A 72,089-nucleotide genomic window follows, 5' to 3' on the forward strand; every position below is an offset into this window, starting at 1 on the left:
ATTCTGCCTATTTGTGCTGGATTATTACCAATATACAGTAAATAGTCAGTCGTTTTAAAGGCCCCTTCCTCTTCTTTTTTCCATCGTTTAGAGGTCTGCATCGCTCTCTCCACTTGCTGAGACGAATACAGTCTGCAAGTGCTCCACCTCCGTCTGCAAACTATCGATGTCAGAGATGACGTGGGCTCGGTGAATCAATGTCTTGTGCCGGACGGTTGCAACTAGCGGTTTGCAAGTAAAGGTCTGAGTGAGTGGGCTTTCTATATACTGAATGACCAAGTAGCACACGCGCAACGCCAAATGAATCCACCACGCATATGCCGACGTGCTCTTAAATACCAGAGCTCAGGGCGTTTTCGCCAGTATCACCTGAAGATGGCCAGAAGACTCTGTGCCGAAATATTGTGGCAGGAAGTTACAAACATCCGGCAGTTCTCCCGAAATTTTGTTGAACAGTATGTACGCTGGGAAAGTTTTCAATCTCACAAAAATAAACAATATCCTGACGATGCATATGATTGCTTTCTCACGTATTGTAGCGCTAGTGTCACTCCATCTGCCAAACGGCAACAACTTTCGCACCAGAGGCTGCCGTAACTCTACGTATGTGCTACTCATGTTTTGGTGTTGTGTGAATGCATGTACAAGCCACAGTCTAACGTACAAGCTTTCTGTGCAAATGGGAGGGAAGCGCAAATTTATGGACGTAATATCTGTGGAAGCACGGTAAAGTTTGTAAACAAAGTCAGCGAAGTTACGCTGTCGAAATACAAGCCGTGCGTCCGTATGCGTCTGTATTAAAGTGCATCGCTATCACAATCTTAAATTCTTAACGATGCCGGTGGAAACAATTGACATAGCAGATTCTCCCAGTTCCTTAACAGACCCTGTTGTGACTGAAGAACAAATACATCTCCGACCTATTCATTTTGAATTAAATGTCGTGTCCCGCTCAGATGGTTCGGCAATCTTGACACAAGGTAGGAAGATAACCAACTCGCTGTCATGAGTATGTGTATCAGTGATTCCAGAAAATAATTAGTTCCTCCTTTGAGGTTCATTGTCCATGTTCTGTTAATTTCCTGTGTATTGGAAATTATTTAGAGTGCTTTACCGTGAACAACTGTGAGAAACAGCACGTGTAGATTTCATGATGTGACGAAGCACTGAAAGTGTTTGTTGTCATATAAAAAGTTAATAATAAGTTTCATTATACGCAGTCAGGTCTCATTGTAAATATTCCCTCTCGAACGAGAATAGGAGTTTTACGTAAACTTCCGTTATTACCAGTGACGTTTACACATTGTTCGCTATTGCCTTGTGTGTTTTATTATGACAGAACATTATTCCTTTCGTAACATTTATTTGGGTTCATATGGCTCTGAGCACTATGGGACTCAACTGCTGTGGTTATCAGTCCCCTAGAACTGAGAACTACTTAAACCTAACTAACCTAAGGACATCACACACATCCATGCCCGAGGCAGGATTCGAACCTGCGACCGTAGCAGTCGCACGGTTCCGGACTGTGCGCCTAGAACCACGAGACCACCGCGGCCGGCATTTATTTGGGTAAACGTAAACAGTAACCGCATTTATATAGTACAATATTATATCATATCGACTCAAGTTCCGCTTTAATTTCACCTTCTGTTATACGATGGTTATATAGTGTTTGTACAGATGATGTGGATTGTGCCCGTACCTATATTGAAATTTCTGGAAGTGTTGATGAGTATTGCAGTATTATTAGCCAAGATACATTTTTTGGAAGTACGAATCTTGTGAAATATACTGACGTATGCTAAGGTAGAATAACTGTCGTTTTGATTCACTGGAAGTTAAGTAGTTTTAGTTAAATGTGGCTGCTAACTGCTGTGTCCAACTAATTTTAATTGAAACTAGATATGTAGGAAAGTAGCCATGGAAATATTTGAATGAACTATTACTTCCCTTGGAAGCACGTCACTACAGTGGGATACACTAGTAATAATTTAACAGTGAAGTATTAGAGATTAAGATTACAATTACATTTCTTTACGTTCGAGCAGTAAATTTTTAAAAAGTAGCTAAGCCTTACATCTCATTTGTTTGCTGTTACTTCTTTTTATTTCTTAAGGATCAAATGAGTACAACCACTTACACATGTACAACTGGTACATAATAAGTCATTAAATATAACACATAACAAAACCATACTTATGGAAGTCATTCATGAACTAAAGTTTCTAAACACTTATATATTTACTTACATATTCTGTTCACTGTTTGGTTATGAAAAAGAAGTGAAAAACTTGGAAACGGAAAGGCAGGATAACAATTCCAATAGTGAGCTACATGTCCACAACAATAAAATTTGATTATTTGTCATAATACTAGCATACACTTTTCTTCACTTTTTGTCGCAAAATGGTTGGATTTATGGATCCAATGAAGAAAGAGAAGTTTAAGTAGAAGTTAAGGAGTTAAAGATTGTATGAAGATATCATCAAAGGGAAAAATGTGGGCAGTTGGTAACACTTATGATTGGTGTAATGAATTCACTAGGCTAATGTGTAATCTTGTTTACTTGAATTACGAATGTACTTTTGGAGCAAACCCATTAAATCTACACTCTTTAATGTCAAAACAGTGGAGGGTAGATCTCAAAAAGAAAGATGATAGGGACGAAATTTCCAGTGAGCATAATGCAGGCTCTAAATTCAGCAAATTTGTAAGTTTGACAGCTATTTTAGAAAAGAAATTGTTAAATGCATTGCCAGAAAATCTTTTCAGAAACATTAGATCACTATGTATATCACAGTATATTGAGAATGAAAAAAGTATATGCAAAGTACCAGAACAAGTAAGATTCCAAAGTCCTTTCATAGTATAATGAAGATTTTAGGTAGTGTGCGGTGTTACATGTGTAGCCTACTGATACTACTAGTTGGTCATTTTCAACTCAGTGTATACTTAACTTGCATTTACAGTGTTTGAACCTGAAGCTTATAAAGACAAAATGTCTTGTCACCATGTGAAATAAGTGCATGTAGTCTAGTGTCTGCAGAAAAGTTGATTTATTTATTTTTCTTCCTTCTTTTGCCTGGTAATCAGGTGTTGCATAGTTTAGTTATTCACTTTTTCCATGGATTGTAATTGTGGTAGGCCTATTACTATTACAGTCCACTTGCCTTCTTCCTGTGTCACATTAACACTGAATGCTAGGTACTGTAAGTTATTTCTCAAGATCGTATTTCTGCACTTTACATCTACATAGATACTGTGCAAGCTACTGTACAGTGCATGGCAGAGGGTAACTTGTACCACTACTGGTCATTTCCTTTTGTGTTCCACTTGCAAATAGAGCAAGGAGAAAACTACTGTCTATATTCCTCCTTATGAGCCCCAATTTCTTATATCTTGTCTTTGTTGTCCTTATGTGCTATGTATGTTGGTAGCAGTAAGAATCATGTGGCAGTTATTTTAAAATGCCAGTTCTCTAAATTTTCTTGACAGTCTTTCTTGAAAAGAATGTTGCCTTCCCTCCAGGGTTTCCCATTTTAGTACCCTAAGCATCTCCTTAAAACTTATGTGTTGTTCGAACCTACCGGTAACAAATTAGCAACCTGCCACTGAATTGCTTCTATGCCTTCCTTCAGTCCAATCTGGTATAGATCTCAAACACTCAAGCAGTACTCAAGACTAGGTCACACCAGCATCCTATAGGCAGTCTCCATTACAGATGGCCCACTCTTTCTTAAAATTCTGCCAATAAACTGAAACTGACCATTTGCCTTTCGCACCACAGTTCTCACATGCTCGTTCCAACTTGTATCGCTTTGCAGTGTTCCCACAGACTCGACTGTGTGAAGCAGTACACTCGTATATCTGTGTATGAACATTAAAAGTTTGTTCTTCCTACTCATCCACATTAAATTACATTTTTTTCACGTCTAGGGCTATCTGCCATTCATCACATCAACTGAAAATTTTGTCTGAGTTGTCTTGCACCTTCTCCAGTCACTCAACTTCAACTCTGTACTGTACACCATGGCACTGTAGGCAAACAGCCACAGACTGCTACCTACCCTGCCCGCCAAATCATTTATGTATATAGAGAACAACAGTGGTCCACACTTCCATGGGGCACTCCTGATGAACACTCACTGTCAAGGACAAAATACTGGGTTCTATTACTTAAAAACTCTTAGAGCCACTCGCATATCTGTGAACTTATTCCATATGCACGTATCTTTGTTAACAGCTTGCAGTGGGGTACCATGTCAAATGCTTTCCAGAAATATGGAATCTGCCTGTTGCCCTTCATCCATAGTTCGCATTATATCATGTGAGAAAAGGGCAGGCTGAGTTTTGCACAAGCAATGTCGCCTGAAACCATGGCGGTTTGTGGACATAATCTTCTCAGTCTCAAGAAAGTTTATTATATTCAAACTGAGAAAATGTTCAAGGATTCTGCAGCGAACAGAAGTTAGGGGTATTGGTCTGTAATTTTGTGTAATTTTGCAGGTCCATTCTTTTACCATTTGTATATACTGGAGTCAACTGCACCTTTTTCCAGTTGCTTAGAACTTTACGCTCAATGAGAGATTAACAATGAATGCATGCTAGGTAAGGGGCTAATGCTGTAGAATACTCTTTGTAAAGTCAAATTGATATTCCATCTGGACCTGGTGATTTATTTGCTTTCAAATCTTTCTGTTGGTTCGGTATGTCAGGAATGCTTATTACTATGTCGTCCATATGGAGTCTGTCCGATGGTCAAGTAATGCTATGGTTGTACGATTCTCCTGTGTGAACGATTTCTTGAACATGAAATTTAAAACTTCGGCTATCATTTTGCTATCTTCAACTCCCACGCCAAGCTGGTTAATAAGGGACTGAATGGAAGCCTGGGACCCACTTATCCATTTTAGCTACGAACAGAATTTCCTTGGATTCTATGCCAGATCTTTTGCTGAGGTGTGACAGTGGTAGTTGTATGCTTCACACATACATCTTTTCACAGATGCATGAATCTCTGCTAACCTTTGCTTGTCATCATTTGTGCATTCCCTTTTGAACCAAGAGTGCAACAGCCTCTGTTTGCTCAGCATTTTCCGAATTTCATTATTAAACCATGGTGAGTCGTTTTCCATCCAGTATCCATTTACTAGGCACATAACTTTCCAGACCACGATTTACAATCTGCTTAAACTTTGCTCATAATTCCTCTGCACCCATCTTACTGGAACTAAGTGATGCCAGTTCACTGTCTAAGTGAGATGCTAATAACTGCTTATCTGTTCTATCTAATAGAAACACTCTCATAGCCTTCTTGACTGATTTATTAACTTTCCTAATCATAGTTTCTATAATGACATTATGATGGCTAATCCCCATTTCTATACTGACATTATTAATAAGGTCTGGCCTGTTTGTGGCTACAAGGTCCAAGATATTTCCGTTGTGTGTGGGCTGCTGAGCTAGCTGCTCAAAACAGTTTCAAAAGTATTTCACATGATTGTTTGTCTGCAGTCCCCTGCAACGAATCCATAGACATCCCAGTCCATACTCGGTAGGTTAAAGTAACCTCCGACTAGTATTGTATGATCAAGGTATTTACACACTATTGACTGTAGGCTTGCTTTGAATGATTCTAGAACTGTCACAGTGAGTGGCTGGTAAAAACATCCAACAATTAACTTGGTTTCACCTACACTTGTTATATATGACCAGATAACTTCAGTGTCACACTCAACTTCGACCTCACTAGAGGCAATATCATTGTCGACTGCGATGTACATGCCCCTCTATAGCCTCTGCTTTTTTGTGATTCATTACTGACAAACTTCATGTGGGAGTAAATGTGAGGTGAGTCTCTTGTCAATATGGGTAGTTGTTTAACAAGCTTTCTATGTGAGGTTCTTAAGTCGATGCACACTTCTTTGAATGTGTCTGTCTGTATAAATACCTTGTCACTCAAACACTTAACCTGCCTCTATTATTAAACCTATTGCAACATAATCAATAAGAAGAACCCTTTTGAATTTGAAGCAACACTGGCCATTATCTCTCAGGCAAATGAAAGGAGCATCGTCTTCTTTTTGTGCTAGACCACTGGCTGCCATCCTCTATTTTGATTATTGTTGCTTTTAGCATAGAGTAATGTATCCACAATTCATTCAAATTAAAAACTTTGTGCACTGTATCAGTTTATTACTTTTAATATGATCTCAGCATCACTGAGAAATCAGTTTTTACATTCACGTTTTGCTCGCATTCAAAGTGTGCCCGCATTCAGAGTGTAACATACTCTTTCTTTGTGAATGATCGTGATCCTCTCTGTTTCATACCTCTTTCATCGCCTACTACCCAGTACCATACTGTGCATTTTTTGATATTTCAAAGTGCGATTGTAAACTTGAGATGTTCTTACAAAGTACAAGGTGATTCAAAAAGAATACCACAACTTTAAAAATGTGTATTTAATGAAAGAAACATAATATAACCTTCTGTTATACATCATTACAAAGAGTATTTAAAAAGGTTTTTTTTCACTCAAAAACAAGTTCAGAGATGTTCAATATGGCCCCCTCCAGACACTCGAGCAATATCAACCCGATACTCCAACTCGTTCCACACTCTCTGTAGCATATCAGGCGTAACAGTTTGGATAGCTCCTGTTATTTCTAGTTTCAAATCATCAATGGTGGCTGGGAGAGGTGGCCGAAACACCATATCCTTAACATACCCTCATAAGAAAAAATCGCAGGGGGGTAAGATCAGGGCTTCTTGGAGGCCAGTGATGAAGTGCTCTGTCACGGGCTGCCTGGCGCCCGATCCATCGCCTCGGGTAGTTGACGTTCAGGTAGTTACGGACAGATAAGTGCCAATGTGGACTCTCCATACAGTTGATTGTGGAATTTGCAGCACTCTGCTAGCTCTGCGAGTCGATTTTCGTGGGCTGCGAACAAATGCTTGCTGGATGCATGCTGCATTTTCATCACTCGTTCTCGGCCGTCCAGAACTTTTCCCTTTGCACAAACACCCATTCTCTGTAAACTGTTTATACCAATGTTTAATACACCACCTATCAGGAGGTTTAACACCATACTTCATTCGAAATGCACGCTGAACAACTGTCGTCGATTCACTTCTGCCGTACTCAATAACACAAAAAGCTTTATGTTGAGCGGTCGCCATCTTAGCATCAACTGACGCTGACGCCTAGTTAACAGCGCTTCAAGCGAACAAATGTACAACTAAATGAAACTTTATAGCTCCCTTAATTCGCCGACAGATAGTGCTTAGCTCTGCCTTTTGTCGTTGCAGAGTTTTAAATTCCTAAAGTTGTGGTATTCTTTTTGAATCACCCTGTATATTTAAAGGATGAGGAAATTCCCCATTAATATTCACAAACTTTGGATGAATTTTCATTGGCAGTAAACCTTCAAAATATGTATGACAGAAGTTCTTAAAAATGCTATTAGGCCAAGTTGACTCACAGATGAAGTTGACCATTGACTCAGATTAGCCTATGTCATCGTAGTAGGCTATTGCAGTTGAGTAGGTCACAGAGTTCTAAGCTGCAGTATTCACATTCAGGATGATGACAGTTTAACACCTTGTCCTACTAAACAGATTTAGGTTTTCCCTGATTTTCCTAAACTGCTCAAAGCAGATGCTGTGACGGCTCTGCTCTCCATTAAAATGGTCTTGGTCAATTTCTTTCCGCAGTCTGAGCATTCTCTGCCTCTAGTGACTTCATTGTCAGTCAGGCATTAAACACTAATAATCCTGTCTTTCCTCACAATGCTGCAGAAGTGTCACGTGATCTACCCTAAAGGTACTGAGTGGATTGGACCACAGATAAGATGTATGCAAATATTTCCCACATACCATTGATATTTACCTAGTAAAGCATTTTGAAGTTCAGGCCAACTTTTAACTCAAAGACTAATTTATTTAAATGAAATTACACAGTTTCAGTGACTCTTCTGCTCATATACAGATATGATTTTTATGTACGAGGGCAGTTCAATAAGTAATGCAACACATTTTTTTCTGAAACAGGGGTTGTTTTATTCAGCATTGAAATACACCAGGTTATTCCCCAATCTTTTAGCTACACAACAATATTTTTCAACGTAATCTCCATTCAATGCTACGGCCTTAAGCCACCTTGAAATGAGGGCCTGTATGCCTGAACGGTACCATTCCACTGGTCGATGTCGGAGCCAACGTCGTACTGCATCAATAACTTCTTCATCATCCGCGTAGTGCCTCCCACGGATTGCGTCCTTCATTGGGCCAAACATAGAAATCCGACGGTGCGAGATCGGGGCTGTAGGGTGCATGAGGAAGAACAGTCCACCGAAGTTTCTTCAATTTCTGAAGAGTAGCACAATACACTTCAGAGTTGATCGTTTGACCATGGGGAAGTACATCGAACAGAATAACCCCTTCAGTGTCCCAGAAGATTGTGACCATGACTTTACCGGCTGAGGGTATGGCTTTAAACTTTTTCTTGGTAGGGGAGTGGGTGTGGCGCCACTCCATTGATTGCCGTTTTGTTTCAGGTTCGAAGTGATGAACCCATGTTTCATCGCCTGTAACAATCTTTGACAAGAAATTGTCACCCTCAGCCACATGACGAGCAAGCAATTCCGCACAGATGGTTCTCCTTTGCTCTTTATGGTGTTCGGTTAGACAACGAGGGACCCAGTGGGAACAAACCTTTGAATATCCCAACTGGTGAACAATTGTGACAGCACTACCAACAGAGATGTCAAGTTGAACACTGAGTTGTTTGATGGTGATCCGTCGATCATCTCAAACGAGTGTGTTCGCACGCTCCGCCATTGCAGGAGTCACAGCTGTGCACGGCCGGCCCGCGCGCGGGAGATCAGACAGTCTTGCTCAACCTTGCGGCGATGATGACACACGCTTTGCCCAACGACTCACCGTGCTTTTGTCCACTGCCAGATCACCGTAGACATTCTGCAAGCGCCTATGAATATCTGAGATGCCCTGGTTTTCCGCCAAAAGAAACTCGATCACTGTCCGTTGTTTGCAACACACATCCGTTACAGACGCCATTTTAACAGCTCCGTACAGCGCTGCCACCTGTCGGAAGTCAGTGAAACTATACGAGATGAAGCGGGAATGTTTGAAAATATTCCACAAGAAATTTCCGTTTTTTTCAACCAAAATTGGCCGAGAAAAAAAATGTGTTGCATTACTTATTGAACTGCCCTCGTATATAGACTGAAGCAGTGAGTGAATATTTGTACCAAGGTCAGGAATCAAACACTGGTGTCCTACTTACTCAGGGGAATTTAAAGTAGCCTGGGGCGGCAGCAAGAATTTGGATCGAGGAGGGAGGTTTGCCAGGGTAATCCATGCAGTTGTGTGAACTGCTGTGCTGAGGTGGTTAGTGGCTAAATCACCTGTGTAGTAAGCAGGAGACTCACATTTGATTCCCGGTCTTGGTACAAATTTTCACTTCCTGCTTCAGTCTATATACATATTAACTAATTTATTTTCCATGAAAATTTGTATATGTGTGTTCAGTTTGTAGGTATTAGGGACTATATGCAGAAAAACTCTTAAGCCGATCACTAAGAGCAAAATAGACACCTAGTACTATATTATCTCCTTCAATTGCATCCTCTTTTTGCACTGATAACATCACTTCAGTCCATTGTTTGCAAAACCTTTCACTGTGCGATTGCCTTTTGTCTCCATTAGATGTGGTGTACTGTCACTTACATCGATGAGTCCATTTTCCAGGAAATACAGCTGTAATGGCCGGTGTATTTGGACCTGCAGAAGTCAAGCTATCGAAGATTTTAATTGACCGAGCAAACGTGGAAGCCATTTATCGTCCGAAAACAGGTCTTCCGAGTAAGTATAAGATATTAGAGATGTACAATATAATGGAAGGAAACATTCCACGTGGGAAAAATTATATATAAAAACAAAGATGAGGTGACTTACCGAACAAAAGCGCTGGCGGGTCGATAGACACACAAACAAACACAAACATACACACAAAATTCAAGCTTTCGCAACAAACTGTTGCCTCATCAGGAAAGAGGGAAGGAGAGGGGAAGACGAAAGGAAGTGGGTTTTAAGGGAGAGGGTAAGGAGTCATTCCAATCCCGGGAGCGGAAAGACTTACCTTAGGGGGAAAAAAGGACAGGTATACACTCGCACACATGCACATATCCATCCACACATACAGACACAAGCAGACATATGTCTGTATGTGTGGATGGATATGTGCATGTGTGCGAGTGTATACCTGTCCTTTTTTCCCCCTAAGGTAAGTCTTTCCGCTCCCGGGATTGGAATGACTCCTTACCCTCTCCCTTAAAACCCACTTCCTTTCGTCTTTCCCTCTCCTTCCCTCTTTCCTGATGAGGCAACAGTTTGTTGCGAAAGCTTGAATTTTGTGTGTATGTTTGTGTTTGTTTGTGTGTCTATCGACCTGCCAGCGCTTTTGTTCGGTAAGTCACCTCATCTTTGTTTTTATATATAATATTAGAGATGTAGTATGATTTAATAGAAACACCTATGTGTCCATCATGGAAAATTGTGGGCTGGAAGAAATGTTACAATTTGAACATGTCTGCCCTCTTTCTTTTTGTAAACAGAAGCTACTTTCAAAGAGGTATCCTTTTATTCAGTTTTTCTTCACCTCTCCTTGTCATCCCTTTGCTCCAGAGTAAAAGAAATGGCAATTTAAGTGTGGATCAAATCTGGAAGCTCGGAGTTTATGGCAGAGACAGTAGAGCATTACTCCCACTTTAACTAAGCAAATCAGGGAAGAGAGAAAAAGAGATACGTCTTGTGAGCTAATAATGGAATAAAGGATACTTTTCATTAACAAGTTGGCTTTATTTTTAAATAAATAATTTAAAAAGTAAAGGTAACAACTCTTCTAATAGTGAACCTTCAGCAGGCATGTGAGAAAGACTGAGAACACTGCTAGCTTCAGGGCTACAGAGTATAGGTACTCCTGCTGGGCTGCAGTGTCTGTAGAGTGATCGTGGTGGGCAGTAGTGTCGGGTAGAGTGAATGAGGCAGATGATGAGAGGCAACAGCATGCACAGGGTAGGAATGTGGCTTCGCCTGCAATCAGGGTGAGTTTTGCCCAGTGACTGGGAGGAGTGGTTTGGAATAGAGATAGAGAGAATGGAGAAAGGAGAGAGAATGGGGGGAGTGGGGAAGGGTGGGTTGCAGGGCAAGTTAAGTGAAGGTCATGGAGGTGGGTGCGGGGCAGTGACCAGCAGAGGCCAAGGCTAAGATGACTATGGCTCTGTAGGACGTGTCGCAAGGATGATTTTTCATACACTTTATTTGGAGAAGCTGATATCGAGGGGAAACATCTGTACCGCATAGGTTGTGACATCACCATCAGAATCGAGGATTTTGTGCTAGGTAGTGTGGTCTGCCACTGAGCTGTCACCTCTGCTCAATCAGATGCTTGAGTGGTGATATGCCCACGTAAAAGGAATGGCGGAGGCAGAATATGACTTAGCTCCATTCACTGGTGTCCCTGCCTCTGATGGGATAGGGTCAGCCTATGAAAGCAGTGGAGTTTGATGTACTGGGTGGTTGGAACAGACTGATTTTGTACCCAGATTTTCTCTCAGAGGTAAGACTCATGTGGCAAGGAGTTGGCAGAAGGTGTGGAACAAGGACAGACTAGAATATTAGTTAGATTAGTTTGTGGCAGAATAACACTTTTGGGAGGGATGGTGAGGATTGGTGGTAGGATGGCGCCTCACTTTTAGGCACAATGAAAAATAGATGAAGTTCTGACCAAGGATATGATTAAGTTGTTTCATTGGGGGATGATATATTGGGTTGTGAGTGGGCAGGAGGAGGGAGGGGAGTGAAAGGCTCCTTTATAGTTCATTTGTGTGAGTGGAGTATTAATGGCACGTGTGGATACAGTTGGGAAATCTGACTGCTGACAAGATTTTGGGGCAGGATGAGTGGTAATGCCTCTCTGCAAAGGCTTTGGTAAGACCTTCAGCCTATGGGGCAAGAGTTTCATCATCACTGCAGATGGACTGCCCACAGACGGGAAGACTGTCCGGAAGAATTTTTTTTAGTGTGGAATGGGGAGAAATATCGTGCAGTTGCTGTCGATGGTTAGTGGACTTGATTCAGATAGAGGTTCGCATGAAGCAATTTGAGATGTGGAGATGCATGTTCGATTGAGGAAAGAGTGTCTCGTTCCTGTATCTGGATCACCAATGAACCTGAACGAGAGAAGGGATTTGGGATTTTGGGTATCTGGGAACATTTTCTCTACACGTCCCATACACAGGTTGGCATAGTAGGGTGCCAGTCGGGTGTTCACAGCTGTGCCTCAGATTTGTTTGTATATATTAACCTCATGGAGAAGTAGCTATTTACTGGGATACAGTTCTTGATATGCGTAAGGAAGGAGGTGAAGTATTTCGAGCCAATATGATATTAGGAGACATAGTGTTTGATAGCTGCCAGGTTGTGGATATGGAGGATGGTGGTATATAGGTAGGTAGTACTGATCCAGGTGGTAATGAGCTGGGGATGAAGAAGGAAGTGCTGTACTATTGTACACATGGTGCTCTCTCTGCAGTTTGCCAATTCTCAAACTATAATTAGGCACATGTGCCCATCATCAGTGGCATCATGTAGAAAAGTGATATTGGTGTTGTTTCATATAATTTAACTTACCTTATATTCTGATTTCTTAGCACATTACAAAGACATTTCCCAATAGCAGCTATACAATTATCTAAGGATATGATACTTTTAATCAGCATTTTAATTTTGGATAATGTGTAATTTCCAGAGTCAATTGCTTCACATCCCAAGATAATTTGATTTGTTTATCTAATGGATTATATAATTTTATTTCTGAATTGTACTGTCTGTGTTAATGGAACACCCAGACAAAGGAATGTATTTGTGAAAACATTGGTGAAATTTTCGATAAATTTTTTATTTTTTAGTACAGTCTGTCCATTCAAAATGTCAGGAAGTTTTGTCAAATATATGAAAATTTCTATCTGGTCTGTATGAATAGCAAAACAGTAAAACTGTTGTGTATGTCTTTATTTCTGCATAAACACACTAATCTTCAAAACTACTAAACAGATTTTCATGGGATTTTCACAAGTGCCTGGGTGTAGATTGGGGCAACATATAGGCTTTATTTTACCAAAATCGGAACACGAGGGGGGGGGGGGGGGGGAGATATTGTAGTACAAAGTTCCATCTAAAATTGTCTGCTCAGCTTAGTACTTAGGGTGTTTAATCATCACTGCATCGTACACGGAAGGTCAAATAGATGGCGCCATTAGTATTTTCAGAAGTTTGTTGGTGACAGAAGTGAATGCTGCAATCTTATCTTTACGAATACAAACTAATGGTGGATTTATTTCCCCAGGATACAAAAATTTACCAATTTTGCAATGTGTATTAAAAAGTTTATAAAATTGCTTTGTTTCATTTGATAGGTTTTACAGATAGTCTTTGATAGGAAAAATGAGTCGTAAGTCATCTTTGTGATTTGGGTGCCTACCCATTACATTTTGATTTCATTTTGTTTGCATATAAAAATGCCTAGAAAGTGCCAAAGACTTTCTGAATATATCAGACTGGCTAAAAGATTGAGGACTAAGTGGTCTCAAGAATCCAATGAAGATCATGATGCGAGACTTGTGGCTTGAGAACATCAGGCTCTTTGAAATTTCTTTTTGAAAGCAAGGCACAGTGTTACTCTCTCATCAAGAGGATCAAGCATTATCTCGCTCTTTAGAACTCTTCACTCTGAGACTTTGTTACTTCTCTCCAACATAACACAGAAGCAGCAGAAATTTTTATGGGAAGCGGCACAGGCAAGCGAATTTTTGTACTCCGGATCCCACTTATTCCTAACAATTTACCATTTCGCTTTAAATATGTGCAGCTCCCATTACCACAAATAAACTACAATATCAGGTGCTGAATGTTGAGGATGTTAACCTTAGTGTCAGTTGCTTTTCACACTGTCAACTGTACATGGCCCTAGCATGTTAGTGAAGCAAACAGGCTCTTCATGTTCCCAGTCATTTCACTTCCAATGTAGTATACAAGGTAGCTTTAAAAGTAAAAAATAAATACCATGCGTACAAAGTCTCGGACACAGCTGTAAATAAATTCCAGGGCAGTGCAGGGCTTCTCAGCTAGTTATGTAACAAATATGATTGATCTAACTAAGCCAGCTAAGTATGAAGTGATTGGAGGAGTGGACTACTGGTCACTCACATGAAATATTCAATTCCGTTACGTAAAATAAAGGAAAGGCAATCACTGACTTATAACTGACTGATGTATGGCACATCGAAACAAGCAACAGAAACAATATTTTTCAAGCTTCCAAGCTCTTGCTCCTTCTCTAGTAGAAATACACACATTAACACACATAATGAGACAGACATCCAAATGCATACACACTTGGCCACAGCAAGACTTACTGTTGATTGTCGATAGCAGTCGCCTGTGCAGATGGAGATGGTGAGGCGGTTGGAAGGACACACAAGGTGAGAAGGGGGTAGTAGGCTAGTGTGAGGCATCTTTTGACAAATGACTCAATGGCTGAATAACAAGACAGAAGGACTTTAGACGATAGAGAATATATGAGGTAGAGAGATGGAGGGAGAGGAGGAAAATGCGAGGAAGGTGGAGATGCAGAGCAAGGTAGGCAAGGAAGAGAGAAAGGAAGAGGAATGGAAAACAGACAGACAGACTGGGGGGGGGGGGGGGGGGGGAGAGACCAAATGGAGGGAGGGCGGAGATGGGGGAGTGAGTGATGAGAGAAGGCAATACATGAATTAGACAGGGAAGGGGTTGTGTGGACAGAAGGGAAAAAGTAAGGTGAGAATTGGGAAATGGGTTAGTGGAGGTTTAGCCCAGAGGGATTGCAAGAGTGCAGGATATGCTGAAGAGACAGTTCCCACCTGCATACTTCAGAGAAACTATGTTGTGGTGTGCAGCATGTTCACCAGTGGGTGGTCATGTTGAGGTTTGCCACAGTTTGTAGGTTGCCATTCATGTCAGTAGACATTGGATTACTTGCTGTGCTTACATAGAATGCTGTACAATAATTACAGCATAGCTGATATGTCTTGGCTGCTTTCACATATCATCCTGCCTTCTATAGGGTAGGAAATGCCGTTCACTGGACTGGGGAGGTGTGGGGTTGGGGGCAGGAGTATGGGACAGATGTTTCACTTGGATTGACCGCAAGGGAGTGACCTGTGGGGGTGCAGGATTGTGATAGGGATGCATAAGGATATTTTATAGGTAGAGTGGGTGGCAGAACACAACATCGGGTGACAAAGGTAGGATTTTGGGTGGGGCATCCTCTTATCAGAGCATGATGATAGGTATTTGAAATCCTGGTATAGGACATGATTCCTTTTTGAGGCCAGGATGATCAGCAAAAGTGCTGGTCAGTGGGTGGTTAACAGGTTCAATGATGTCGGAGGAGGAAATGGCGTGGGGGGAGCTGTTTATGTATAAGCTGGATAGGATATTGTCTGTCAATAAAGGGTCTGGTAAGGTTGTGGGTAAATTTCAACAACTCTGTGTTACACTGCAGATATGGCACCATGGATTGGCGTGGGGCTGTAAGGAGGAGATTTTTGACATGGGACAGATGACAGCTGTCAGAGTGGAGGTACCATTGGTGGCATTTGCACTTTTTTATGAGCAGACATATTTAAGGAGCCATCTGGGTGGTGGAGATTGATATCTAGAAAGGTGGCTCACTGAGTTGAGAAGGATCAGATGAAGCAGGTTTGGAAGTAGAAATTGTGGTTGTGGAGGAAAGAGCAAAGATTTCCCTTGCCATCTGTCAAATCTTGAAAATGTTATCAGTGAATATAAACCAGACAAGGGGTTTTTGGTGGTGAGTAGATAGGAACGATTCCTCCAGAAGGTTTGTAAATAAGTTGGCATAGGATGGTGCCATGTGAGTACCTATGGTGATAACAAGGATTTGTTTGTAGATGTTAGAAAATGAAATAATTGTGAGTCAGAATGTGGTTTGCTAGGAGGGTTAGGAAAGAGGGGGTGTGTTTGGTATCAAGAAGACACTGGGAAAGGTAGTGCACAGGGGATGTTAGTGTATAAAGACATTCATCCTCAATGACCAATAAGGACTGTGGTGGAAATGGGACAGGAACTGTGGAAAGTCGGCCATGGAAATGAGAGATGTCATGACTGTAGGATGGGAGGTTTAGAACAATAATTTGGATGTGTTTGTCAGCAAAGATAGAGGTTAATTCTGTGGGAGCATTGTACCCAGCCACATGGAACAACATGCATGGAGACCTGTGGGGTTGGGTTTGTGGAATAGGTAAAAGGTAGGAATGCGAAGGGGGTGGGGTGGGGGGGAGGGTATGGATTCAGCTGTCAGGTTTTGGAATGGACTTAAGACCTTCACGAGCTGCTGCAGATCCTGTTAGACCACTTTATGACAGTCATTCTACCATATTTACCAGAGTATTAGATGACCCAGAATATAAGTGGCTCCTAGGGAAGAATTCATTTTTAATATATTCTGATTAATCAAAATTACAAACTGTTTTATTGATGTAAAGTATTTGCCAAAAGGTAACATTATAGCTATTCTAAACTTATGCCATTTATTGATTGACTGCATTTTGATAATAGTAGGAGAAATAAAATAAAGAAATGGTTTACATTAATTTTCAGATTGTTTTCCTTTCTACATTTTTTGCTTACAAATGATCATCATCATCATCCGAATAACACATCAGTGAAATTTATATCTTCATTGTCACAAATATTTAGCTGTTTCTTCTGAGTATGTTCCTACTTCTGAGGTTGCCCTTATGTTAGGACTTGAGAACACAGCTGTTCTTTCCCAAATAAATATAGGATTTTGCTTCTATACTGCCGTGAGAACGTTACTATGTCTCCTGCTTCCAAACCTGCTGCTGTATCATAAGCCGCATAGAACCAACTAGCACACACCAATTCATTCCTATAATACTTTATGGCAAGGATCAATAATATTGCAGCAAGAAACATGTAAGTGCGCCACTGCTCCCTACCTAGACTTTTACCATCTCCTGCAGAAATGAGTACTATTGTTGAGTATTTGACCGATTTTAAAGTCAGTTCGATTCCGACTACAAATGGATTCAGGCAGAATGCAGTTTAACTGTGGTAAATGTTGATAAAAAGTCAAAGTACATGATACAGATTCCCACAATTGGTAGCACAGTGAAATTTTCTGCTGACTCATTGCTCCCCTTCCTGCAATCATTGTAGCTTTCGGCCAAACTGGTGTCACTGTTCCTCTTCCAACCCTTGAACAACTGTGAAAAGTGGACTGAAATATCTTCTAAAGTGCAGGTCATAATATTTGCACCAAATTTGTTTGAAATCATTCCAGGGGTTTAGGTCAAGCTTTCTACTTGTGGCTTTAGCTTCGTATGCGCATGTGAAATATATTGTATATGTATTCGAATATTTCATGTGTCTTTATACATGCATTTCATGCATATGTCTAGTGAAGTTCATTTTCAAGCAGCTCATTGTTTGACATAATATCTCCTGAACTGCACTGAGGTAATAAGTGACGAGACACCTCATAGTATCATGTCGGACCTCCTTTTGCCCAGCGTAGTGCAGCTGTTTCACTGGACTCAACAAGTCATTGGAAGTCCCCCTGTCTGTAGAGGTGTTGCTGGTGCAGGATTTTGTGCACGAAATGACCTCTCAATTTCATTCTATAAATGATTGATGGGTGATCAGATCATTTGCTCTAATTGTTCAGACTGTTCTTCACACTTTTCGCAAACAATTGTGACTTGGTGACATGATGCATTATCAGCAATAAAAATTCCGTCGTCGTTTGGGAAGATGAAGTCCAAAAGTGGATGCAAATAGTCTCCAAGTAGCCAAACACAACCATTTCCTGTCAATGATTGGTGACCAGAGGACCCAGCCCATCCCATGTAAACACAGCCCACACCATTATGGAGCCACCACCAGCTTGCATAGTACCTTGTTGACAACTTGGGTCCATGGCTTTGTGGGAACTACACGACATTCAAACTCTACCAGTAGCTCTTACCTACAGGAATCAGGACTCGTCTGACCAAGCCACAGTTTTCAAGTCACCAGGGTCCAACTGATACAGTCACGAGCTCATAAAAGGCTCTTCAGGCAGTGCCGTGCTGTTAGCAAAGGCACTCGCATCAGTCATCTCCTGCCATAGTACACTAATGCCAGATTTCACCATACTGTCCTAATGGATATGTTCATCATATGTCTCACGTTGATTTCTATGTTTATTTCGTGCAATGTTGCTAGTCTGTTAGTGCTGACAACTCTACACTAATGTCTCTGTTCTTGGTTGTTAAGTGCATTGTCTGTGGTGAGAGGTAATGGCAGAAGTTTGATATTCTCAGCATGCTCTAAATACTGTGGATCTCAAAACATTGAATTCCGTAACGATTTCAAAAATGGAATATCCCTTGTGTGTAGCTCCAACTGCCATTCTGCATTCAGAGTATATTAATTCCCATCGTGTGGCCATAATCACATCGGATACCTTTTCACATGAATCACCTGAGTGCAGACGACAGCTCTGTCAATGCACTGCCTTTTATACCTTATGTATGCGATACTGCTACCATCTGTATATGTGCATATTGCTATTCCATTACTTTTGTCAGCTCAGTGTATTGCACAATAGTTAAGTGCCAAGACTTAGCTGTATTTGCATGCAAACTCTAGCAAGTGAGGGGGGTTAGATATTTGAAAGATTGTAGATCTCTCTCTCTCTCTCTCTCTCTCTCTCTCTCTCTCTTACACACACACACACACACACACACACACACACACACACACAGACAGACAGACAGACAGACAGACAGACAGAGAGAGAGAGAGAGAGAGAGAGAGAGAGAATTGGTATCATGGAAGTTTTATTGTTGGCGTGCATCACACCATTTTCTGTCAATGTAAATAGTTATAGTATGTATAAAAATAAGGTAGTTATTTATGATTGCTTAACATTGATATGTTCTGGATTTGTTTTTGCTTCAGCTGTTGCAGATAGAACAAGAGAAGCACTGATTAAGAATACATGTGAAGCAGCAATTATTTCTTCCCAGTATCCCAGAACAAATATATCTGTCATAGTACAGGAAATGCAAGATAGTGGAGGAGTAAGTTTAATTTTGTTTAATTTGTATGTTGTGATGCTGTCTTGTACATGAACACTAAAACTGAATGCATTTGATGTGAGAAAAGAATATATAGTGAAAATGATGATCAAGCTTTGGGTGTGTATGGGTTTCTTTGGCAGGATGAATTAACTTTTTATATTATGGATGATTAGCAGTCAAGTAAAAAAAGCAAATACTTTTTCATCTTTCTTTATCATAATTACTGACTGTGGTCTGTAGAGAAAAATAATTTTAAAAATGATGAGTCATCTGCACTCTTCTCTGTCCATCTCCTTCTCCTCCCCCCCCCCCTTCCCAGTCCACCTCCTCCCCCCTCCCCGCACTCTGTCCATTCCTCCCGCCCCTCTCTCTGTCCATATGTTCCTCCCCTCTCTCCCTTTCCACCTCCTCTTTCCTTTCTTTGTCCATTCATCTTGCCCCTCTCTCTGTACATAGGTTCCTCCCCTTTCTCTCCGGCCATTCCTCCTGCCCCTCACTCTGTACATATGTTCCACCTCTCTCTCTCTCTCTCTCTCTCTCTCTCTCTCTCTCTCTCTCTCTCTCTCTCTCTCTCTGTCCATCCATCTTCTCTTCCCTTTCTCTTTCCATTTCCTCCTCCTGTCTGTCTATTCATCTCCTTCTTCTCGTGTGTGCCTATCTCCTCCTTCCCCTCACTCTGTCCATCTCCTCTTCCCTTCTTCCCTCACTCTGTCCATGTCCTCTTCCCTCTCTCTGTATTTGTCCATACCCCCCCTCCCCCAGTCATTCACCTGCATATAAAAGGAGCCGTTGCATAAGTGCACCTAAAAGATCAGAACATTATGCCACTGAGTTTTTGTGAGTGTTCGTCAAGCATATGGATGTGAAGGAGAGGAAAGGAGTGGTGCAATTGGAAAGAGGAAAAGTGCAGGAGTATGGGGCGGGGCTGTGGAAGGACAGAAAAGACATGACTGAGAGATGGGGAGTTCCACAGGTAATGGCAATTATTTATTAATGCTGCTAACAAACACAGAACTAAAAAGGTTTTATTAGTTAGTTTGTGCGTGTGTGTGTGTGTGTGTGTGGGGGGGGGGGGGGGGGGTGTTTGCACTTGCACACATGTAGACGTGTTTGTAGAAGGCCTTCCAACTGCACAGTTCAGTGGAGCAGTGGGGAGAGAATTAGTGTTGTCTACAGGATGTTCAGCATCAAAATATGTGAATCTGTAGTTACTATATTACTACTAACCATATTGTGGGGAAGTCGAGTCGCAGACAGACACAAGAAAAGGACTGCTAAACAAGCAAGCTTTCAGCAAAAAGGCCATCTTCTGAAGTAGACAGCATAAACACAAATTAATGCAAACACAACTCACACACACATGACCACCATATCTTTGCCATTATTCCATCCTGGATTTTCCATTGTTTAATCTGTAGTTACTCATAGTTTGTTGGTAGCTTTCTGTGTGGTTAAACAGTTGATTCCAGTTGTGTATGATCATAGAATGCAGCATACTAGTTGTTGCACAGAGAATAAGTGACATGGTTGTTTGCACAAGTGTTGATAGCTTGAATTTGATGGGAAATGCTTGTGACTGGATGGCTTTAAATAGTGGTGGGTTTGTGTGTAGCCAAGTCTTGTGACTGAGTCGTTCATTGGAATAGCCCATGGGTTGCTGGATTGAAAATGCTTTACATATAGGAATGAGCTTGTATAATGGGTTCTTGACTGAATGCTACTTGAGGAGATTTATTTTTATTTGTTTATTTATTTGAAATAAAGGGGGCGAGCGTAGAATTTGGCCTTGGATGTTGGATATTTCTCATCTCGGGGCATTTGTGGGGTGATAAAAGGGTGTATGTTAATGATTTGGTGCACAGTCTTGATGGCTTTATTGTCATTATGACAAAGTGTCATTGGTAGTTTGTATTTAAATATTGGTGCATGATATTATCTATCCAGAAGTTTTGGCAAGGTTTTCAGTATGTTCTGATAGCTATAAAATTTCCACAGCAGATGTTGCCCATTCTAGCGCCAAGGCCGTAGGAGAGGGAAGCTTGATACAGAATGGGTGGCAGCTAAGCGAATGAAGTTTCTGTCGGTGTTTGAGGTGTTTTATTTGGACAGAGGTTTTTATGAAGGCACCAGAGAGATGGAGATCAACATCCAGGAAGGTAGCTCATTGAAGAGAGAAGGGCCATGTATATCAGATTTGTGTGATGCACATTCTGGGAAGAGGAGTGGAGATTGTCCTTAAAACGATTCAGATTTCAAAAATATTAGGAACATATATAAACTAGTATGAGTAGCTGTTTGTTCTGTGGTTGTGATATCGGACTCACCAGGAAAGCAAGGTGAGCTAGACCATTGTTGAGAAATTCCTGAAAGGTACAAGGTGCACAGCTCTCTTCTGCCACTTCCTCTCGATTCTTGTTATGTACCAAGGCCATGAAGTGGTTTTACACTGATGGCTCGATGGCTGATGGTAGGAGACATGCACTCTTTGACTACACAATCTGGAGAAAAACCATTTGTGAAAGAGTAGTACTCTTTGAAGAACAGATACATCATATCACAGTGGAAATGCACACAAGAAGGAAGATTTGTAGAGAAATGGCAGGTAACCAAGCTGCCCTCTTATATTTACTTGTGACCATTATAGTAAAATGTGTATCATGAATCAGGCCGATCAGCCACTTAAATTCCATTCATAGAAAGATACAATAATCCAGTAGGTAGATAATCATTTCTGCTTTGGCATCGCATAATTATTCCAGATTATTTTTGTCTTTTATTCAGTTTTATTTACATGTCTAGTTCCTTAACACCGAAATGAATCCGTGGTCATGGAACAAGTCTGTACAGGATGTTCATCAGGAACGTTAATAATAAATAATAATAAAAAAAATATGAATCTGGTGTAGATAACAAGCTGCTGAATACATATTTGCATAATCAACATTATAACACAAAAATCTGTTAAAATTTTTTTCAGGGGCTCCCTGACAGAAAAGGAGGAGGGACCCATGAGCAAATTTTTCAGTTTACTTATTTAATTTATTTATTGCTTATTTGGCCTGATCAGATTTGGATTTGATAATGTGAAGACTATTGCTAAGATATTTTAATTCTTAATGAAAATGGATGCAGCAGAATACTGTACACATTTCTGCACAAGAGTCATGGAGGTGAAAGCCAAATGCCAATTGGTTTTCTCTATAGTATTAATCAAGTTAAAGCTGTTAATTCTTGGGAATAAGCTCATATTATTAACAGCAAATGACCTGAAAGAAAATACATACTGGAGGCTCATTTAGATTTTTCAGACTCCTGAACAAGGATTGACAAAAGGTCATGAACATACACCACATATTGCTTGAACTGCCCACTTTTCAACCAAAACTATACTTTGTGAATGGAAAGAATTATACCAGAACATAATGCTATATGTCATAAGTGAATGAAAATAAGCAATGAGGACTAATTTTCATGTTGAACAGTCACTTACTGCAAGTACTGTCCTGTTGTTGTTGTTGTTGTGGTCTTCAGTCCTGAGACTGGTTTGATGCAGCTCTCCATGCTACTCTATCCTGTGCAAGCTTCTTCATCTCCCAGTACCTACTGCAGCCTACATCCTTCTGAATCTGCTTAGTGTATTCATCTCTTGGTCTCCCTCTACGATTTTTATCCTCCGCGCTGCCCTCCAATACTAAATTGGTGATCCCTCGATGTCTCAGAACATGTCCTACCAACCGACCCCTTCTTTTAGTCAAGTTGTGCCACAAGCTCCTCTTGTCCCCAATTCTATTCAATACCTCCTCATTAGTTATGTGATATACCCATCTAATCTTCAGCATTCTTCTGTAGCACCACATTTCAAAAGCTTCTATTCTCTTCTGTCTAAACTATTTATCGTCCATGTTTCACTTCCATACATGGCTGCACTCCATACAAATACTTTCAGAAATGACTTCCTGACATTTAAATCTATACTCGATGTTAACAATTTTTCTTCTTCAGAAATGCTTTCCTTGCCATTGCCAGTCTACATTTTATATCCTCTCTACTTCGACCATAATCAGTTATTTTGCTCCCCAAATAGCAAAACTCCTTTACTACTTTAAGTGTCTCATTTCCTAATCTAATTCCCTCAGCATCACCCGACTTAATTCGACTACATTCCATTATCCTCATTTTGCTTTTGTTGATGTTCATCTTATATCCTCCTTTCAAGACACTATCCATTCCGTTCAACTGCTCTTCCAAGTCCTTTGCTGTCTCTAACAGAATTAAAATGTCATCCGCGAATCTCATAGTTTTTATTTCTTCTCCATGGATTTTAATACCTACTCCGAACTTTTCTTTTGTTTCCTTTATTGCTCGCTCAATATACAGATTGAATAAAATCGGGGAGAGGCTACAACCCTGTCTCACTCCCTTCCCAACCACTGCTTCCCTTTCATACCCCTCGACTCTTATAACTGCCATCTGCTTTCTGTACAAATTGTAAATAGCCTTTCGCTCCCTGTATTTTACCCCTGCCACCTTCAGAATTTGAAAGAGAGTATTCCAATCAACATTGTCAAAAGCTTTCTCCAAGTCTACAAATGCTAGAAACGTAGGTTTGCCTTTCCTTAATCTTTCTTCTAAGATAAGTCATAGGGTCAGTATTCCCTCACGTGTTCCAACATTTCTACAGAATCCAAACTGATCTTCCCCGAGGTCGACTTCTATCAGTTTTTCCATTCGTCTGTAAAGAATTCACATTAGTATTTTGCAGCTGTGACTTATTAAACTGATAGTTCGGTATTTTCACATCTATCAACACCTGTTTTCTTTGGGATTGAAATTATTATATTCTTCTTGAAGTCTGAGGGTATTTTGCCTGTCTCATACATCTTGCTCACCAGATGGTAGAGTTTTGTCAGGACTGGCTCTCCCAAGGCTGTCAGTAGTTCTAATGGAATGTTGTCTACTCCGGGGGCCTTGTTTCGACTCAGGTCTATCAGTGCACTGTCAAACTCTTCACGCAGTATCGTATCTCCCATTTCATCTTCATCTACATCCTCTTTCATTTCCGTAATATTGTTTTCAAGTACATCGCCCTTGTATAGACCCTCTATATACTCCTTCCACCTTTCTGCTTTCCCTTCTATGCATAGAACTGGGTTTCCCTCCGAGCTCTTGATATCCATACAAGTGGTTATCTTCTCTCCAAAGGTCTCTCTATTTTTCCTGTAGGCAGTATCTATCTTACCCCTAGTGAGATAAGCCTCTACATCCTTACATTTGTCCGCTAGCCATCCCTGCTTAGCCATTTTGCACTTCCTGTTGATCTCATTTTTGAGACATTTGTATTCCTTTTTGCCTGCTTCATATACTGCATTGTTATATTTTCTCCTTTCATCAATTAAATTCAATATTTCTTCTGTTACCCAAGGGTTTCTACTAGCCCTCATCTTTTTACCTACTTGATCCTCCTAATGATATATAAAGTAGCATTCAGTTTTTGAACAAGAATGTGAACATGGGTTTTGCAAGAGAGCTTACCATCTGTCTAAACACACAGGCCAGAGCTTTTCTAACTGGATATCCTGCCACCACAGGGTGTCTAGTATTATCATGCAGGATGTTGCAAAACTATAAATTTAGAATGTAAAACAATGATAAAATAATAACAAACCTCCTTTCTATTTGTTCAGTGTAAGCATACATCACATATCAAATGAGTCATCAGTATATTGAATTTGAGTATTTTGTGCATGTAACTACCAATTATGCCACTAGAATATCTTTCTTCTGCTCGTGCACATATATAATAACACTGCAACTTGACTGAAATGCAAAACACAGACAAATCTTTTCTGGAAAAACTTATCATTGGCGACGAGACTTGGTGTTACCAATACAAATCTACCACAAAACAAAAAAGCACAGCAATTCACACGAAGGACAATGCTTTGACAACATGAAAAATGTTCAAGCATTTGAGACACAGAAGTTGAACACATCACAAAGAAGGACCTTTTCTGACAACTTTACATGGTTGTGTGAACATTCACTGTGTTGAACTCAAGTGGGAGCAGTCTATGTAGAACATTTGAAGCATTAAAACCACCATCTTAAGCTTCCTTTATATTTTATCATGCCAGTTCTGTATCTTTTTCAACTGACGGGGTATGTCTTGAAGTACACTATGTGATACATTGCCTGTGTCTTACTCAACATCCCTCACTACCAAACAAATGTTGTCAGCAAACAGAAATATTTTAGAATCACCTGTCATATTAGAAGGCATATCATTTAGTCAGGATGTACAGGGTGTCCGAGGAGAAATGTTCAGCATTCAGGGATATGACAGGAATTATTATTTGAAGCAAAAAAGTCTTGTAAACATGGGATCAAAAATGCATACCTTAAGAGCTGTGAGCTCTTGTTCAAGACTGAGGCTTAGAGTCCAGGCCAGGTGGGGGAGCTTCCACATCCACAGCGAAGCCAGGAGTTTCTGCAGCTCGAAGATGTTGCTGGTGTTCATTGCCACTTGCACGACGATGATAAGTGGTTGCCTCATTCAGTTACGTAGCTTGACTGCCGCTTCACCGAAACCTGCGCATAGCAGCCCTTCTCGGACTGCTGTCTCGTCACAGACCCAAAGCAACCCACAGAGAAGTGCTTTGATCATTTTCTTGCACTGTTTCAGCAGCGTCTTCTTCTTTGCTGGTTGTTCCACTATGTGGGTGACTACAGCACTCGTGAGTGCACTGTTGCCAGACACATCCACTGCCTGCAGCTTAATCAAGGCATCTGAGTCGTCATACACGGTGCTGAATTCAAGCTTGCAGTAGTACAAAATCTAAGTTGTACAGCTCTGTCCATGCTATGCCTTTTCCTTTGCACTTGATGTACAAATAAAAGGCAGGCATACAATTGTCATCTTGCTGCTTCTGTGGTCGATCGGTGACTTTAGTGAGCTGTACCACCAGTGGACCCTTTGCTGTAGCAGCATTCGCCTGGCCTGCTCGCTGCTTCTTCTTCTGGTTACTAGAGTTGCCCCTGTTTGTCTGCCTCATTCTGTGAATGTACGGACCAATTGCTGTCCCTTCTCTTGGGTGATCATCCAGGTAGCTATTTCCCTTTCAGTCATCCATGTTCACAAATTTTAGGTAGTGCGGAAAGGTCCATCCTTTCATATGATCCTTCCAAATTCTTTTTTAATTTTTTTTTTTTTAAATGCCTTCATCCATTTATTTATATTTTGCGTTCCACACTATTTCCTTATTGACACATTGGTTCTTTTGTCCCACACGGTTACTCCTTGGATCTGTCTTAGTACCTTCATTTCCCCTGCCATTAACTTTTTGTTTATCTTTTTCATTTTTGCTCTAGTTTTGGGAGCTGCATTTGTCAAAACAGGACACACCATTGTTTTACACATTTTTATTTTCCCCTCAGTTGTCATAAATTTGTTTCTCCTTACAGTATTTTGCAGGCATTCAGTTACCCTTATCGCCTTTGCCACTTGATTTACCACTTTATTGCTGGTAATCCCTAGATAATAAATTTCATCGCTTGTTCAGATGACACACTGCTTGCTACTAATTTACATTGTACAATTGCTTTGCCATACTCTTAGGTTTTTAGATGAGATTTCGATGTTATATTGCTTAGCTGTTGTATCAAATTGGTGAAATAACCATTGTAAATTATCCTCTTTATTTGCCATCAGTACACCATAAGCAGCATAACATATAATATTTACCACTTTATTTCCCATTTTATAGTCCAGTTTCTTTCTTACATCATCAATGATGTGGTATATTATTAAGTTGAATAGGAGTGGACTTAAGGCAAATCCCGTAATGGTTCCTTCAAAAGGGCATGACCGCTTTCTTTGCTCATCCTTCCCTAATCCGAGTTTGTGCTCCGTCTCTAATGACCTCGTTGTCGACGGGATATTAACACTGATCTCCTCCTCCTCCTCCTCCTCCTCCTCTCTGCCGGCCGCAGTGGTCTAGCGGTTCTAGGCGCTCAGTCAGGAACCGCGCGACTGCTACGGTCGCAGGTTCGAATCCTGCCTCGGGCATGGATGTGTGTGATGTCCTTAGGTTAGTTAGGTTTAAGTAGCTCTAAGTTCTAGGGGACTGATGACCACAGATGTTAAGTCCCATAGTGCTCAGAGCCAATTGAACCAATTGAACCTCCTCTCCTTGTCTAATTCCTGTATCTAGTATAATTTCATCTGTGAATCCTTTGTGTTTTTCTAATCCTATCAAAGGCTTTTGACAAGTCAATGAAACACAGGTAGACTGGGTTATTAAACTCTACGGATTTCTCTAAACTCTGTTTTAAAGTGAAAATACCATCTGTTGTGCTCCTGCTTTCCCTGAATCCTTGCTGTTCTTCTATTTCCATATAATTCTGCATTCTGTCTCTAATTACTGATGTTAACAATACCAGAGAAGGAAAGTTGTTACTCTCCATATAGCGGAGATGCTGAGTCGCGATAGGCACAACAAAAAGATTCACACAATTATAGCTTTCGGCCATTAAGGCCTTTGTCAGCAGAACTCTCTCTCTCTCTCTCTCTCTCTCTCTCTCTCTCTCAAACGCAACTTGCACACACATCTGTAGTCACAGAGGGCTGAAACCACACTGTGAATTTTCCATTGTTTAATTACTGATGTTTACAATTTTAAGGTGGTATCAGCCAGGGTAATTCCTCGGTACTTGTCATGTTGCTATTAAAGTAAGAAGTCGTACACATAATGTCTATTCCACATATTATTTTATTAATTTATTGTATATGTCATCTGGCCATGGAGACTTCCTATTTTTAAGTTTCTTTTATTGCAGTGCATATTTCCTCCAATGAAAAGTCTATTTGGCTGTCATTTTCTGTGCTTTGGTGGCAAGTTTCAATTTCCACTTGCACTATGTCCTTTGCCAATGCTGCAGCGGAAGTACAGCAAATATTGCTCATACTGTGAGAACGGCAATCACAATCATTGTCCAGTTTTCCGAGTGCCAGTAGCAAGAGTCTTTACAGCTCTGTCAGACTCAGCTATTTTCTCACACTGCTGAACTACAGATGCCATTTGATAGCCATCCTCGTTACTGTAAAGAGTGATTTTTGCTGTCTGTTCTTATTCTTACCCCATAATGGTCCAACTTCTGAAGTAATATTTTATCATCAACACAAACACCGTAGTTAAATCAAAGAAGACAACTGATGTTCACAACTTTTTGTTTAATCTTTCCAGTCACTTAAAGAGGCAGAATACAGCATTTTCATTTGTTAAATCATTTATAAATGCATACTGTAGATTTGACAGAAAATTATGTGAAATGAGATGATCAACACCCTCTTATATATATCCTATTCAATAACTTTCGCAAACAGTGATGGCATAGAATTTGGTTTAAAATTTTCTACATTATCCCTTTCTCCTTTGAGTAATTTAACTGTTGAGGAAACTGACCCACCTAGAAGAAAAATTACAGATGTCCCTAAGTACAGGGCTAACACATGCAGCACAGTGCTTTAGTATCCTGCAAAAGTATCCCATCACAGTCATGAAATTGTTAGTCTTCAGTGATTTAATTATTCAGTCAGTCTCTGCCTTGTCAGTATCATGGAGGTGTATTTCAGATAGGAGTCTTGGGAGCCATTTTCTAACAGAGTTATATAATACCCTGCAGAAAATATCAAACAATGGAAAATCCAGTATGGAATGCAACAATACTCTGAGAAGGAAAGCTGCCACTCACCACACAGCGACTTGGCATCTCCACTGTGGTGAGTGGCAGCTTTCCTTCATGGAGTATTGTTCCTGCAGAGAATAAGTTATTATTTAATCAACCTGCTATATTCAAAAAGTGATCCTTCAGGGTGTATACGGCCCGGGACATCCGGGAGATCCGGGAAAAACCCGGGAATTTTTTCATCCGGGACAAATCCGGGAAAAACCCAGGAATTTTTTAGAATTCCGGGATTTTTCATTGTTTTAGATTTCAGTTAAAGTTTTGTAGGTTTGACGTGTAAGATCTGATACGCTGACAAAGAACGTTAGTCCACAACTACTGAATAATACTGCAGCAATGAAACATAAATCAGAGAATAACACCAAAATAAAAGTTTAGTTGCATAGAAAATGGGTAATTTACACAATGCACAGACCAGTTTGCCGACACCGATAAGTGTCAAAGGCTTTAGGTCGAAGATTATGCAGTTCGTCCGTAACAACTAATGTGCATTCGATGTGTGTGACGTCACAATTGTTTACATTTCTAACAGATCACCAGAAAATATTACGAATAGTGGCTTGAGATGCGTTAATTTCAAAGTAAAATTTCCACACAAGATGATTTATGTTACGTGTGAGAATGTGCAGTGAGTTTCTTAAATCACAGGGCGCTATAACTCTCTTCAAGAAGGGTCGTCAAGCAGATGCGCAAAACTATAGACCTATATCTCTGACGTCGATCTGTTGTAGAATTTTAGAACATGTTTTGTGCTCGAGTATCATGTCGTTTTTGGAAACCCAGAATCTACTATGTAGGAATCAACATGGATTCCGGAAACAGCGATCGTGTGAGACCCAACTTGCTTTATTTGTTCATGAGACCCAGAAAATATTAGATACAGGCTCCCAGGTAGATGCTATTTTTCTTGACTTCCGGAAGGCGTTCGATACAGTTCCGCACTGTCGCCTGATAAACAAAGTAAGAGCCTACGGAATATCAGACCAGCTGTGTGGCTGGATTGAAGAGTTTTTAGCAAACAGAACACAGCATGTTGTTATCAATGGAGAGATGTCTACAGACGTTAAAGTAACCTCTGGCGTGCCGCAGGGGAGTGTTATGGGACCATTGCTTTTCACAATATATATAAACGACCTAGTAGATAGTGTCAGAAGTGCCATGCGGCTTTTCGCGGATGATGCTGTAGTATACAGAGAAGTTGCAGCATTAGAAAATTGTAGCGAAATGCAGGACGATCTGCAGCGGATAGGCACTTGGTGCAGGGAGTGGCAACTGACCCTTAACATAGACAAATGTAATGTATTGCGAATACATAGAAAGAAGGATCCTTTATTGTATGATTATATGATAGCGGAACAAACACTGGTAGCAGTTACTTCTGTAAAATATCTGGGAGTAGGCGTGCGGAATGATTTGAAATGGAATGATCATATAAAATTAATTGTTGGTAAGGCGGGTACCAGGTTGATATTCATTGGAAGAGTCCTTAGAAAATGTAGTCCATCAACAAAGGACGTGGCTTACAAAACACTCGTTCGACCTATACTTGAGTATTGCTCATCATTGTGGGATCCGTACCAGATCGGGTTGACGGAGGAGATAGAGAAGATCCAAAGAAGAGCGGTGCATTTCGTTACAGGGTTATTTGGTAACCGTCATAGCATTACGGAGATGTTTAACAAACTCAAGTGGCAGACTCTGCAAGAGAGGCGCTCTGCATTGTGGTGTAGCTTGCTCGCCAGGTTTCGAGAGGGTGCGTTTCTGGATGAGGTATCGAATATATTGCTTCCCCCTACTTATACCTCCCGAGGAGATCACAAATGTAAAATTAGAGAGATTAGAGCGCGCATGGAGGCTTTCAGACAGTCGTTCTTCCCGCGAACCATACGCGACTGGAACAGGAAAGGGAGGTAATGACAGTGGCACGTAAGGTGCCCTCTGCCACACACCGTTGGGTGGCTTGCGGAGTATAAATGTAGATGTAGATGTAGATTCAAAACGTATTACTTTGAGGATCAGCCATTTGAAAAATGTCGGGCCCAGAAGATAAGTCATTTATCCCACTATTTAAAATTTTACCGGCCCATTTGTATTTGATATGACTTAACGTGTAACACACGCTAAAAAAGATAGAGCTTCAAGTTAGTTTTCATATTTAATATTCTTTCATAGATAAAAAATTATGCAATCAATGGCAAAAAGTGTAAGTGACCTTCAAAAAAATGTGCATAATGTGTTACTGAGCAAAATCACAAGTCTCTTCATGCCAGAACACTTCGACTTTTCTACGCAACTGATAATCACTTTGGCACGATTTTAATTGCCAAATTAGAGCCTGTTAGTAGACCTACGGACTTCCTATCATTGTAGGACTAATAACAGTGGATGCCAATAGACGATGCAATTCTCGTTCATACATACACATCTACTTAAGAGTTAACCGGTGTAGAAACACACTTTGAGCGAGCACTGCCTACCTTCGTAACGTATGCACCGCGGCCTGTCTTTCTCATAGGCCTCGTGTTCTGAATAACTGCCGTCATTCACTAGTGAGGTCACGTGACATGAGCTATGACTGGCTGACAAAAGTGCATCGCTCAACGCAATTCTATCTTAGAGTTTCGGAAGCTACCGTGCTGTAAGTTGTGGAATTCGTGTATATACTTTCACAATACGAAAATAAACTCTGTGTATATTGTCTCGCATCAAACAACTTTCCAAACGCATTGTTTTTCTTGGATTTCGTTTCCTAAAGTGCTGGGACGGCCTCCGCCGGTATAAGACCTTTACGATTCAAAGGACTGATAGGTTTCACAGCTCTGAGGGAAAGTATACTGTTACTTAACACGGATGTATTTTCACCCGCTTTATACGTAATTTCATCCGGGAGAAATTGTGTTTTTAACCGGGAAATCCGGGAAAAATCCGGGAATTTTTTTTTCTTGTCCACGTAGACACCCTGTTCTTAAACAATGCATTTATATTTGTCTTACCAGTAACTAAAAACATATTTACTACATATTGACACTCTATTCTTGGTCTTGTGCTGTTGGCCAGACACTTCCTTTGTGACTGAAGACACTGTTTTAATTTTATCCCGGGAATTTGTGGACCACATGTGATTTGCCTTCCTAATGACATTTTTAAAACAATGAAAGGTCCAGGCTGGAATATTGGCAATATTACAGAATGATAGATTTCTACTCACTGTAAAGATGACACATTGAGTTGCAGACAGATACCATGAAAACACTCATACATGTAAGCTTTTGGCTGAAGCCCTCTTCAGAAAAGAGAAACACATGCACATTCACGCAAATGATCGTTACATCTGGCCAGTCTGGAGTGGCTGGAGGTAGTGGTGATGTGTTGTCAGGTGAACTTGCTTGTTTGAATGTGCACATGTTTCTCTTGTCTGAAGAAGGCTTTGGCGAAAGCTTATTTGTGACAGTCTTTTCATCATGCCTGTCTGCAACAAATGTGAGTAGCAATGTAGCCTTTCTTAATATTGTTAATGACATTTTAAGCAGCTTATCGTACTGTTTGTAATGGGGTTCTGTAGCTCGATTGTGACTATTTGTAGTGTTCTGATATAACATGATACCCTATTAGTCAGACACCTAGGTTACATGTTAGTTCTAATGGGAAGCAACTTTTAGAGAGCATGAAAAATGTGTTGAGGAAAGCATTATATTTATTCTCTATGTTATCAGCACTATAAACATGCTGCCTTTTTTCTTCTTTAATGAGGTTTATAAAACATGTCTGTTCCCACTGGATTAGCATTTGTAAATAGTTTGCAATTATATTTAACCTGTCAATCTGCACAAATTCCTTCTAGTGTTAAAATTTGTGCATCATGGTCGGAAATGCCTTATGCTAACGGAATGGCCCTCTAGTAATGAAGAATGAACTTATAACATTGATGCTAAGGTCACCAAACACTACTAATTTTTGTTGCTTTCTATTAAGTAAACCAAGAACCCTCCCTAACTTGGACAGAATGTCATGAAAACAGGGGAGGGTGACCGATGAATAACTATAATCAAATAGAGTTTCACTAAATTGAGCTGCTCCTGCACAACAATGACAAGTTCTGTGCAGTGCTTTGATACGTCGATAAATGTAAATGAAATACCATTTTTCACGTACATGGCCACTCACCAACCTGGAAAGAACTTCTTGAAAAATAGGCAGCTAATCTCTATTCTCATGTAAGAAGCCTCTCAATTGTTACATGGTTTAAATGGGGTACTCTAATGAGCCAATATCATCAGAGATAACATCTATAAACAGTTCACCAACTTTGTCTCTAATACTCCTATGTTTTGGTGAAATACGCTATTTGCTTCACTACTTGGATACCTTACCATTTTTGAAGGTGGTTTCTTTGTGGAGAGACTTCACTTAAATGGGATACCTATCAGCTGTGTTACCAATTAGTACTGGGATTTTCTCACGAGTGATACTATCAACCTGTCAATACATTATCATTATAAGCTTTGTCAACCTCCTCATCCTATACTTATTCACATGCAAGCCATATCTTCTGAAACTCATCTATCGACAGCCTCAACTGGCACGTCTGCAATTTGAACTGTACCCCTCGCCATCAGTACCCTCTCAACCCCTATGTTAATATACCTAACAGCCATATAAAGATAAGGCTGATCATGATACTGAAACAGCTTTCTGAGGTGCACAATTGTGCCACCGGTTCGTGTAGCTATATTTTCCGGGTTGTCACAATCATTGTTCCTATCAAGACCATTCGCAGCTTCACCCACAGTCACTGTCTGATCTGATACTGTGTTTTTAAATTCCCACATAACTCCTCTGTGTTATCCATTGACTAAGCCAACCCTCCACTAGGTTTCACAGTGCCAGTGACCCAGTACTCGCTCCCTAGTATTTCCTGCAACTGTTGACCTGCACCTCTGCCATGAGAACTATCTAACAGCAGAACCTTCTTTTTTTCTATTTTAATTGACAATTGTCTTTGGCTGCTTAATTATTGAAGCGTCTTGCATGTTTCTGCATCTAGAGCTACAGCAGACTCTTCTCACTACACTCTGACAGTTGGTAAAATCTGCTGGTGATACCCAAAGTGAAATCATCTCGTAGCAACCTTATTACCAACTGCCAGTTCACATTCGTCAGCGTCCTTCCCCCTCTTCAGCCTACTAAGTTCCTCACTTGCATTTTATAACTGCACCTGAAGGGCACAGCTCTCGCTTCTTGTCTAACTATATATAATTTTGGGATATTGCATTTGTATGTCATCTGTTCATGTAATAAACACCATATTACTAATAGTTTTATTTCCATATATTCTCTACTAAAATTAATTTTTCTGTGTGCATGCCATTCAGCATAATTGTTACTGAGTCAATCTTTATTTATGATATCTTTATTTATGCAGTCTCTGCCAGTATCAAAATAACTGAATAGCTTCAGTAAAATAAGAAGTCGACATTAAGATTATCACAGGTATTTTTAAGTGATACAAAAATTTGTGGCCAGAGACTTTTTGATGACATGGGCACTTGAATAGACAGCCGAAAAAAATGTCAGAGTACTGAATTCTTATTTTAAATATCCTTTCTCAAAGGAAAATTGCATGTGTATTTATTTATAATGTGAAACTTGACATGTTGTAGTGAGGAGATACTTGTAAAAGATGAGGGAATGTTAGAAACATGATAGCTACCGCCCATTGTCAACCATACGTTGTCATCCACTGTCTAAGGCATCTTTTTATGTCAGTATGAAGGATTGTAAAGTTATGACACTACCCTTGGGGTCACTGTTGTAAGGTTTGTTATTATGCATAACCTACATCATAGTATCAACATTTGTGATTTACAGTTAGTGTAAGTAACTAACATGTCAGATTAGTGACATATTAGTTTTCTCTTTTATAAGGAGTGTAAATTGTCTACATTATCACATATTAACACTGTTGTTGAATTTGTTAGTGACCGTAACCTGAAAAACATTTCTTCTAAACAGTAAATTTCGTATCAGATTTTCCTGTTACTGTAGTAGATTTCTTGTTTTGGCTTTTATTCACTACACTTCTGAAAGGCTGCTGGTAGTATTAGTAGCATATCAGAGCTATAAATGAGAAGAGGATCACTGTTCTGTAAAATATTACACCAGGCACAATGCAGCCCCATTGTGTATGCTGTTCTCAGCAACTGAGTGAGTTAGGTGCTGTTTGTAAACATTTGAAATCACCCAGACTATTGAAGAGTGATAAGAAGCTGCTGTGAATGGGTGTGTCAGGAAGGCTACCAAATCATGTACCAGAGGCAACAAAGATACCTCAAGTACTATCCTCTTCTGTGGATACTCTCTCTTTTGCAGGACATGCAACAGGATCTCTCTTTAGTTGTCCACTTGGGTTCAAGTGGCATGTGAATAGCGGGTCAAGGTGTCCTACACAGGAGCGATAGGGACTAAATAGATCTTAATGTGTACACCCATCCTCCTAACCAACAAGTTCAAAATGCTGTTTTCCACTGAAAAGTGTCTTGTCAAGGGCATACGGACAGAAATGGGTAGGGGTATGTTAATCGTTAGCAGCGCAAATGTAAGGCAAATAATGGTATCCTGTAGGGAAATAGTGGGAAGGGACGGGAAGGAACAACAGGTGCGTTCAGTGTGTATGTCTTGGGGCCTCATTCATCATGTTGGCCATTCCAGCACCCATCAAGGGAGCAGGGTGTAACTAGTTGCAGATTGTGGTGCACATTGGACAGACGGTGCCTACTCACTTGGGCTCCAAGGTATACTTGGATCATTCGAGCAGCTGGTATGTAAGGTTGAGAATATCAGTCTTGTTCATGGAGTTTCAATGAAGCTCACACTCTACAGATTGTAGCCTGCTGGTTCTGAATCGAGTGGAAGGCCCACATGGTGGGCTGTTACTTCGTATCATTTGGCATAGAGTTGAGAATTACGAGGTACCCCTAAAAGAGTCATATGCACACTACACATTGGAGGCTGCTACTGAGGTACTGACTGTGGAATGCACACAAGTGTTTTTTAGATTAGGCAACACTCTATGCAGTCCAGAAAACGATAACTGCAGGAGACCTAGAATTAACAGTACAGGATGCATAGATGTGCTCCCCACAGGTGACAATGTTACAGTCGTAGTAGTGAATTGGCGGAGCATCTACAACAAAGTGCCAGGGCTTGCAAAGCTCCTACAAAGCAATGAAGCTTACTAATAGTTGGTACAGAAAACTGGATAAAGCTTGATGTGGGTAGAAGTGTATATTGAAAGGATAGGCTAATGGGAAATAGAGGTGGATGTATTTGTCAAAATAGACAAGAAACTCATATCCATTGAGATAGAAATTAAAACTTCATGTGAGATTACTTGGGCACAACCCAATATCAGGTTGACATAAATTTATATTCTGATCTTCCTATAGACCACCAGACTCGCTTCCCAATGTCACCAAAAACCTGATAGAAGAACCTCAGTTTTCATTTACATAAGTTCCCCAGTTGCACTGTAATCATTGGAGGACCCTTTAATTTGGATAATTACAATTTTGTTAGTGGACAGCATGACAAAACATCCTGTGGAACAGTACTGAATACCTTCTCTGAATATTATCTAGAGCAGATGGTTCAGAACCCAACTCATGATGATATCTTAGAGAATGTCCTCAATGAAACTGGTATCAGTGATCACAAGCAGTTGTAACAGCAATGATTACCAGAGTACAAAGTGCAACTATGACATGTAGAAAGATTTATATGTTCAGCAAACTAGATAAAGAAGCTGCTGTGTCACATCTCAGTGAGGAACTTGACACTTTTATCTCAGGAACTATGGTTCAAGTTAAAAAAACTAACTGACATGTCACTGGATTGATATGTACCCAGTAGAACAGTTCATTATGGGAGGGACCCTCTTTGGTATACATCACTTTAAAGAAACTTGTAAAGGAACAGACTACTGCGTAGTAGGTGTAAAACAAAGCATAGGGCTATAGATCAAGAAATGCTGAACAAAATGTGTTTGGCTGTCAAGAGGGCAATGTGTGATATCTTCAATAACTACTGGAGCAGAATAACTCTCACAAAAACTAAAGAAATTATTGTAATGTGTAAAGGCCGTTAGTGGCGCCAGTATTGGTGTCTAGTCACTAGCGGTTGAGACAGGAACTCAAACTGAGGGCAACAAAGCAATAGTAGAAATTGTTAACTCCATTTTCAAATGTTTCTTTCAGAGGTAAATCTGGGAGTATTGCCCTAATTTAATGCTTATGCCACTGAAAAGATGAATGAAATTAAGTGTTCGCTTCAGTGGTGTTGAGAAACAGCTGAAACTGTTAAAACTAAATGAAACTCCAGGATCTGATGGAATCCCTGTCTTAATTCTATACCGAATTTGCCCCTGAGTTAGCTCTCTTTTTAACTTTAATCTACTAAAGATCCGTCAAACTAAAACCCTTGCCCAGTAGTTACTAAAAAGCATAGATCACAGCTGCCAACAAGAAGTATAGCCGAAGTATCCACAAAATAACTGTCCAGTATCCTTGACATCCATTTGTTGTAGTTTCAGAACATGTTTTGAGTGCACATGTAACAAAGCATGTCAAACTGAATGATGTCCTCTATGGCAGCCATCATAGATTCTGAAAACATCGATCATGTGAAATTTATTTTTGTCACATAATATACTGAAAGCCATTTATCAAGACAGTCAGATAGATGCAGTACCTATCAATTTCAAAAATCATTTGACTCATTACCACATCTACACTTATTATCAAAAGTACAACTGCATGGGATAATAAGCAACATTTGTGACTGAGTTGAGGATCTTTTGACAGGAAGAACAAAGCAAGTTATCTTAGCTGGAGAATCTTCAATTGATGTAGAAGTGACTTCATGTGTGCGGAAGAGACGGTGTTAGGAACCTTTCTCTTCGTGATGTATATTAATGACCTTATGGGTAATATTAATAACAAGGTCAGACTTTTCACCCGTGATGCAGTTATCTGTAATGAAATACTGTCTGAGAAAAAGCTGTGCAGATATTTAGTCAGATCTCCGTAAGCTTTCAAAGTGGTGCAGAGACTGGCACAAGTTGCTTTAAATGTTCAGAAATGTATAAGTGTGGACTTAAAGAAATGTAGTATACTAAGATCACAGGATCCATCAGTCTCAGTTGGAATCCTCCAACACATGCATAATGGGGTGTACCATATGGCATCCACTTCACATTAGTTTTCAGAGCATAGATGCAGAAGTGGATGAAGATGTTTGACAAACTAGATCCTAGGTTCTCTGCACAACAGTCATTTATGCTGACCATTCAACTATGGAGGTGGGCTTATATGAAATGATGCACCATGTTGTGTTAAGATTTGGCTAACCAATATTACCTTCTTACATTGCCAGTAAGGACTTATTACATTCACAATAGTATTCAGAAATTGTAGCTAACAGGGTTAATTTTGTGATTTTTGGTAATGTTATGTTGCAGTTTACTTTTGAAATTAACATTTTTAACTTGTGTATATGCTTGATGGAATTTTAAGAACATATTGTTTTTCAGTTTCTTGCATGTTCCATAAATGCTTCATGTCTGGCTCTTATGAACAGTGGAATTGCAATGAGATTTTTAGTAGCAGCAGTGAATTGTATGATAGATAAAAGAGATGAGATAATATTAGATCCATCAGATTTACAAACAAAGGTTTGTATTATTATTATTATTATTATTGTCAATACAGTTTTCTAATTTTTATGATTGTAAGCAACATTGTCTTTTGCATTTCAGGACAGTAAAGCATCGTTAACATTCGTGTTTGAGAGTCAGAAGAAATCTGTTGTTGCTTCTCACACAGAAGGACATTTCAGTCAGCTGCAATTTCAAGAATGCCTTCTCAGATGCCGTCATGCAAGTGATGTGTTATTTAAACTCTACCGTGAAATTGTGAAGAAATATACGAGTATGATTTGCTAAATTAATGAGATTGCATTTAGTATTAATGAATTGTCATGTAAATATTTTACTTAATTTGAATGAAAACTACAATCTGAACAAGCAAAATCTGTACATTTTCCCTGATTTTTTTTTTTCAATCTTTCTTTTTTTCATATTGTAGTGTAGATGTAGAAGAAATAGGGGATCCAGTATTAGATTCAGAATTTTAAAAAGCTTTTGAAGACTTAAGCTCAAATAAGGCAGAAGGGAAAGATAAAACATTCCACCAGAAGTTCTAAAATCATTGGGGGAAATGGTAACAAAAAGACCATTCACGTTGTTGTGTAGGAGTATCAGTCTGGCGATATACCACCTGAATTTTGGAAGAACTTCACCCACTCAATTGCAAAGAGCTGGCAAGTGCATGAATTATCACACAATCAGCTTAACAGTCCATGCATTGAAGTTGATGACAAGAATAATATGTAGAAGAATGGAAAAGAAAATTGAGGATGTGTTAGATGGCGATTCGTTTAGCTTTAGGAAAGGTAAAGGCACCCAGCAAGCAGTTCTGACATTGTGGTTGATAATGAAAGCAAGACTGAAGAAAAATAAAGACACGTTCATGGGATTTGTCGATTGACAGTGTGCATGCAAACTGTTCAAAATTCTGAGAAAAATAGGAGTAAGCTGTAGAGAAAGACGGATAAGTGTACTAGAACCAAGAGGGAACAATAAGAGTGGAAGAGCATGAACGAAGTGATAGGATTAAAAAGGGTCCAAGACAGGCACATAGTCTTTCACACCTTCTGTTTCATCTGTACAGCAAAGGAGCAATGACAAAAATAAAAGTTCAAGAGTGCAATTAAAATTCAGACTGAAAGGACATCAGTGATAAGATTGGCTGATGACAGTGCTATCCTCAGTGAAAGTGAAGAAGAATTACAGGATCTGCTGAATGGAATGAACATTTTAATGAGTACAGAATATGGATTGAAAGTAAATCAAAGAAAGACAAAAGTAGTGAGAAGTGGCAGAAATGAGAACAGCAAGCAATTTAACATCAGGATTGGTAATCACGAAGTAGGTCAAGTTAAGGAATTCTGCTTCTGAGGTAGTAAAATAAGCCATGGCAGATGGAGCAAAAACATAGTAGCACTGACGAAAAGGGGATTTCTTTCCAAGAGAAGTCTAGCAACATCAAGTGTAGGCCTTATTTGAGGAAGAAATTTCTGAGAGAATGTACGTCTGGAGCACTGCATTGTATGGTAGTGAAACATGGACTGTGGTAAAACCAGAAGAGAAGAGGATCAAAGCAAGTGAGGTGTGATGCTATGGAACGATGTTGAAAATTAGATGGACTAGTAAGGTATGCAATGAGGAGGTTCTCTGCAGAATTGGCAAGGAAAGGAATATATGGAAGACACTGCCAAGAAGATTGGACAGAGTGGTAGATCTGTTAAGACATCACAGAATAACTTCCATGGTGCTATTGAGTGCTGTAGAGGGTAAAAACTGTAGAGGAAGACAGAGATTGTAATATATCCAGCAAATCCTACTATGACATGAAGTGGTTGGCACAGTAGAGTAATTCGGAGAAAATAAGCCAGAAGACAAAGACTCAAAAAACCTTAGTGTTAAGAGACAAAGCACTTCCTGTGAAATAAAAAGTATACATATGCACACTTATTTTAGTACCAAATCAACACAACATTACCATAGTGGAGATATATTATTATTCTGGAGCTGACAAACAGATCTGCTTATTCCAGTACATTTGCTACACTGTTATTGTATTTAAAATGTACTACAATGGTTAATAATCATGAGAAAATAGCAGCATTTTGTGCTGAAAACAATATAAAATATGTAGTTACCACGAAGATTAGGCATGGTGAACCTGTGGCACGCATGTCAGCAGTGGCATGTGACCAAATAATTTGGACATAGAATTAAATGAGGAATTTAGGTAGGCCTACTTAATTGAAATAACTCGTTTGGTATCAGAGTTAATCATGGATGGGCTGTCAGTGCTGAAGCACCAAGAAGTTGTAGATGACAGGTCTTCGCTGTTGCTCACTCACTGTCAGTCACAGTGTACTCAGATATATTAGTAATAATACACAGTCAGTTTACATAGGTTGACAGCTGTTCAAATGACAACTACCGCCATCCATCAACAAGTATCTTATTGCCAAATTGTCATGGTGAAACATACTTCATCCATTTGTTTTTGTTTGTTGCGCACTTAACGTTGTTTCTTGCAAGTACACATAGTTAGTATCGTTCTTAAACTTGTATTATTGAACGTGGCTGTTTTGGCAAAGAAACTAAAAGCACAAGATAAGTGTAATAAAGAATTTGAAATTTGGTGGACTGAGAAATGTGGCTTGATTAATGATAGAAATGAAGTTGTGTGTGTTTCATGTACTCGGACAGTGGTGTGTTGAACATTGTCTGTAAAATGACTATGAAACAAATCACAACAGATACTTGTGTGGCTGTTAGCAAGTCACTTATTGAAAAACAGATAGATGTAAGTAAAATTGTTTCACTCACAACTGATTGTGTACTCAATATGATGGCACAAAAAAGAAAAAAAAGTATTTTTGATTTATTCTAAACACACATTGGATATTCTGTTCTTGAATTCCATTGCATCACACATCAGCAAGCCTTTTATCCCAAGTGTAGTTTCAATTTCTTTGATAATATAGATAATATAGTGGCTGTAGCTGCAAAAATATTGAACCTTTTATTGTCTCAAGCTTTTAATAAAAGAAAGTTTGAAGTGTTGTTAGATGAAGTCAGCTCAGTGTACAGTGGCTGACGTGTAACAATGTTTGCATCTTGAGCCACATCAACACTCTTCGAAGACTTGTTAATTGTTTGGAAGAAATCGGACTGGTTTTACAAAATGGGAAATACTGTGCAGTATTCACAGGTAATGAATGTTATGTGGCATACATGTTTTTTACAGACGTGTGTGTGCTTTTCAATGAGACACAAATATAGCAATTATTGTTATGGTAGATCTCATTTGCACTTTTGAGGCTAAACTGTAAGTTTTAATAGTTATGATGTGTTCAAAAACTACACAAGCATTTCCAAATTCGAAAATATTTACCATCGATTTTACATGAAGAGAAAGTCACAGAGGAACTTTTTTTGTAACACATTCTTCAATCGAAGAATTTTCATCCAGGTTTTGTCTGTTCAGAGAGTTGTTGGGAACACTAAAATTTACTATGCATCCAGATGTGATTTAATTGGATAATCTGAACTTTTCTAAATTTGATTGCTTGGAGACTGAAGAAATCAAAATGCTGCTGATTGATTTCCAATTTAATTCAATATACACTCAAAAATTTATCAAAATAAGGAAAGAATTGGAAGTAAAGAAATTAGGGAGACTATCAGGCAATGTGAGGAAAAATGCCGACATTAAAATTATGGAAACCTGGATTCAGTTCCAGGGATATGTAGCTGCCTAAAGAAGCTAGTGTTTGCTATCTTGACAATATTTCCATGTACCTATACCTGTTAGTTACTTTTTTCTTAAGTGAATAACATTAAAGGCTCACTAAGAAACCATTTGTCAGATGACTGAAGTTAAATTTGGATTCTGCTAAAATTTACGAAGTAAACTATTTGACATTGAATTTGCAACAGTAGAAGTCACATTAATTTTTATTTCATTTAGATAAACTAAAAATGTTTCTTTTTTTATTGCTGTAGACTGGATCTATTTGTGGTTGCATATAAAGAGTATTAATAAGGATTTTTATTTTTTCTTAGTAGAACCCAAATTTGTACGCACTCTCAAATCTTAAAACATGTATGCATTCACACAGTGTGATATGTCTAAACAAGCACAAAATAAGCAATAAAAAAGTGATATGCAGTTCAAAAATTTAGTTCTGTGATTAGTGTGCTGGGCCACAGTGGCTGTTTTGAACATTTCTTTGGAAAAAATCACACACGGATGTACAGAGGTTCAGCATCCCTGACCTAGATATATAGTGTATAAACCTGCATATTTCATGAAACAAATGCAATAGTTCAATGTAGTTTATTTATATGTGGATTTCTACACAAAGGCTGCTGCTAAATTAACACTGTTATTTCACCACATTTGTATGTTAGCATAATAATCAAGATAAGAATCAAGAACCCACAACCTGAGAACTAAGATGTAGCATGTGGAAGATAATATCGGAGCTCTTTGTAATTGCATCAGTAGGAAAACTGGCAGGAGAAAAATTGTAAAATTAAGTGTGTGCGCCTCCCCCCCCCCCCCCCACACACACACACACAGAGAGAGAGAGAGAGAGAGAGAGAGAGAGAGAGAGAGAGAGACTGGTGTAGATATTTTATGTGACTGTGAGTGGTAAGTGGGAAAACTGCCATAGAAAAGCGACCTGTGGAACACTTTATGGGAGCTGTAGCAAATGGTTTCAGTGGGGGAATTGGGGTGGGTGGGTGTGTGTGTGTGTGGGGGGGGGGGGGGGGGGGGCTGTAGTGGGAAGAACTCTGTGGAGATCACTGATGTTTTCTCTTGAAATATGCAGCACGAAAAGATTACAAAAGTAGCAGGAAAGGAAAATCTGTGACTTTCAGCTATGTTTGGAAGAAGCTAAGAGAGATCTTGTGAGGATGAAGGGAAGCAGTTGGGACAGTGGGTGGTTGGGAACTGTTGGTTGGTAAGAAGGCGAGTTGGACAGTGACTGGCTGACAGTTTTGATATGTAGCAGGTGCCAGCTGCCAGCATTGAGGGGAGGGAGAAAGTGTCAAGATAATGTAGAAATAGGAAATGTACAAGAGACTGTGCCCATGAGTAGGAAGGCAAGGAATAACACTAAAGTTAGGAAGAAGAGAGGAGCTTTCCTGTGTGAGATGTAAGCCCTCAATTACATGAGAAGTGAGGGAAGAGTATCAGGTCATCAGCATTTTCAAGCTGAGTGCTGGGCTGAATCAGACGATTGAAAGTTCAGTGCTATTGTGTAAGGATTTCATAAAAAATGATTATCTAATGACAGTGGGAGGGGCAGGGAACAGCCAGGATAGAGACACGATGTACAACATATGTGGTGACCTGACCAAGACAGTGTCCCTAACTGGCAGCATCAGTGTGAAAATGGTTGAGCTGTTCCAGCAGCGTGATTGGCCTCATCTTGGTAGTGCTGTATGGTGAGTTAGTGCAGAGCTAGAGATGGTGCTGATGACTGCTGACCAAATGCATAATGTATGGGTTCTAAAGGGGACTGTGATAAGATGGGGTTACAGTAGCTATGGTCTGCACCTCAAAAAGTCTTGGAAGGAGAAGTTCGGTGGAGTTAATTAGTAAGAGAACAGGTGGTGGGTATGGGGCCACACTTGGTCAAACACGTGTTGTCGTTGGTAGGACTACTATGCCATTTTTTGGGAACATCATGACACCAGGCTTCCCTCCCATAAAAGTGTCTCAACCAGTTTAGAAATTTCTTCAACATGTACTCTGAAATTAGAACTATCACACCATAAAGCACATCAACAGTTATTGCTGTAGCCACCAGAAAGATCGCAGGAGGCGCACATTGGCACGGCGCGTCACGGACGGTAGTTGCTGCAAGTAGAGTCCCGTCCACCAGAGGGCACGCGAGAATTCGGACGCGACCTCTGCCGGCATAACAACAACAACAACAACAACAACAACAACAACTCCGGCAGTACGGGCCGGGCCCAGTCAGTTCACATCGGGCAGGTCTAGCAGACAGTTCCCGGTCTACACTAGGTGAAGTGCGACGGAAATGTGAATCGTGTTACTACAGTTATCAAAGAGAAGAAGAAATCCCAAGGACAAGCAGCACAGAAGTTTGCTGAGAATTATGTATTGTTTATCTAAATATACAGTATATAGAAATTAAAGTACACAAGCTTGAAGTTGAGTGACATTCTTTGAGCAGCACAGTGGTATGCGCTAGTGTAGAAACTGGAGTATGACATATAGTGCTATTGCTATGTGACTGTCCAAGTTGCTACTGTAGAACTACCTTACAGGGTGAAGGATCATGTGTTTGTATCGGAGGTGGCATACGCTTTAAAACTAGAGAAGATATCACGATTAGAGTAAAACATTTTAAATTACCAGCTATTAAATTAACAAAGCTAGACATCCATAATAAGTTAATCATACTGTGCATATACCACTCCCCCAGTGGTAAAGTGGACATTTTCTTCAACTAATTAATGGATGTCCTGGAAAGAGTCTCAGGTGCCAAAACTAATATAACAAAATCTAGCAACATGAATACTAACACAGGTGTTCAGTATGAAACTAGCAATAACTTCCTAAACATTTTGAACACTTTTGGTATGGTCCAAACGGTAAACACTGCTAGTAGGGCACCAAAAAGTTCAGCATCAGTCTTAGACCATGCATTTACAGATATTTGTAAAATATCTTGGCCTCATTGACCATTACTGTCAGATAATAAAGCTAAAGATAGGCATGATAATACCCACAAAAGTACAGGCGTACAAATGGATCTTCAAGGAACATAAAATACATATTTTTTCTAGGGTAGTGGCAAATCAAATGTTGATGAAGTGTATGTGAAAAATAATGTACGTGTTATCTAAATTCTGCACATTGTTTAAATTAATTTTTGAGGCGACCTCTCCAAAAATAAATATTTAAGCAACAGCAGCTAAGGAAAATAGGTGGTTAATTGTGGGTTCTAGAAAGTATCCCAGATACTAGAGTATCTCAGTTCTTGACAAAAGCTCTACACTAATTCAAAGTTCCTAGTTCACTGTCACAGCTACAAAAAGATTACAGGAGGGTACTGCTCACTGCGAGAGAAATCATTCACTGACAGAAGAATACATAATGCAAAGAAATAAAAGGCTAGTGTTATGGGATGCCATAAAATGTGAAACTGGCAAAAACAAAGATAAGTATAGTAAAATGCAAACCAAAGGCAGCAGTAGAGTAATGGAAAATCCTCAGGAATTTTGTAAATAACTATTTTTCTGGTATTGTGGAAAAGTTGCAACAAAGTCGTGCTAAGGTCGTGTAGTGTCCACAATGAATTACAAAGCAAGCACAATGATGTTGTTTCCTTGGACTCTACACTTGTGGGTAATGCTGTGGAAATGAAGGTGGTGGAACAAATTCTGCTGACAGCCAGCAAACTGCTTACGACAGATGCCAACAGTGTTCACCCGCATAGTGTGTATTGGAAGGAGGCTCCGGTGTCAGAGACAAGAAGGTAAGGTCGCTGCCGACTCAAGCCAGTTGTGTATATGATGATAATCTATTCTGTCTGCTGCTTAGGAGCACCTCTTTTGATTTGATATGTTGACATATTATTTGTAGGGTTGACATTTCTGGTGTGTGTGTGCTGTTTCGGTAGGTTTAGTTCTTCAGACATTAGAATTCTTGATATTGACAACTTGGTATGTTTCATGCAGTGTGCGGTGAAACCACCCCCCCCCCCCCCCCCCTAGTTTGCAAGTTTATACTTTTAAACCTGTACCCCGTTTGTAACAGCCAATGTCTTGTGGTGACATATTTCTACATACACTCGGTTCTTAACTATGGGATTCTTTTCTGGGGCCACAATTTTCAAACTGCAGGAACTAGCTATATGAATAATATCTAAAAATAGTAACTGTGCTCATTGTACAGAACAATTTTAAAGACTGGGTGCCTTTATTCCATTGAGGCCCAGCTCCATAGGTAAATGGTCAGTGTGTCTGGTTGCTATGTGGAGGACCTGCCTTCAATTGTTGGTATTACCAAGGAGTTTTCCATGATGGGAAATTTGGTCACAGTGAAATGATTTTAAAAGAAGATTATATGCCATGATCTATAGTACACGATAGTAATGTCTTGTCATTACCTCAAGTTCAAAATTTCTCTCATCAGATGCTGACTCAGTTTTCCAGATGGACTGAAGGGCATCATAGTGTGTTATGGGGCTGGAGTCTTCGAAACATACTGTAGCGAGTGCAAGGGGCCATAGCAGAATATTGATGGTCCAGGAGTCACCAGTGGGCGTCAGAAGTGCATGTAGTGGTAAACTTGTAACAGTATTATTGATATTGCTTGTAATAGTCTTATCTAACTTCTTTGTCTGTTTTTAGCAATGGTGACTTCTGTATAACCATGCATTTGGTGTAACAGCCACATAAATGTTTTATTAGTTATTTACAATAATTTATGTAAAATTTATGTAATTGTAATTAATCTATGGATGTAATTTCAAAAATAATGTGCTGTAAAAGAATGTAAAAATCAAAACATTGATTGTAATACTGGTGGGTGCAGAGGGAAAGTAGGTTTGTGATCATGTAAAGCTTGGAGGGAAGCCATTCCATGCTGCAACAAGCTAGATGGAAATAGAAAAGGTGGATCTGACACTCGAATTGCACGGTACCTTTGTGGCAATAGTGTGGGTGGCTGGCAGGCAGAGAGTGTGCATCTTGTGAACTGAAAGAGGCGAGAAGAACTGCAAGATTATATAATACAGCCTCGGATTGCAAGCAATGTGACTTACTGTCCATAGCATAATTTGGTTCGCTCAGTACTATGAAAATTGGATGCTATGAAAATTTTCAGTGCTTGTTATGCAGGAAGAGCCATGGATACTTTTGCCGCTCTTTTTTTGAATAGCACAGGATATCAACGCTGCAACAACCTCCAGCTCAAATTATCAGTTGAGTATTGTATCATTGCATGGACCAGTTATGTGGTTTTGTTTTCAATAATAATTTTGTGTTCTGTAAACTTTAAGTTGAGCCACCATATTTTATCCTTAATATTTACCTAGACAGGGTCATATTCCAAGTGCTGCAATAAATCTGAGTATCCTATTTTATTGAACTGAAAAGCAGTTACCTTCCTTAACAAAAGTTAATAAACTTTGTGGAATTGTAAAATTATTTAGTGAGCGTAAGTTTTGAAATACTACACTTAGTTTTCGTAAATGGGCAGTTAAAGTTTGATCTACATCTACAGGGATACTCTGCAAATCACATTTAAGTGCCTGGGAGAGGGTTCATTGAACCACCTTCACAATTCTCTATTATTCCAATCTTGTATAGTGTACGGAAAGAATGAACACCTATATCTTTTCGTACGAGCTCTGATTTCCATTTTTTATCGTGGTGATCACTCCTCCCTATGTAGGTCGGTGTCAACAAAATATTTTCCCATCAAAGTATATGTACTAAAAGGAGATTTACATTATTCTGTTCAAAGATTCTTCTTATTGAAATAATAATAATGTTTACAATTTCATGTGTTATGTAGTTAACAGTGTTTTCCATATTGTGTTGTGACTTAAGTGTTCAGCCTAGATCTGAGTCTGTCAATAGATTAGTTTCTAAGTCCCCATACTAATAGTTGAACCAGATTCAAATGTCATATTAGAATAACACTAATCAAGAATAAGCAACTTGTTACAAATACTCAAACCATACTAGATCCAGGTGTCGCATGTTCCCTTGAGCTAAATAATATAACTTTGAGACTGCAAATAATATTCCATACAAAAGATATATAAATATTTCATAACTATTTCAGTAGTATTGAATTCCTATAATTAAACTGACAAAAGAAAACCTCTTGTCCAAGTCAGCAGTGCTCCATCATTAGTAATCTAACCTATAATTGTCACTATCTTCCTACTGTAATGTGCAGATAGTAAGTGTTTTTGAGAGCATTTGTTGCCTAAATGTATTAGTATTTATTTATTTATTTATGCATTTATTTTACATGGCAAGATTAGGGCCTTCAGGCCCTCTCTTACACCTAACCAGGCATACTCAGATTGAACGAATTTCAGTTTCTACAGAACATTAAGGACATATAACATGTTATACAGTATTAATGTTAAAGAAAAAAATAGAGATTATGTTGTGACTTGGCGAGACAGCCAAGCCACTACGAGGTAGCCGAAAGGCACGCGTTTAAGCTCACGCAGGCTGGCGTGAGGTCTGGAACAGTTAAAGGAGTTGAGTCTAGTAAAAAAGGTACATAGCTGCTGGAATACTTAACTTTAATCCATAATTGGTGAACATCGGTCGGACGGTACATGCATCACAAGATAAATAGCAATTGATAATGGCGCCTTGCTAGGTCGTAGCAAATGACGTAGCTGAAGGCTATGCTAACTATCGTCTCGGCAAATGAGAGCGTAATTTGTCGGTGAACCATCGCTAGCAAAGTCGGCTGTACAACTGGGGCGAGTGCTAGGACGTCTCTCTAGACCTGCCGTGTGGCAGCGCTCGGTCTGCAATCACTGACAGTGGCGACACGCGGGTCCGACGTATACTAACGGACCGTGGCCGATTTAAAGGCTACCACCTAGCAAGTGTGGTGTCTGGCGGTGACACCACAGATTATAACTGTAGTACAATGATAATTATAACAATCAAAAAAATAATTATAGCAATCAAGAATAATAATAATAATAATAATAATAAACCCCGTGGAGGCCCGGGAAAAGAATAGGCCTCCGGCATGTTCTGCCAGTCGTAAAAGGCGACGAAAAGAACAAACCACTAATAGGGCTGACCCCCCTTTTAGTGTGATTACTTGGTTCAGGACAGAACTAAAGAAGCCTCGGACAAGCGCCGTCAGGGTCGGGGACGACGCTTGAACCCTATGCCCGCCCACAATGGTAACGACACTGCTAGCCAACCGGAAAATGATTTAAATCCAAATAGAGGTGTTTTGCAGGATATGCTTCCTGCATCCACCCTAGAAGGAAAACAAAGACAGAGGATGAGATGGTCAGATGAAGTTAATCGACACCTCATGTTCTGTTATTACCAAGCAACAAACCTAGGAACCAACACAACTGGATACAGATCACAAGTATACACAACATTTATTACCAGATACCCGGAATTAAAATTTTTAACAGAACAACGACTAGCTGATCAGATCCGTGTAATAATAAAAAATAACAGGATACCCCAGTCAGAATTAGAAAACATCAAACAACAAGTACAACAAATACTGGAACAAAATAATGTGCAATCAGAAGAAGAAGAAAATACAGTAATGGACTCAAACATCCCAGAGCAAACAAACAAAGACCAACACGCATCAATTAAACAATCAGAGGAAAACGAAATCTTAAGACAGCCACCAGAACAAGCACAAATAGAACACGAAGAGACACACGAGTTAGATATAGAAGAGAAATTTCAGCTGACATATATAGAATACAAAGACACAAATACAGACATCAGACCATTCTTGCATGGACCGCCAAATAACCCACAAGTCGAAACAACAATAAAAACTATCAACACAATCATACACAACAAAATAAATGAAAATACAACTATGGAAGAGTTACAACTACTGGTTTATATAGGAGCACTCACTACACTAAATATACACACTAGGCAGAGATCAGAACAAACCAACACACAGAAGAAACCCACAAAACCAGCATGGCAACACAGGCTACAGATCAGAATAGAAAAACTGAGAAAAGACATCGGACAGCTAACACAATTTATAAGAAATGAAATATCAGACAAAAAACGAAAAAGGTTAGGTAAAATCTCACAACAAGAAGCAATAGAGCAATTAGATGAAAAGAAGCAGAAATTACAAGCATTGGCCAAACGACTTAGATGATACAAAAAAAGTGAAAATAGAAGGAAACAAAACCAAACATTCAACACAAACCAAAAGAGATTTTACCAAACAATAGATAACACACACATTAAAATAGACAATCCACCAAACATAACAGACATGGAACACTTCTGGAGCAACATATGGTCAAACCCGGTACAACATAACAGGCATGCACGGTGGATACAAGCAGAAACAGACACATACAAGATGATACCACAAATGCCTGAAGTGATAATTTTGCAACATGAAGTCACCCGAGCAATTAATTCTACACACAATTGGAAAGCCCCTGGAAATGATAAAATAGCAAATTACTGGCTAAAGAAGTTCACCTCAACACATTCACATCTAACTAAATTATTTAACAGTTACATTGCAGACCCATACACATTCCCTGATACACTTGCACATGGAATAACCTATCTGAAACCTAAAGATCAAGCAGACACAGCAAACCCAGCTAAATATCGCCCCATAACATGCCTACCAACAATCTGCAAAATATTAACTTCAGTCATTACACAGAAATTAATGACACATACAACACAGAACAAAATTATAAATGAAGAACAAAAAGGCTGTTGCAAAGGAGCACGAGGATGTAAAGAGCAACTGATAATAGATACAGAGGTGACATATCAAGCTAAAACTAAACAAAGGTCGCTACACTACGCATACATTGATTACCAAAAAGCCTTTGATAGTGTACCCCACTCATGGTTACTACAGATATTGGAAATATACAAAGTAGATCCTAAATTGATACAGTTTCTAAACATAGTAATGAAAAACTGGAAAACCACACTTAATATTCAAACAAATTCAGATAACATCACATCACAGCCTATACAGATTAAGCGTGGAATATACCAAGGAGACTCATTAAGTCCTTTCTGGTTCTGTCTTGCTCTGAACCCACTATCCAACATGCTAAATGATACAAATTATGGATATAATATTACTGGAACATACCCACACAAAATCACACATTTGCTATACATGGATGATCTAAAACTACTGGCAGCAACCAGTCAACAACTCAACCAATTACTAAAGATAACAGAAGTATTCAGCAATGATATAAATATGGCTTTTGGAACAGACAAATGTAAGAAAAATAGCATAGTCAAGGGAAAACACACTAAACAAGAAGATTACATATTGAATAACCACAGTGACTCCATAGAAGCGATGGAAAAAACAGATGCCTATAAATATCTAGGATACAGACAAAAAATAGGAATAGATAATACAAATAATAAAGAAGAACTAAAAGAAAAATATAGACAAAGGCTAACAAAAATACTGAAAACAGAATTGACAGCAAGAAACAAGACAAAAGCTATAAATACTTATGCTATACCAATATTGACCTACTCATTTGGAGAAGTGAAATGGAGTAACACAGACCTAGAAGCACTCAATACACTTACACGATCACAATGCCACAAGTATAGAATACATCACATACATTCAGCAACAGAAAGATTCACATTAAGCAGAAAGGAAGGAGGAAGGGGATTTATCGACATAAAAAACCTACATTATGGATAGGTAGACAATTTAAGAAAATTCTTTATAGAACGAGCAGAAACTAGCAAAATACACAAAGCAATCACTCATATATATACATCGGCTACACCACTACAATTTCATAGCCATCTCTACAACCCTTTAGATCACATAACATCAACAGATACGAAGAAAGTAAATTGGGAAAAGAAAACACTACATGGCAAGCACCCGTATTATCTAACACAGCCACACATAGATCAAGACACATCCAACACATGGCTAAGAAAAGGGAATATATACAGTGAGACGGTAGGATACATGATTGCAATGCAGGATCAAACAATAAACACCAGATATTACAGCAAGCATATTATTAAAGATCCCAATACCACAACAGATAAATGCAGACTTTGCAAACAACAAATAGAAACAGTAGATCACATCACAAGCAGATGTACAATACTAGCAAATACAGAATACCCCAGAAGACATGACAATGTAGCAAAAATAATACATCAACAACTTGCCATACAACATAAACTAATAAAACAACACGTTCCCACATACACCACATGCACCACAAAATGTACTGGAGAATGATGAATACAAATTATACTGGAACAGAACCATTATAACAGATACAACAACACCACATAACAAACCTGACATCATACTCACCAATAAAAAGAAGAAATCAACACAACTAATCGAAATATCCATACCCAATACAACAAATATACAGAAGAAAACAGGAGAAAAAATTGAAAAATACATCCAACTGGCTGAGGAAGTCAACGACATGTGGCATCAGGATAAAGTTGACATTACACCGATTATACTATCAACTACAGGAGTCATACCACACAATATCCAACAGTACATCAACGCAATACAGGTACATCCAAACTTATATATACAACTACAGAAATCTGTAATTATTGATACTTGTTCAATTACCCGAAAGTTCCTAAATGCAATGTAACATATACTGTACAGTTAAAAGGAAGTCACGCTTGATCAAGGTCTGCGTCCCCTTCCATTTTTAACCAGACATAACGTCTGAGACAGGAAAGAGAAATAATAATAATAATGACTATTTGCTTGAAAGTAAACATACTTTTCTTTTATGAATGTCAGTCCTATTGCTAGTTGGGAATTTTCTCGTTATGTTCTTGCAGCTTGCGAGTTATTCTCATCGAGCAGAGACATAAGGCGATAGAATGGGGTGAAAGAGATATAGAAGAGGTAGATAGGTTAGAGGAAGAGAAATAGAATGGTAAAATTCGAAGCTATGATGGAGAGAAGAAAGAAAGAGATGAGAGGGGCACAACAATGGTGGCTATACCATCTCTAATAGGTAAGTTTTGAGTTCCCTCTTGAATGTTGAGTGGTTCTGGATAAGACGCAGATCACAGAGGAGCGTGTTCCATAGTCGTATGCTGAGATGGAGAATGAGACGGAGAAAGATTTTGTGTTATGTAAAGGTACAGCCAAGATGCTAGACGTATCCGATCTGGTATTGCGGTTGTGGAATGTACACCTCCTGTGTAGTTAAAGTCAAATTACTGGTACATTATATGCTAAATTGTGCTACTGTCTTGTATATTACCAGCAAAACTGAAGTTTAGTGTCAGATAAAGTCAATGTCGACAGTTAACTTCCTTTATAAACCATGCTAGTGCTGGGTAAAATTTGCCCGTTCCTTTTTACATGATGACAGTTTGCTTGATTACTGATAGAACTGTGGTTCGATTCCTGTTTATCTTGCTACTGCTTCCCTTCAATAGAAATCTTAAGGGGAACAAAATTAGTCCAATACCGGTACTTTACCATTACAATTGTCCCGGGCACAAAATTAAAAATACTTTCACAGTGGTAACATTATCAGCATATTACTATTTTAATTGTAGCTGGTAGTGTTATATGTGGTGGTGCATGACAGGACATTCATTTGTTTCTTCTACAGTGAAATACAGACCATAGCACATGTACTAAGTGTGAAACAAATGTATTAATAGCACTGAATGTTCAGCAGCATGAACCAGCAGTAAGTTCAATAAAACAAATAATAGCAAATGTTAAGGGAGTTTAGAAAGTATAATGTAATTTCGATTCAGTATTAAATAGATACAAAAACATCAGTAGATCACAGCAAACAGAACGAGACAGTACAGGATGTACCAAGAGACATCATGGAGCCCAGTAGCAGTTAATGAAATGAATACACAGGTAGTGACAAAGAATGGCATTTGGTATATGTAGTGTACAAAGATTCAGATGATGAGCCTCTCACAAAGGAAACAGGAACTAAAGGGTGGAATGAATGAGAAAGATTAGATGGAAGATAGTGGTTATGTGAAAGAATCAGTTGATATGTTCAGTTTGCCACAAATAGAGAAACATGAGTTACAATCAGAACATGAAGATTTGGTAACGCAAGACAATGAAAAACCTTTGAGCATGAATAATATGTTAAAAATTTCATTTTCACAAATTAAAGCACAATGTAGCAGCATTTATAGTCAAATTAAGGCACAAGTTAGTGGTCTTGAGAATCTGCTAAAAACACAGGCAAGCTGTATTAATACCCTTAATAATCAAATGAAAACACAGAGTGTAAAGATCAGCAAACAGATCAAAAAAGTAGACAAGAAAGTAGGTGTTTTGAGTACTGCAATCAAATACATGAACCTTGAAATAAATACCAATGTGGCCACTGTGCAGTGGCAGAACAATGATATAAATGAAAAGTTCAATTTAGAAATCATAAAGATCCAAGAAATGTTAGAATATTTAGTAGTAACAAAAGTGGATGAGAAAGTTTTTGGTTTGAAAACTGAAATTGTCGACGAATGTAGAAATGAAATGTCACATTTGAAAGAGACAGTGGTTGATTCTGAGAAAGAAATCAGCAAAAAACAAGTAAATATTTGCGAACAGAAGTGTAACTAAAACACTTCACAATTCAAGGCCAGGTCTGTGACTTCGACAAGAAAATAGAGGAGAAGTCCAATTGTGGCAGTGATAGGATAATCTCATAACAAACTATTAGAGACTGAAGAATGCTTTGATTCTGCCAAAAGGTACACTGGCTGGCACCCTCTGGATTTTCTGAAAAAACTATGAAAGAATTTTTCCTGAAAATTTGACAGATCAGGGAAGATTAACATAGTTATCAGTGCATTAGTAGATGATGCTAAGTGGTGGAGACTAAATTTGAACACATCAAATGACAGTTAACGAATTAAAACAAAAGTCTACAAAGGAATACTGGCCAGAATGAAAACAAGATGATTTATGGCGAGAGTTCATAGTGGTTAGATTATATGACAGTAGGAGCAGAAACTCTATGGAAGATTTCTGTGAATCCTGGTACTGAACATTGACCCGCTTAAGAAGCAGATGAGATGATCTGAATCCAAGATTATTTGGCCACTGCTGAAAAAGCTGCCAGAGGATTCGAGGAGATATATAGGAACCAAAAGTAAGAGCTTCACTGCATTTTTGGAAAGAGTAGAAGATGAAGATCATTGGCAAAGTAATCGTGATTATCACCATAATAACAAAAATAGTGTTAATCACAGTGGAAATTAACATAATGATGGCATTAGGTGTCATGTTAATATTGTTCAACGAGGTAGAGGCAGAGGTTGAAGTACTTCAGCCATTTGCAGAAGCGGATTTTGTACTGTGACATTACCACGCCAACAACCACATGGAAACCTAAGGACCACATAGGTTGCGGGCCAAGCTAATGTGGCCAGATTTTCACAGCCGAAATGGAAGAAACAATTCCAGTGTAGATGTAATGAATACAATACTCTAAGAGAGCGATTGCGAAGCACTGCAGGTCGCTGCAAGCAAAGCAACAGACATGCTCAAGAATGAATCATGGCAGGCAGGCAATTAATCATATACTACTGTGCAGACAGAGTGCCCACCAGCGAAGAATACATCAGACCAATCAGCTGTAGTTATGGCTGCAGAACAAAACAATGGCATTACAGCAGATTGCACTGAACCTGCTTCAGCAAATAACGGCACCTGAGCAAGCAGAAATGTGAACATGTTCGTAGGTGAGGAAGAAAGCACCGACGACAGTGTGAATAAACATAAAATTAGCGAAAATGAGTTGGAGGGATAGCTAGTTGATGTGAACAGATCAATGATCTGTAACAAGGGCTAAAGTAGTAGGAGTGGAAGGATTTCAAAAGGAGTTATATGACCAAAAGGTAAGATAATAGCAAAAGGAGAAAAAGGGACATCAAGAATAGGACGTGACCCAATAGTAAAAAAAGAAATATGGTTGCAATGAGGATACTGGAAGAAGATGAAATCCTCAGTATTGCTGACAAAGCATTCCTGACTAACGAATCACCAGCAGGACAAACTGTTGTCAGAAGGTCAGAGGAGGTAGATACAGATGATTGTTTATGAATTGCTGAAGTTCACAAAGACTATACAAAATAGAAATTAAAGCTAGGGGTCATTAGAGCCGATGTAAATGACAGTTCAGATGAACAGCCTGCTGTGGAAGAAACTAATAATATTAAGAGGAAACTGTGACCCTGAGAATTTAAGGCCCGACAAAGGTCAGATTAGGAAATTAACATGTGTCTAAGGAAAGTGTTTCTGTAACAACCGCACAGTGACCTAGAATGTTCAGGTATAGATGGTTTGGAGGAAGAAAATATTGTAGTAACAGAAATTGAGGAAGGCATGACAAAAGGTTGTTTTGTATCACCAGCTTAAAAATAATACCTGAAAGTAAACACAGAACCAAGAGAGAAAGAGCCTCTGGGTTATACGATACTTGACAAATTCAAGTCATAAAAGACTCTGAAATCTGAAACCTGAAAAAATCTCCTGGCATATGATTTGCAGTTGAACAACATGTCTTGGAATGGTCTTATGGTCGACCAAGATTTGTTGTGGGAGGAATGAAATTACTCCGATAGTAGAACAATCAAACATCATTCTTGTCAATATTTGTGACATTAGGCAACAAGTCCTTTTAGACACTGGGTCACAAGTCAGTGCCATATTACAGAAATTTTTGAGAACATTTCAGACAAACCTGGATTAGTAATGATGTCTGTTAATGGCGTCAAGTCGTAAAGGCTACTGGTAAAACCAATAACCCAATTAAAATTCAAATATTGGCAGAATTGAAAATTAAAGGACGAAAATTTTAACATGATTTCCTGGTCATTCCAGATTTGAATGCCAAAATGATTTTTGGGGATTGATTGGTTGGATAAAGGAAAAGAGTTGTTTCTGTGAGTGTGTTTGGTGCACAGTACAGTTTTTGCTTTGTGGTGACATGTTTGTTCATGAGTAAACATCTTGTTTCTTGATTCTTCATTTAACACTAAGAGTAAACAGTATTACGTAAGAAGTGACATAATGTGTCATTTTGTGGGGATTTTTTATTTATTTATTTATTTATTTTTTTGTAGTAGTAGTAGTTGTGTGAAACAGTATAAATATAAACCGTTTTTGGGTTGAAATGGAGGCTATGTGGTATAGGCTATTCAGCCATTTTAAATAATGCATGTGCATCTTTATGATTCTCAGGATATTCATTTGTAATTTTTCTGGCCTAGAACAGCAAAACATTTGACAGCATTGAGCTCTGTTGCGGTCACCATCTATTGAATATATTTTGTGCCAATGAAGATTTCCTGTTTCACTTTTGTAATTAGATAGTTACAATTTATGTTTCTCATTTATCCATGCTCTGTTTTCTATCCATTAATGTAGTGATATGTGCAGGAAATGTGTGTCCTTTTTTATTCATTGTGATTTGATATTTTAGTGGCCCATAAGTTTTTGCATGGAGGAACATAGGTTTGACTGTGTTATTATAATTCATGATTGTTTAGAGCAATTTAGTTTCACTTCTCAAACAACGAGAACTTCAGGCAGGAATACCAGCAATGTAGAGAGAGACAGATTGCAACTTACTGTATAGAGGATACATCAAATTGCAGACTGGCACAATTTAAAGATACTTACATATAGGTTTTGGCTACAGCCTTCAACAGTAAAAGAGAGACTCACATCATTCATACAGACAAGCAAGCACACCTCATGTACCGTACACACAACCGCCACTCTAGCTTCTCGGGCCAGAATGCAACATCATGTGGGATGCCAGTAGCAATCTGGAGGGAGCTGGCTAGGGAAAGGGATGTTGTACGGGTGAGAAGAGAGATGAACACTGAGAATGTAACATCACATGAGATGCCAGTAACAATCTGGAGGGGGTGGGGTAGGGAAAGGGATGTTGTATGGGTGGGGAGAGAGGTGAACATTGTTTGGTGGAGTGTGCAGGGACTAGAATGCCAACAGGCACAGTGTCAGGAGGTAGTAGGGCAGGGAGGAGGGGAAAAAAGGAGCAAGAAAGGAGAAGAGCGAAGAATGATGGATGGATGGATGCATTGACAGAGGGCTGCAAGTAAACATGGTTGGAGATGAGAATGGGGAGGAGATGATAGGACAGAGAAGGTGGAAGGTGTTGGGTGGAGGGTGTGTGGACAGCATGTTACCATAGGATGGGGCCAGGATAATTACAGGAGTGGAGAATGTGTTGTAAAAATAACTCCCAACTGCACTATTTGAAAAGCTGCTGGTGGAGGGAAGGATCCCGGGTAGTGAAGCAACCATTGAAATCAAGTGTGTTGTGTTCAGTTATGCCAGATAGCACCTGTATGTTAAGGTTTTAATGAGACCTTCAGCATACTGAGCAAGGAAGGTTTTTTTTTTCTCACTGCAAATACGCCATCCCCGTGTGGCCAGGCTGCATGGGAGGGTCTTTTTGGTGTGAAAGGGATGACAAATGTCAGGTACTGTTGATGTGTGTGATGTGGACAGAGATGTGGATGGAGCCATCAAGGAGGAGGAGAGCAACATCTTGGAAGGTGGCCCACTTGGTTGAGAAAGTCCACATTAAGCAGTTGGGAGAGAAGGTGCTGAGGTTGTGAAGAAATGAAGATCAGGTACCTGGGCCCTGAGTCTAGAGCATGAAGATATAATCAGTGAACCTGAACCAGACTACAGTTTGGTGTTTTGGGAGGCTAGTAAGGTCTTCTCTAGATGGCCCATAAAAAGTTTGACAGAGGAGGGTGACATGTAGGTGCCCATGGCAGTGCCCCAGGGAAATGAGAAGCAATCATGGGTTAGGGTAAAGTTAGTAAGGTGTATGAGGAAAGAGGTAGTGGGTTTGGAGCCTGTAGGACGACAGGGAAGGTAGTGCTCAATAGCATAAGACCATGGGCATATGAGATGTTGGTGTATAGGGATATGGCATCAACAGTGACAAATAGGGATCCAGGAGGTAAAGGGGTGGAGATGGTGGAGAGTCAATGAAGGAAGTGGTTGGTGTCTTTGACATGGGTGGCTAGATTACAGGAAATTTGTTGGAGGTGTTGGTTAATGAGGGTCGAAATACTTTCAGTGGGGGTGCAATAACCAGCCACAGTGGGGCATCCAGAATTGTTGGGATTATGAATTTTTGGGAGCATGTAGACGGTAGGTGTGCTGGGTGTCATAGGGGTGAGGAGGGAAATGGATTCAGGGGAGATGTTCTGGGAAGGGCTTAAGGCTTTAAGCTGGGATTGGAGTTTGTGTTGGACTTCTGGATTGAGATCACTCTGGCAGAGTGTATAGGTGGAGGAGTCAGATTACTGGCGGAGGTCTTCTGGCAGAAAGTCACTGTGATCCATAATAACAGTGGTGGAGCCTCTGTCTGCAGGTAGGATGATTAGGTCAGGATTTGTTTTGAGGTGGTGTATGGCTGTTCTTTCTTCTACTGAATGGTTGGTGTTCTGAGGAAAGGACCTGAAAAAGAATGGTGAGGCTAAGGTGGGTTAAGGAATTCCTGTGAGGTGATTATGTGGGATGAGGGGAGGATCATGGTTGGATGGTGATAAGAACTGGAAGAGGTAGGGTTCAGTGTTGGAATTAGGGTGGTTTCGGTTGGAGGGATTGGTGGCAAAGAAGTGCTTCCTTTGCAGGGATCGAGAGAAGGACATCAGGCCTTTGACAAGTCCAGCATGGTTAAATATGGAGGTAAGGTGAAAGGTGAGGAGCTGAGGGTTTTGGTGGATAGGTTAACAGCAGTGTTATGGGAATGTTTTGGCTTTGGATTTGGTGGATAGTTGGTAGGGAGTTTTGAGGGATGTGGCAAGATGAAAAGGTCAGCTAGGCAGGGTTTAGTTGCTATGAGGGGTGGATGAGGAGGATCATTGTGGGTACTATAGCGATTGGATAGTGGTGCCCGAGGTGGAAATAGGATGTCAGCATGTTGGATATCTTAATGGAGGTGGTGTCTGGAATGCTTCTCCAGGTCCTGGAGAGCAAGTGATTCAGTTTCAGAGATGTAACAACAAAAACAATCAATTATTGATAAAATTATTTAAATGGATAGAAAAAAAATTATTTGACTCAGTATTTCCTGGCTTGGAATGTTTAATCAGCTACTTCATTAGGGTCATGACTTCCTAAAATCATGCCCTGAAATGAGATCCACTCTGTCTGAAATTTTGCCCACCACACCTAGAATAGCTTTCCATCGCCCTCCCAATTTCCGCAATATTCTTGTCAGGCCCTATGCTGCTTCTGCACCCATCTCTCTATACTACAGCTCCTACTCCTGTGACAGTTCCCACTGCAAGACTTACCCTATGCACCCTCCCATCACCACCTATAATAGCTCTATAACTGGCAAAGCGTATACTATCAAAGGGAGAGTCAACGGTGAAACAACACATGTCATATACCAGATATTATGTAAATACTGTTCAGCTGTCTACGTCGGCATGACTACCACAAAATTATCAATTAGGTTGAATGGGCATAGGCAGAGGGTAGGTACTGGCAACTTGCAATATGCTGTTGCAGAGCATGCTGCACAACATGAGATTCGTGTCCTCAGCGCCTGTTTCACCACATGCACCATGTGGATTCTTCCCCCAGACACCAGTTTCTCAGAACTTAGGTGGCAACTAGCATTGCAACATGTTCTTGGTTCTCGCTGCCCACCTGGCCTTACTTTATGTTAATTTCTTCTGTCTCAGCTTTTCTTCACTGTAACTATGCTTTGCTGCACTCCATTTTAGTTTTCTGCATCTTTCATTGTCTTCCCCATCTATTTTTCACTGCCCCCTCCCACCTCTGTTCTGTACAATGCGCTTAGCTTCTCACAGCTATTAGCTCATGCACAATGTTTTAGTAATAATCTCTGTCTTCCATATTAACCTGTCTTCCACCTTTAAGATCTCAAGTTTTCAAATCTCATACGATGCTGTCCGCAACAACCAGTCTTTCCTTCTCATCTTGTACGGTAAGTCTCCCCTGACCCGTGGTTCTGGGTGACCTTCCCAAAATCTACCCATTTTCTTAGATCTCTCCAGTCCTTTTCCTTCACCCTTCTTCTTTCCCCTACAACCCTTCTGCCTGAAGAAGGAGCCACTGGCTCTGAAAACTTGCCAGTCAGAACAGTCTTTTATGTGTGTGTTTTGCTGTCGCTTGGTGAGTAAATTTGAGAGATGTGATGTATGGAGTAGGGAGTGCAGAGCAGTAGTATCCTTTGGAGGGAGCAGAGATGGTTCTGGGATACCTGTACCATGGAGATGTGTTTTTGCAATATCACGTTTGCGAGGGCCAGGGATTGGTGGAATCTCAGAAGGTGTAGGTCATTGCGAAAGGAGGGTTGGGATCCAGAGACAGAAATCCTTATATTTAGGCCATTTGGAGGGATTGCATCGTTCAGACAGGATTTGGGACTGGGTTTTAGCCAGGGAAAGGAATACTTTTCTGAACAGATGCAGAAAGATGGAGCAAGGGTTCATTATGATGTAAAGGAAATGGGAATGACACAGAAATGGGCAAAGTAGGTGTTAGGGCATTTAATTGAGATTGTGTGATAAGTGTGTCGTGTTTTGCTTTCTGGATGTGCAATTGAATTGTTTGAAGTGTGTGCATTGAAACATGTTGATGTTGTACATGTGAGAGTTCATTTTTGAAATGGGTACTTCTTCTTCGCACATGTAAGGAAATATTCTTTTCTGATTCTTCATGTAATTTGAGGAACTAGTAGTTTAAAATTAATATTGTGCTGGAAGTGTGTAATTGAGTTTGTGTGATGAGGTGGTAGACTTTTGCTTTATCATTGTGTAGTTGAGTTGTTTGAATTGTGTGTAGTGGATCAGTTTGGCCTTACATATAATGGATATCCTTTCTCATGTGCATACATTTTGTTTCTTGATTCTTCATGTCATTTGGGGAGGCTGATAGTTTGCATTGAGCAGTGTGTAAGACGAGTTTTTATGAATTTGTATAGCAAAATTGTAGTGTCCAGATATGCTCCTGCGAGTGTGTTTGTTGTAGGATATAGCTGTTGTTTTGAAAGAGTATCTGTCTTCATGGATTAACATCCTCTTCTTTCATTCTTCAAGTAAGGGTGAGCAGTTTAATATAGATAGTGTCATTCTGTGGTTCTGTGGGACAGTTTGTTTTATTGTTGTGTGACATAGTGTAAAATATTTTTGAGTTGATATGGAGAATATTTGGTGTAGGCTATTCAGCCAATTTTTGTTAATAGCCTATATATGTTTCTTTACAATTCTCTGGATATTCATTTCTAAGTTCTCTGGCTTAGGATGCTCTCAATATTTCACTGCATTTGGTGTGAAAATGATTAGAGTTGCAATTCTCTGTCATGTATAGAATGGCCAACAGCGTGCATTAGTGTCATTGTTGAACTTAGTGTTGTTACCAGTCCTAGTCGTGTATATAAGAGCCATGAACAGTGTCAGATATTGAGTGATCTATGTGAAGAACACGGAGATGCTGCATACTTGTGTGATATAGTATAACTGTCACCTGTCATAGTTTGATAGGGTCACCATTGAGGGTCTCCATTTAGCTAGCTGGTTGAAATGTGGACTATATAGTTTTGTGGGGCATTTGAGTGTGACAGTGGTCTAATGTTCTTGTGCACAGGAATGTGAGGGTAGACAGACTTGTCATCAAACTTGGGGTCGAGCAAATCTGACCACCACAAGGGCATTCGAAAGTGTCAGTGGCCTGATGTTGGACAGCATAGAGAATGTGAAGGCAGGCATACTCATTATCTAAGTTCTGGTTGACCACATCTGATCATCACTACGAAGGATTGCAATATTGTGCACAAAGCACATTGTAACCTCTTCACATTTGTGCTTGCCATGTAAGAACAAGTTGTGGGCTCTCTGCAGCATTCTGTGTCATCTTGCACCATTCGTCAGAGACTGCAAGAATATTGGGGAATTACCATCCCATGCTTAGGCTGGTGTGAGGAGCCATTCAGTTTGACTTCAGGTCATGGGTGGTAGTGATTAAGAGAACTATGATAACACAACAGTATGTCACGATCCTGTGAAATTTATTACCTCTCATGTGACAGTGTTGCGACAACAGGACAAGGCTCGCTTGCACATGATATGTGTGTCTGTGTGATGTGGCAAGCAAGGTCCTCAGATGTGTCACCAATCGAGAGGATGTGAGAGGAGCTCAGACATCAATTGTGTCTCAGTACCAATATCCAGGATATCAAGGGCCAGCTACAGCAGTTGTGAGTGAGCTTTCCTCAAGAGAGAATGCAATGGCTTTGTGACAGCCTTTCCAGCTGCATCGTTTCATGCGTTCAGGCCAAAGGGGGTGCAGCATTATACTGATAAGTGGCCTCATAATGCCAAGATCTTTGTAAAGGTGTCTCTATAATGTAATCACTGAAATAACATCACATACTCTCTCAACCCTTGAAGTTTCATTTCATTTCCTCCTCCTTTCCTTGGTGCCTCCCCTTTTTTTGTCAGGAAGTGTATTACTCTCAACCAAAGTGAAAGAAAATTTATTCAAAAATACAGGGTGATTCAAAAAGAATACCACAACTTTAAAAATGTGTATTTAATTAAAGAAACATAATATAACCATCTGTTATACATCATTACAAAGAGTATTTAAAAAGGTCTTTTTTCACTCAAAAACAAGTTCAGAGATGTTCAACATGGCCCCCTCCAGACATACGAGCAATGTCAACCCGATACTCCAACTCGTTCCACACTCTCTGTAGCATATCAGGCATAACAGTTTGGGTAGCTGCTGTTATTTCTCGTTTCAAATCATCAATGGTGGCTGGGAGAGGTGGCTGAAACACCATATCCTTAACATACCCCCATAAGAAAAAATTGCAGGGGCTAAGATCAGGGCTTCTTGGAGGCCAGTGATGAAGTGCTCTGTCACGGGCTGCCTGGCGGCCGATCCATCGCCTCGGGTAGTTGACGTTCAGGTTTCATAACTAACCTTTTTCATAGGACTCTCCATACAGTTGATTGTGGAATTTGCAGCTCTCTGCTAGCTCTGCGAGTAGATTTTCCTGGGCTGCGAACAAATGCTTGCTGCATGCGTGCTACATTTTCATCACTCGTTCTCGGCCATCCAGAACTTTTCTCTTTGCACAAACACCCATTCTCTGTAAACTGTTTGTACCAACGTTTAATACACCACCTATCAGGAGGTTTAACACCATACTTCGTTCGAAATGCACGCTGAACAACTGTCGTCTATTCACTTCTGCCGTACTCAATAACACAAAAAGCTTTCTGTTGTGCGGTCGCCATCTTAGCATCAACTGACGCTGACGCCTAGTCAACAGCGCCTCAAGCGAACAAATGTACAACTAAATGAAACTTTATAGCTCCCTTAATTCGCCGACAGATAGTGCTTAGCTCTGCCTTTTGTCGTTGCAGAGTTTTAAATTCCTAAAGTTGTGGTATTCTTTTTGAATCACCCTGTATTGTAGTGTATTTTAGACGCTGAGTATCAAAAATAGTATTGTGCTGTTCGAGGTTGACTTAATAACTGTTTGAAAGGTTCACAGACATTGCAAGGGATGGTAATGTTGAACTACACAGAATTTCAATGACAGATCAACTTTTCATCTTCAGTTGTAGCCTGGAAGATGATGAGCAGCTACCTCATGGAAATATTCTATGCTTTAAACAGTACCATTCAAAGCAACATCCATTAACATTTCACTCAAAAATAGCATTATTACAGCTAAAATGGTTATTAGTTTCAGAACTGTTTGCAAAACAAGTAAAAATTTAGGTTAGTGTCATTGATAGAAATAGCACCAGATGTGTTTTCTTGTTCATAATGTAGACCAGCAGAAAAATGCTCTTATCAGAGCACAAGAAAGGCAAATATGCCCCTATTTATTAAACAACTGAAAAATTGGACACCAGATACCTTATTCTACCTTCCCCAGAATCTTCAAAAATTTTCCCAAAAATATTAGCATGCGAACATACTTGTGCTCTTTTTAATGTGCAACTCACCTCTCACTCACACAAGATCCCCAAGCGTAACTTGCTCTCACCTAATAGTTCATCACTGTAAGTCGCTCATATCCATCCACTGCCACTTGCCCATTATCACCCACTCATTCAGCTCAATTTATTGTCATTGTCTCTTTGTACCTCTCTGACTGTCACTGTTTCCTGTCTCAGATCCCTAGTCTCCTTCATTCTGTCGTACTACTACTGTCTTCTCTCACCTTCACTGTCTCCCTGTTGCTCTCACTTACTGCTACTATCTCATACATTCCTTCCCACTGCTGCTGTCTCTTCTCATTTTCACTGTTTCTCTCTTCCTCATTGTACCTGTCATAGACTCTGTCTCTCGCTGTCACTGGCTCTCACCCACTTCCACTCTCACCCACTTCCACTTTCTCCACCTCTTTATTCCTCTCCCATTGGCACTGTCTCCTTCACTCTTTTTCCTAGCACTGTTCTGTCATCGTCAACTATGTTCCACTGTGTCATTCTCTTTCTCTCACATTGTAATCGTCTCCTTCACTTTTCTATACCACTGCCCACTCTCTTCCAGTATTTATTACTCCTTCCCACTGCCACCATCTCCTTCTCTCTCAGTATAAAAAGTGCGATGTATTCACATCCAAAATTTTTGGGAGGATTTTTAAAGGTGCTGAGGAAGGTAGAACGAGGCAACTGGTACTCCTCATTTCAGCCAGTCAGGAGAATATTCACTTTTTTAGTGCTTCAGTGGGAGAATTTTTCACTGTTTCCCTTCTTCTCCCTGCCACAGCAAGGTGTGTCACTTGTGTGAAAAGAATTTTATGGGTCAGTAAAATTTTGATAGTTTTCTTATGTGAAATTGAAATAACACAGAACTAATTTTACATCTCAGACAAAATTTTACATGCACAAAAATTGGATGTTCATCATTACTACAATATGGGATTACTGCAACCCTTCTGGCGATAACAGACACACATTACATCATGGTTTTCCATGCTACATGACTTTATAAACTACGTTTTTTCCTAACACTGGATTTTACATGTAGAAATAGGGTAACTTTGAATCTCTGTACCTCAGAAACAGATAAAGATACCAAGAAAATTTTCAAGATTGTTTGAGATTGGGATCTTAGGAATATACCATAAAAATTACAGCCATTTTTCATGCATAGCGGTCTTGGAATCTGCAGCCTAGTTTTTGTGCCCAAAGCCATGTTTTTGTGGTGTTTCGCAATAACGGATAAGGATTTTTGAAAACGGGAAGATATGGCACTGCTAGGTATATGCCAATAAGCCACGTCTAATGCAAAAAGAACTTTGTAAGGAACTGCCTTGTGGCACCAAAGGAAAAAAAAAAAAAAAAATTCCAGCATTTAAAACAGGTGTTCATATTTACCTGTCTCAGAGCTGTTGTTGTGATGTAACTGAATATCTGCCTGTTTAAAACTGTAAATGTGTGTGTTTTTATTATAAAAATTGCTGATAATAGAAAATTTCTATAGATTTTTCTAAGTATGGAATAGTTGAATTTATTGTATTATGTACAAATATAATAGATTGAACAGCTACATGACAATGATTGTGTGTTATGCTGAAAATTATCTATGAGTAAAGGGTGTTCCAGGAAGCATGGACAGTATTCAGGGATATGACAGGAATGATCACTCAGAGCAAAAAAAATCTGGTAAATATGGTTTCTTATGAGCAGTTATTCGTCATTGATACTGTAAAACAAATCTCTTCTACTGCAAGCTCTTTGCATTTGATATTGTGGGAGGAGGTAGTATGGAGCAAAACAAGAAAAAGCTATCTAGTAAGTGTAGGCTTTAAAATGCATACCTTAAAAGCTATGAACACATGTTAAGTAAAAGAGATTTGTTTCACAATAGTGAAGATAAACAAGTGCTCATAACTTTCAAGGTATGCACTTTAGAGCCCATGTTTACCGGACATTTTATTGTTATTTTGGTTCATATGACCATTTCTCAAAATATGGAAAGCAGAGAAGCTTGCAGTAGAAGAGATTTGTTGTACAGTATCAAAGATAAAGTATGTAATCATAGCTCTTAAGGAATGCATTTTCAAGCCCATATTCACTAGAGTTTTTTGCTTCAAATGATCGTTCCTTTCATGTTACTGAATACTGACCATTCCTCCTGTGACACCCTGTGTATGTAAATTTGTTTAAAATTTGTTTTGTAATTACCGTCATTCTTAGTATATGTGATTACTATGGATGCTTAGTGTGTGTGTAGTATGTTATATAAATCTGAACTGTCCAAAATCATAATGTACCTGCTGTACAAAAATAATTAGAGGGTTGTTGTTGTTGTTGTTGTTGTTGTTGTTGTGGTCAACAGTCCTGAGACTGGTTTGATGCAGCTCTCCATGCTACTCTATCCTGTGCAAGCTTCTTCATCTCCCAGTATCTACTGCAACCTACATCCTTTTGAATCTGCTTAGTGTATTCATCTCTTGGTCTCCCTCTGCGATTTTTACCCTAGGGTCCAATAAATAATTCAACTTTGGCGGATAACTTAACTTTTTTGTTTCCACTCAGAAGTAGTACAGGGTTATTACAAATGATTGAAGCGATTTCACAGCTCTACAATAACTTTATTATTTGAGATATTTTCACAATGCTTTGCACACACGTACAAAAACTCAAAAAGTTTTTTTAGGCATTCACAAATGTTCGATATGTGCCCCTTTAGTGATTCGGCGGACATCAAGCCGATAATCAAATTCCTCCCACACTCGGCGCAGCATGTCCCCATCAATGAGTTCGAAAGCATCGTTAATGCGAGCTCGCAGTTCTGGCACGTTTCTTGGTAGAGGAGGTTTAAACACTGAATCTTTCACATAACCCCACAGAAAGAAATCGCATGGGGTTAAGTCGGGAGAGCGTGGAGGCCATGACATGAATTGCTGATCATGATCTCCACCACGACCGATCCATCCGTTTTCCAATCTCCTGTTTAAGAAATGCCGAACATCATGATGGAAGTGCGGTGGAGCACCATCCTATTGAAAAATGAAGTCGGCACTGTCTGTCTCCAGTTGTGGCATGAGCCAATTTTCCAGCATGTCCAGATACAGAAAAAGGGGCCGTAAACTTTAAACCGTGAGATTGCACAAAACACGTTAACTTTTGGTGAATTGCGAATTTGCTGCACGAATGTGTGAGGACTCTCTACCGCCCAGATTCGCACATTGTGTCTGTTCACTTCACCATTAAGAAAAAATGTTGCTTCATCACTGAAAACAAGTTTCGAATTGAACGCATCCTCTTCCATGAGCTTTTGAGCGTTTGACTTTGTCATCGGGTGTCAGGGCTTGTAGCAATTGTAAATGGTAAGGCTTCTGCTTTAGCCTTTTCCGTAAGATTTTCCAAACCATCGGCTGTGGTACGTTTAGCTCCCTGCTTGCTTTATTCATCGACTTCCGTGGGATACGCATGAAACTTGCCCGCACGCGTTCAACCGTTTCTTCGCTCACTGCAGGCCGACCCGTTGATTTCCCCTTACAGAGGCATCCAGAAGCTTTAAACTGCGCATATCGTCGCCGAATGGAGTTAGCAGTTGGTGGATCTTTGTTGAACTTCGTCCTGAAGTGTCGTTGCACTGTTATGACTGACTGATGTGAGTGCGTTTCAAGCATGACATACGCTTTCTCGGCTCCTGTCGCCATTTTGTCTCACTGCGCTCTCGAGCGCTCTGGTGCCAGAAACCCGAAGTGCGGCTTCAGCCGAACAAAACTTTATGAGTTTTTCTACGTATCTGTCGTGCGTCGTGACCATATGTCAATGAATGGAGCTACAGTGAATTTATGAAATCGCTTCAATCATTTGTAATAGCCCTGTATATGTTGAATATACACACTCTGTCACTATATTTCTTTCACGGCAGGCCATGTATCTATAATTTTGTTTTGAGAGATTGTAATACATAATTTTAGCCTATTCCAGTTACATCATTTCATAGTTTGAAGTATTCTCAGCAAAGAAAGAAATTTACCAGTGTCCTGTAGGTATAATTAGAAATTAAATTCAGTAAATAAAATATGTGATGCTTTGGGAAGCCCTGACCTGTTAATTTGACTGTCTCTTGCGGTGCAGTTGCATGTAGTTGTTGACACAAATATGGGGACCTAACAAGCCTGGTTCATAGTTGCAACAAGAAGAAACTTGGTGCTCAGTAATAATATTGCTCTCTTCTTAAATCATTCTGAAATAAAAAAATGGCAAATGGTTGTCATAGTTATAACAATCATGGAAATTACTGAATGGGACAATAGGTAAAATGAGGGGGAGGCAAGCATTCACTATAGCTTTTGAGCTCTTGCTCTTTTTCTAGCAAAAGTACACACAGACACCCAAATGCGCTCTCCCATAACCACAGTGAGACATGGCCATGGGAGTGTGCATTTGGGTGTCTGTGTGGTTGGCTGTACAAATATGTGTACCTTTGTTAGAAAAGTGCAAGAACTCTAAAGGTTTTTCGTGTTACATGTTTCTGTGATCCACGCATCTGTCTGCTATAGGTGAGTGGATGATTACCATAGTCACACTGATAATTCACTTTAAATTGTTGTATAGAATTAAATACAGACTCATTTGTTTTGTAATGATATTTAAATAAACTAATCATAAATTGTAATTTAGGAATGATTCTACTTATACTGCCAAGTAACCTTATCTTAAAATTGTGAATACCTTGAAAAAATGAGGATATTTCAGTATTTCCATTTTCTTACTGAACAGGTGCAAGTATATGTAGCTACATCTACTGTATGACATATATTTTGGTTAAGGATGCACTACAGTGCTGTGCCTTTGTGACTAAAATTTGGAATGGCTGCAATAATGACAAATCTTTCCACTGTGAAAGACTCACAGTGCTTCATTTTGTCTGGGAAAGAGAGGAAAGCTGTACAACCACCACACAATCTGTGTAATCTACAGGAAAATGTTAAGATTGATATTGTCATTGGGCAATTGTGTTGCTACTTCAAAGCTGCATACTACGTACCGGTAGTAGGTTGTAGTTACCATATTGGGACAGGCAAAGCATATTTATGGAATGTATCACAAAAGTCATTTCAACAGTGCACAGTGAAATATTGTATTGTAAAAGTTGTTAAGAGGAATTCAAAGCAATTAACATGGCCTCTTGAGTTCTTGCATGGTTTTGCCATTTAACGATTCTTGCCCATATAATGCAAAAAAAAAAAAATATATATATATATATATATATATATATATATATATATATATATATATATATATATATATATATATAAAATAGAGGGAAACATTCCACGTGGGAAAAATATATCTAAAAAGAAAGATGATGAAACTTACCAAACAAAAGCGCTGGCAGGTCGATAGACCTGTATGTGTGGATGGATATGTGTGTGTGTGCGAGTGTATACCTGTCCTTTTTTCCCCCTAAGGTAAGTCTTTCCACTCCCGGGATTGGAATGACTCCTTACCCTCTCCCTTAAAACCCATATCCTTTTGTCTTTCCTTCTCCTTCCCTCTTTCCTGACGAGGCAACCATTGGTTGCGAAAGCTAGAATTTTGTGTGTATGTTTGTGTTTGTGTGTCTATCGACCTGCCAGCGCTTTTGTTTGGTAAGTTTCATCATCTTTCTTTTTAGATATATATATATATATATATATATATATATATATATATATATATATATATATATATATATATATATATATATTCAGATTGGTGTTGTTTGTCAACATGATTACTACTCTTGCCATGAATGTGAAAAAATTGCTATTCGTACAGCATTTCTCTAAAGTTGAGGACATTTAAGACATCAGATAATAATGGTAAAGTTTGTCAGTGGTGTAGATCTATGATGGTTGTACACAGAAGATTTTTGACCTCCGTGATGAAATTATACACATCCAGAGTAATGGTTGGTGCAGAATTTTTATTAGTGATAAGAGCAGTTAACACTTTGGTATGAGGAATGGTCATTTGTAAGTGCACCATCTACCAGAAGTATGGAAATTACTGATGTGTACCAAGTTATGGTAATCAGACATTATGTTCAAAACCTACAATAATTGTACACTTCTATTTTTTGTTGAAGGAGCACATAATCTCCCAGCTCCTTCTGTTGGCACATATAGAAAGTCAGAGAAATGTACTCTTTCAGTACGACCTGGCCCATGTACACTCTTCATGTACTAACAAACATACTCTCCAACATGTTTGTAAACTTAAATGTTCTGCCCGATTATCTGACCAGACAGCCTATGGGCATCTGTGAGGCTTGATGGGTTGGTGTCTCATTCATTGTGCATTTGTGGCACACCTTGACCTATTGTGATGACGTAGTAAAATAGTGTGCCCACTACCTCCCTTTATGACGTCTGATATAATAATCTCTATATCCAGTTGTGGGAGTAAATCACAGCTGGAAGAACCTGTATTAGATATGGTAATTTCCCTAGACACAATCTATCAGTAGGTGCTTGACCTGATTATGAGCACATCAGATGTGAAACATGTGAATAAGTCTTATCTGTGTGGATTGTAACTTCAAGGTTTTAATGTTTGACTAGTGTGTCCTGAGTTTCATGAGCCAGCACCGCTAA

The 72,089-nt window shown here is 39.5% G+C and overlaps 1 protein-coding gene across 1 annotated transcript; it reads left to right on the forward strand.

Annotated features, from left to right (window-relative positions):
- Positions 1-735: 735 nt before the first annotated feature.
- LOC126412800 (exosome complex component RRP46) lies at positions 736-39,057 on the forward strand. The gene is made up of 5 exons (XM_050082578.1): positions 736-980; positions 9,775-9,888; positions 19,114-19,235; positions 38,566-38,706; positions 38,791-39,057. The coding sequence occupies exons 1-5, from the start codon at positions 836-838 to the stop codon at positions 38,974-38,976; spliced, it is 708 nt and encodes a 235-aa protein (XP_049938535.1). The 5' UTR covers positions 736-835; the 3' UTR covers positions 38,977-39,057.
- The last annotated feature ends 33,032 nt before the right edge of the window (positions 39,058-72,089 follow it).

The sequence above is a fragment of the Schistocerca serialis genome, chromosome 7 (assembly GCF_023864345.2).
Source record: "Schistocerca serialis cubense isolate TAMUIC-IGC-003099 chromosome 7, iqSchSeri2.2, whole genome shotgun sequence".
NCBI classification, from domain to species: domain Eukaryota; kingdom Metazoa; phylum Arthropoda; class Insecta; order Orthoptera; family Acrididae; genus Schistocerca; species Schistocerca serialis.

Excerpts from the sequence above, each read along its gene's own strand:
- LOC126412800 (XM_050082578.1), top strand. The coding sequence starts at position 836 with ATGCCGGTGGAAACAATTGACATAGCAGATTCTCCCAGTTCCTTAACA. Across the intron at positions 9,889-19,113 it reads TCCGAAAACAGGTCTTCCGA|CTGTTGCAGATAGAACAAGA; the intron begins GTAAGTATAAGA and ends TTTTTGCTTCAG. Across the intron at positions 19,236-38,565 it reads AAATGCAAGATAGTGGAGGA|TTTCTTGCATGTTCCATAAA; the intron begins GTAAGTTTAATT and ends ATTGTTTTTCAG.